At 39.2% G+C, this 70,356-nt stretch overlaps 8 protein-coding genes and 1 long non-coding RNA gene across 10 annotated transcripts in view; 3 read left to right on the forward strand and 6 right to left on the reverse strand.

Annotated features, from left to right (window-relative positions):
- ift57 (intraflagellar transport 57 homolog (Chlamydomonas)) overlaps window positions 1–9,516 on the forward strand; it is a 12,284-nt gene extending 2,768 nt beyond the window's left edge. The window contains exons 5-11 of one of the 2 annotated variants that reach the window (XM_053329513.1): window positions 410–481; window positions 1,216–1,338; window positions 2,822–2,893; window positions 3,071–3,202; window positions 4,415–4,477; window positions 5,582–5,648; window positions 9,317–9,516. In XM_053329513.1, coding sequence (XP_053185488.1) covers window positions 410–481; window positions 1,216–1,338; window positions 2,822–2,893; window positions 3,071–3,202; window positions 4,415–4,477; window positions 5,582–5,648; window positions 9,317–9,498 — 711 coding nt within the window. In that variant the 3' untranslated portion in view covers window positions 9,499–9,516. The remainder of the gene's footprint in view (window positions 1–409; window positions 482–1,215; window positions 1,339–2,821; window positions 2,894–3,070; window positions 3,203–4,414; window positions 4,478–5,581; window positions 5,649–9,316) is intronic. The other variant, XM_053329514.1, reaches the window with a different exon arrangement.
- A 12,152-nt stretch (window positions 9,517–21,668) lies between these two features.
- tmem71 (transmembrane protein 71) lies at window positions 21,669–32,192 on the forward strand. Its single transcript, XM_053329535.1, has 10 exons — window positions 21,669–21,763; window positions 23,528–23,590; window positions 26,194–26,239; window positions 26,973–27,182; window positions 29,532–29,842; window positions 30,565–30,759; window positions 31,086–31,152; window positions 31,334–31,395; window positions 31,740–31,789; window positions 31,879–32,192. Exons 2-10 carry the CDS (start codon window positions 23,560–23,562, stop codon window positions 31,900–31,902), a joined length of 996 nt encoding a protein of 331 aa, XP_053185510.1. The 5' UTR covers window positions 21,669–21,763; window positions 23,528–23,559; the 3' UTR covers window positions 31,903–32,192.
- A 7,966-nt stretch (window positions 32,193–40,158) lies between these two features.
- On the reverse strand, window positions 40,159–45,048 carry LOC128369777 (E3 ubiquitin/ISG15 ligase TRIM25-like). Its single transcript, XM_053330855.1, has 2 exons — window positions 43,373–45,048; window positions 40,159–42,022 (listed from the first exon to the last, which is right to left on the reverse strand). The coding sequence occupies exons 1-2, from the start codon at window positions 45,041–45,043 to the stop codon at window positions 40,316–40,318; spliced, it is 3,378 nt and encodes a 1,125-aa protein (XP_053186830.1). The 5' UTR covers window positions 45,044–45,048; the 3' UTR covers window positions 40,159–40,315.
- Window positions 45,049–46,228: 1,180 nt separating this feature from the next.
- On the reverse strand, window positions 46,229–48,148 carry LOC128368664 (tripartite motif-containing protein 16-like). The gene has a single exon (XM_053329522.1). The coding sequence runs from the start codon at window positions 48,083–48,085 to the stop codon at window positions 46,409–46,411; it is 1,677 nt and encodes a 558-aa protein (XP_053185497.1). The 5' UTR covers window positions 48,086–48,148; the 3' UTR covers window positions 46,229–46,408.
- A 2,512-nt stretch (window positions 48,149–50,660) lies between these two features.
- LOC128368670 (tripartite motif-containing protein 16-like) lies at window positions 50,661–52,358 on the reverse strand. Its single transcript, XM_053329529.1, has one exon. It carries the CDS (start codon window positions 52,335–52,337, stop codon window positions 50,661–50,663), a length of 1,677 nt encoding a protein of 558 aa, XP_053185504.1. The 5' UTR covers window positions 52,338–52,358.
- Window positions 52,359–54,768: 2,410 nt separating this feature from the next.
- On the forward strand, window positions 54,769–66,724 carry LOC128368708 (uncharacterized). The gene is made up of 3 exons (XR_008321983.1): window positions 54,769–54,922; window positions 59,081–59,237; window positions 66,556–66,724. It is a non-coding gene; the product is annotated as an uncharacterized LOC128368708 (long non-coding RNA).
- Window positions 56,308–58,083, reverse strand: LOC128368646 (tripartite motif-containing protein 16-like). Its single transcript, XM_053329502.1, has one exon. It carries the CDS (start codon window positions 58,081–58,083, stop codon window positions 56,410–56,412), a length of 1,674 nt encoding a protein of 557 aa, XP_053185477.1. The 3' UTR covers window positions 56,308–56,409.
- On the reverse strand, window positions 60,594–63,313 carry LOC128368651 (tripartite motif-containing protein 16-like). Its single transcript, XM_053329508.1, has 2 exons — window positions 61,816–63,313; window positions 60,594–60,866 (listed from the first exon to the last, which is right to left on the reverse strand). Exons 1-2 carry the CDS (start codon window positions 63,311–63,313, stop codon window positions 60,685–60,687), a joined length of 1,680 nt encoding a protein of 559 aa, XP_053185483.1. The 3' UTR covers window positions 60,594–60,684.
- A 314-nt stretch (window positions 66,725–67,038) lies between the features above and the next one.
- LOC128369778 (uncharacterized) overlaps window positions 67,039–70,356 on the reverse strand; it is a 7,913-nt gene continuing 4,595 nt past the window's right edge. The window contains exons 2-3 of the mRNA XM_053330856.1: window positions 69,020–70,356; window positions 67,039–67,291 (exon numbers count right to left, since the gene is read on the reverse strand). The exon at window positions 69,020–70,356 is cut by the window's right edge and continues 404 nt beyond it. Of these exons, the coding sequence (XP_053186831.1) occupies window positions 67,191–67,291; window positions 69,020–70,356 (1,438 nt within the window). The 3' untranslated portion in view covers window positions 67,039–67,190. The remainder of the gene's footprint in view (window positions 67,292–69,019) is intronic.

Below are 70,356 nucleotides of genomic sequence, written 5' to 3' on the forward strand. Positions count from 1 at the left end.
TTTAAACCTACGAGTATGAGTCATGACATCACCACCAGTTCGGAGCCAGTCGTGGATGTTTTGTTTAGTTTTGATTATTTATTTATTTAGTAGGAAGGTTTTTCTGCCTGTTAGCTGTTATTATAGATCAAATTAAAATGAGGGAGAGTCTGTAAGTCACCAAGAAACACATTTATATTTTACATCATTGTCAAAAATCATCTGTTTATGGATAAAAATTAAAAAACAAAGACTCTGAACTGAACTTATGTGGAAATGCACACATTTAATCGATGATAATCTTCAGCTTTTTGATTCTTCTTGACATAAAGAGAAACAGTTGAGTTCAGCCAATCACAGTGAGGTTTAGAGCTTCGTCTCATCTCTGTTTGGGTTCATGACTGTTTTGGGTGTTTGTGTTTAAACTCAGGAGGAACCAGATGACGATGAGGAGAACGTGATGGACCTCGAGGCCCTGAAGCTACGGACCTCTCAGTCTGTGGTTAGTTCTTTCACGCAGAAATCCTCGAGCTGCAACGAGTAAATGATTCATTGGCAACTTTTAACTATTTTGACAATCGATGAATCATTTTGAGTCTTTGTTAAAGAAACGAAAAGTCCAAATTCTCTGATTCCAGCTCCTCAGATGTGAATATTTTCTGCTTTTTTTTTGGGTTGTGGACAAAATGAGACATTTTACAAGATAATTTTTCTCCAATTTCTGACATTTTATGGAGCAAACAATTAATCGATCAGTCAACAGATTAATTAAGAATCAAAATAATCCTCGAAAAAATACCAAACAGCAGCTTGTTAAAGTTTCTTATTGTAAAGATTTGCTGATTTTCTTTGTCTTATGTGACAGAAAACTGATTTTTGGGTTATTGTTAATATAAATATGCCACATTGAGCTTTAGCAAATTGTAAAATAAATGTTTTTTACAGTTTTCTGACATTTTAAAGACCAAACGATTACTTTATTAATTGAGGAAATAATTAAAAAATCAGTCAAGCATGAAAATAATCTTTTTAGAAGCTTTTAAATTCTTTTAGTTTTAAGATATGTTGAATTTTGACGGACATCTTCATGTTTTGGGGCATTTTTGAGCAGCTTCTCTTTCACTCCAGTCAACTCTCTTTATTCAGAAAGTGTTTTTAGGTCAATTGCAAACCTGCCACAACTTGATGATGATGATGATGATGATGAAATGAATCACGTCGTTTGCTCTCTGACAGGAAATCGATCCGTCCACCAAACCGGACGAGATCATGGAGTCGACGGTTGACGCGGCGGAGTGGAACCTGGAGGTGGAGCGAGTCCTGCCGCAGCTCAAAGTCACCATCAGGACGGACAACAAGGTGAACGCTCCACTCAGCCAGGATCAGTCTCAGTTTTTAATTAAATAGTAAAAGCAGAGTCGAGGTTTCTGGCACAACTTCAGGTACCTCCAAGGTGCTCAGAGAAGAAAAAAAAGGCAAAAAAAAAAAGGCAAAGCTTGAGCAACACTTTATCGTTGTCATTATCACCCCTTTAGTTGCACTTTTCTGGTTTATGGACCAAATTTGACTCTCTTATTGGATACTCCTCTTGCCCTCCTACCTGTCTGGGATAATGTGATGCATGCCTGGATGCACATAATTGGTTATTTTTAATGTAATTTTTTTTTCTGCCTTATAATGACCCTATTTAAATGCTGTTTGTAATGTGTTTTATAGTGTGTGTATAGTGTGAGTTTTATTCAGTCATCACAACACAACAAACTACTTCCAGTATACAATAAGTATATAGATTCTAGATAACAGCATAAAGTAATTAATGCATGATGTTAATGACTGAAAAGGTACAGTATTGGCAGAAGCATAATGTTTATATATACCTATCCTACATAAGATCCCACATTAAATGAAGCTACCCACCAAAAAGATGATAAAGAAAAAGAAACAAAAAGATGATAACTGAATAATCGTTTTATAAAGCAAAAAATATGACGAATTAGCTTGTTTGAGCTTCTCAGAGTTAACACTCCTGTTGTCCTCGAGTCAAGGAAGGAAGGGAGGAAGGGAGGAAAGGAGGAAGGAAGGGAGGAAGGAAGGAAGAAAAGGGGATGGAGGAAGGAAAGAAGGAAGGGAGGAGAGAAAGAGAGAAGGAGGGAGGAAGGAAGGAAGGAAGGACAGAAGGAGGAAGGAAGGAAGGAAGAAAAGGGAATGGAGGAAGGAAAGAAGGAAGGGAGGAAAGCAAGAGAGAAGGAGGAAGGAAATAAGGAAGGAAGATAGGAAGAAGGGAGGGAGGAAAGAAGGAAGGGAGGAAGGAAAGAAGGAAGGGACGAAGGAAAGGAAGGAAGGAAGGAAGAAAGAAACAGATGGGGTCAATTTGACCCAAGAGGACGACACAAGGGTTAACATACAATTAGCAGTTATTAGTCCTCATCAGTCCCATTAAGAAGAACAGGTTTATAATTAATAACAGTTAATATAGAAATAAACAGATAAACAAGTTCCAGTGTCTGCTTAATACAGGGCTGTCAAGTTTCATGAAAAGTGTGGCGTGAGATTACCCACCCCCCACCCCACCCCGAACGGACCTTGCATCGGGGGGGGGGGGGGTTAGACTTGAGACCACTGTTATTATTTATTTACACCAAGGTGACGTTTTGAACACCGCTGTGCTTCATCAGACTCACTTAATACATCAGTTTCCACCACCGAACTTTTGACTGTTTGACGAATTCAGACACTTTTTGTGAGCCAACCGTCTAAAATCAGGTTGGCAGCAGGAGAGAAATCCAGATTTACCCACAAATTCCTTCTTGACTGAGATCTGGTGTCTCTGTTTGTTCTGCAGGACTGGAGAGTCCACGTGGATCAGATGCATCAACACAGAGACGGGATCAAGTCGTCACTTAAGGAGGCCAAGGTGCGTTCACTGACCTGGTTCACAGCATTGATGACTCCGTATTAGTCTGTCTGTGGCTCCACCTGCTGGACGCATTCAGTCATCAATGATCAACTTTAGTACTTTGAGACACTGAAATGTTGGAATGAGCCTTTAATGCATCCGTCTTTGGCTGTGATGTCACACGCGTCTCCGCAGGGCTACCTGGACAAGCTGCAGGAGGACATCGGAAAGACTCTGGAGAAGGTGAGCAGCAGAGAGAGATACATCAACAACCAGCTGGAGCTTCTGATCCAGGAGTACCGCGGCGCTCAGGCCAAACTCAGCGAGGTGAGACAATCAGGAGAGACAGGAAACACATTTTCAACATAAAAACACACACAGGAGAATTCATAATGAGCTTTTTCTTTGTGTCCATGTGGTTTAGTTTAAATTTAAAGGGTTAAAATGTGAAAATAAACATATGAATAACTTCACACATTCTTTTTTTGTGGACCCAGCATCAAATTTCTGCTTTTAATCCATTTAGAGAGAATATATTAGAGGATTATGGTAAAAATGTCTAAGTGGTGTAACCATAAAAACTTTGTACCAAATAATTGAACTTGCTTAAAAACAGTAAATAGTCAATAAAACACCTTCCTTCCTTCCTACCTTCCTACCTAGCACCATATCAACTAGTTTGGCATGATCTTACATCCTTCCTTCCTTGCTTCCTTCATTCCTTCTTTCCTTCCTACCTAACACCATATCAACTAGTTTGGCATGATCTTACATCCTTCCTTCCTTCCTTCCTTCCTACCTACCTAACACCATATCAACTAGTTTGGCATGATCTTACATCCTTCCTTCCTTCCTTCCTTCCTTCCTACCTACCTAACAACATATCAACTAGTTTGGCATGATCTTACATCCTTCCTTCCTTCCTTCCTTCCTTCCTTCCTACCTAACACCATATCAACTAGTTTGGCATGATCTTACATCCTTCCTTCCTTCCTTCCTTTCTTCCTTCCTACCTAACACCATATCAACTAGTTTGGCATGATCTTACATCCTTCCTTCCTTCCTTCCTTCCTTCCTTCCTTCCTTCCTACCTTCCTACCTAAGACCATATCAACTAGTTTGGCATGATCTTACATTATAACTTTTATATTAAATAAAGCTAATGGAATACTATTGTTCTACATATTACATTTACTCTGGAGAATCATGGAGATCAGGTCAGATTCATCATTCTTTTGTGGTTACACCATATGACATTTTCAGGGCCATTCAGACTTACTTTTGGTTAAAAAAAAAATACTAAATATACATTTTAACAAACCTGATGCTGCTTTTAAAACTATTTTTTAATATATTATTGTTCATCTTACCAACCCTTATTTGTCACTGACCTTTATACGAAAATAAAATAAACAATTTCAATAAAATACATATTTAAGCAATAACAATATTATCATGAATCTTAATAATTATAATAATAATACAGCATACCAAAACTATATGAGAGACTGATGATGACGTTGTGTTTTTCATCTTCAGGCTAAAGAGCGCTACCAGCAGGCCAGCGGAGGCGTGACTGAGAGGACCAGAGCCCTGGCAGAGGTCAGTGAACGCATCGTCCAGGACGCTGCTTTTATCACTGAATACATATATGTTACTGTTTTTAATCCCTTTGAAATCAATATTTGTTTTTATATTTAGTAAATAAATCATGATGTGGACTTAAATGGAGTCACAGTACCAATTAAACTCATTTTATTCATCAGATATCTTTATTTTATATTCCAAAATCTACATGAACTAATGAATACATTTTACAATGAGAGATAAATGTTGCTTTATAAGAAATGATCTCCTTTATAAATCATGTCAGTATCCATGACAACACAGCTGGACTTAGATCTTAGGAAGGAAGGAAGGACAGATGGAGGGAAGGGAGGAAGAAAGGAAGGTAAGAAGGACAAATGGAAGGAAGGACAAATGGAAGGAAGGAAGGGCAGAAGGAAGGAAGGTAAGAAGGACAAATGGAAGGAAGGACAAATGGAAGGAAGAAAGGGCAGAAGGAAGGAAGGTAAGAAGGACAAATGGAAGGAAGGTAAGAAGGACAAATGGAAGGAAGGACAGATGGAAAGAAGGAAGAGAAGAAGGAAGGAAGGACAAATGGAAGGACAGAAGGAAGGTAGGAAGGACAAATAGAAGGAAGGTAGGAAGGAAGAGAAGAAGGAAGGACGGAAGGAAGGACAGAAGGAAGGAAGGAATGACAGATGGAAGGAAGGAAGGAAGGAAGGAAGGAATGACAGATGGAAGGAAGGAAGGAAGGAAGGACAGAAGGAAGGAAGGACAAATGGAAGGAAGGAAGGGCAGAAGGAAGGAAGGTAAGAAGGACAAATGGAAGGAAGGAAGGACAAGTGGAAGGAAGGACGGATGGAAAGAAGGAAGAGAAGAAGGAAGGAAGGACAAATGGAAGGACAGAAGGAAGGTAGGAAGGACGGAAGGAAGGAAGGAAGGACAGATTGAAAAAAGGAAGGAAGGACAGAAGGAGGGAAAGACAGAAGGAAGGAAGGACAGATGGAGGGAACATTTACCCTAACAGATGAAAACATTGGTTAGAAAACTAGAAAAGTCATCAAATGTAATAAGTTACATTATTTATTACTTATTACATTTTAATTACGTTTCCATAGTAACCGTCCCAATGTGTTTCAGATCAGCGAGGATCTGGACAAAGTGAAGCAGGAGATGGAGGAGAAGGGCAGCAGCATGTCTGACGGAGGTGAGACGAGAGGAACGATCATTTTATTATTCTATCGTTTGTGTGAAACCTACGACGGCGTAAAAAAAACAAAACTGACCTTCTCCCCTACCTTCCTCCTTTCTTCTTTCTTTCTTTCCTTCCTCTCTCTTTCCTCCTTTCCTTCTTTCCTTCCTCCATCCCCCCTTTCTTCCTCCCTTCCATCCGTCCTTTCTTCCTTTCCTTCCTCCCTTCCTTCTTTCCTTTCCTTCCTCCATCCCCTCTTTCTTTCTTCCTTCTGTCCTTACTTCCTCCCTTCCTCTTTTCCTTCCTCCCTCCTTCCTTCTCTCTTTCTTTCCTTCCTCTCTCTTTCCTCCTTTCCTTCTTTCCTTCCTCCATCCCCAATTTCTTCCTCCCTTCCATCCTTCCTCCTTCCTTTCATTCCTTCTTCCTTCCTTTCCTTCCTCCCTTCCTTCTTTCCTTTCCTTCCTCCATCCCCCTTTCTTCCTTCCTTCTGTCCTTACTTCCTCCCTTCCTCTTTTCCTTCCTCCCTCCTTCCTTCCTCTCTCTTTCCTCCTTTCCTTCCTCCATCCCCCCTTTCTTCCTCCCTTCCATCCTTCCTCCCTCCATACATTCCTTCTTCCTCCCTTCCTTCCTTTCCTCCCTCCCTTCCTTCCTTCCTTTCCTTCCTCCATCCCCTCTTTCTTTCTTCCTTCTGTCCTTACTTCCTCCTTTCCTCTTTTCCTTCCTCCCTCCTTCCTTCTCTCTTTCTTTCCTTCCTCTCCCTTTCCTCCTTTCCTTCTTTCCTTCCTCCATCCCCCCTTTCTTCCTCCCTTCCATCCTTCCTCCCTCCTTTCATTCCTTCTTCCTCCCTTCCATCCTTCCTTCTTTCCTCCTTTCCTCTTTTCTCTCCTCCCTTCCATCATTCCTCCCTCCTTTCATTCCTTCTTCCTCCCTTCCATCCTTCCTTTCCTTCCTCCCGTCCTTCTTTCCTTTCCTTCCTCCATCCCCCCTTTCCTCCTTCCTTCTGTCCTTACTTCCTCCCTTCCTCTTTTCCTTTCCTTCCTCCATCCCCCCTTTCTTCCTCCCTTCCTCCCTCCTTTCATTTCTTCTTCCTCCCTTCCATCCTTCCTTCCTTCCTTTCCTTCCTCCCGTCCTTCTTTCCTTTCCTTCCTCCATCCCCCCTTTCTTCCTTCCTTCTGTCCTTACTTCCTCCCTTCCTCTTTTCCTTCCTCCCTCCTTCTTTCCTTCCTTTCCTTCCTCCCTTCCTTCCTTCTTTCCTTTCCTCCCTCCCCTCCCCTCCCTGAAAAAAGTCAGAAATTTGAAGGCAAAGAGTCACATGATGATGTCACTGTCGCAAAGGCACGTTCCGCAGCTCTAGAGAGGACGTTGAGAGGTGCAGAGCATCCAAGGCCCAGTTCCTTGCAGTGTCTTTTCAAAGTCCTGATGCTTCAGATGACATGCTGACTCTGGGCTAAGATAACAAGTATCTCCTTATTGCTAAACCCAATTGAAAAGTACAATTTAATAAGTTCTTCCAACGACGACAGGCATAATGAACGACGAGCGACCTCTCTCCAATGTTGCAACGTGAGGCTACGTGATTGCTCAGATCTCAATCTCTTATGGGTAAATATTCAAAAAGGCTTCCTCAAAATGCAAGAAAATCTTTATAAATTCACCACCGAGTAGTAGTAGTAATATTATAAAGCAGTATTAATACTATAAAAACAGCCAGGATTGTTTAATGTCTAATGAGTGGCATGATAAACACATTATGAGGCTCTATAATAGGATTAAATCTCTTTTTTTTAACAGTATAAATTCATGTTTGAGCAAAGTGAGGCTATGTGATTTACGACTTTAACCCTTTATTGGGCAAATAATTATATTTGGTAACTTCTGTAAATATCCCAAAATATCCTTCCTTCCTTCCTTCCTTCCTTCCTTCCTTCCTTCCTTTCCTTCTTCCCTTCCTCTTTTCCTTTCTCCCTCCCTCGTTCCTTATTTCCTTCTGTCCTTCCTTCCTTTCCTTCCTTCCATCTGTCCTTCCTCCCTCCCTCCCTCCCTCCTTCTCTCTGTCCTTCCTTCCTTCCTTTCCTTACTTCCATCTGTCCTTCCTCCCTCCCTCCTTCTCTCATCCCTTCCTGCTTTCCTTCCTCCATCCCCCTTTCTTCTTCCTTTCTTCCTTCTTTCTTCCCTTCCTCCCTCCCTCCTTCTCTCCTTCCTTCCTTCCTTCTTTCCTCCGTCCTTCCTTCCTTTCCTTCCTCCCTCCTTCCTTCCCTTCCTTCCTTCCTTCCTTCCATCCTTCCTTCCTTCCTCCCTTTCTTTCAATGAGTGTCCTATAAAGGGTTAATCTCAGATCTCAATCTCAATTCTGAGTTTTTTTTTTTCTCGGAATATTACCCCCTCTTCCTCCAGGGTTATTATAGTTAACGAAAACTAAGACTAAAACTAAAACTAGCAATGAAAAAATAATTTAGTTAACTGAAACTAGAATAAAAACTACAATTAAAACAAAAACGAAAACTAAATAAAAACTACAATGAACAATGTAACACTAACTACAACTAAACTGAATTGCAGATAAATTCAGCTTCGTTTTCGTTGTCGTTTCGTTTTCTCCTTCGGTTACTTCCTGTCCTGCAGCAGCCGTGATTAAAGAATGAAATTAAAAAGGACTTGACAAACCATATTTGGTGTCACTTATTCTTTCATCCTTTTCAGCTTCTACAAGTCAAGGCTTTCTCTTAACCCTCCTGTTATGCTCCCGGGTCAAATTGACCCATCTGTTTTGACTCTTCCTTCCTTCCTTCCTTCCCTTCTTCCTTCCTCTTTCCTTCCTTCCCCCCTTTCCTTCCTTTCTTCCTCCTTTCCTTCCTTCCTTCCTTCCCTCCCTCCCTTCTTTCCTTCCTCCCTCCTTTCCTTCCTTCCTTCCTCCTTCCTTCCTTCCTTTCCTTCCTTTCCTTCCTTCCTTCCTTCCTACCTTCCTTCCTTCCTTCCTACCTTCCTTCCTCCCTTCTTTCCTTCCTTCCTACTTCTCTCCCTCCTTTTTCTTCCTTCTTCCTTCCTACCTTCCTTCCTTCCTTCCTTCCCTCCTTTCCTTCCTTCCTTCCTCCCTCCTTTCTTTCCTTCCTTCCTTCCTTCCTACCTTCCTTCCTTCCTTCCTACCTTTCTTCCTTCCCTCCTTCCTTCCTCCCTTCTTTCCTTCCTTCCTGCTTCTCTCCCTCCTTTTTCTTCCTTCTTCCTTCCTACCTTTCCTTCCTTCCTTCCTTCCTTCCTACCTTCCTTCCTTCCTTCCTACCTTCCTTCCTCCCTCCTTCCTTCCTCCCTTCTTTCCTTCCTTCCTACTTCTCTCCCTCCTTTTTCTTCCTTCTTCCTTCCTACCTTCCTTCCTTCCTTCCTTCCTTCCTACTCAAGCACAACAGGAGGGTTAATACCTGAAAAACTAAAACTAAATAAAAACTAAACTGAAACTACTAAATCACTTGTTGAACCAACTAAAACTAAACTGAAATAAAAAAGCAAACAGAAAAACTAAATAAAAATTCAAAACTAAAGAAAATTTCAAAACTATAATAACCCTGCCCCCCTCCTCCTCCAGGTCAGTTTTTTTTTTTTTTTTTACTTATATGGCCCTAATACGCCGTCGTAGTAGAAACCTGATGGTCCGTGTGTCTCTTCGTGTCTCTTCGTGTCTCTTCGTTCAGCTCCGGTGGTGAAGATCAAGCAGAGTCTGACCAAACTGAAGCAGGAGATCGTTCAGATGGACGTGAGGATCGGCGTGGTGGAGCACACGCTGCTGCAGGCCAAGCTCAAGGAGAAGTCCAACATGACCCGGGACATGCACGCCACCAACATCCCCGAACCGGCCGCCGGATCCTTCTCATAGACTCGGCGGCAGCAGCAAACACACCGACACCGACATCGACCCAAACTGAGAGCTGATGACTCTGCATCCCTGAAATTTTGAGAAGTTCTGGAGATTTCTTTGTAATTTGTAAATTTAACTTCCGTCAAACTTCAGGAACATCGTCAGTAATAATTTATACATCACATTTTGCTCCTGGACCAAAATGAAGCTTATTTATTTTTTGCCATATATTTTTTATGTATATTATTTAGCATATTTTCTGTGTGTATGAATATATGAATATGAAATACATTTTTAATACTGTTAATAATTTCTGTTTAAATGTCGTTTTTTGTGTTCATCAAAGTGCTATTTTCCCTTTTTTACAGTGAAACTAAATATAATAATTATTAGAATATTAATATTATGTTATTGATATGATTATATATATATATGTACACACACATACATACATATAGAGCGATACATATAAATAACCACCAGATGGCAGCAGCGGACCAATTAGTTGTTTGTTTTTAAATTGTTAGGACTCATTTTAATATAAAAACGTCTGAAATGAAGAAATGGCTTTACATTTATAGTTTATATATTATACTGGATGTAACATAACATATTTCTATTATACACAAATTACTTATCTACAGGGATTTTCCACTACAGGGATGTTTCTGTGGGATTTTAGGGGAAGTTTGAATCCGTTTTTCTTAAGTTAATAAGGTTATACCGGAAGTTGAGGTACTTCGCCTTCAAAATAAAGGAAAAGGCGAGTTACAAACAAAACAAGAAAGAATATATTTAAATCTAAATGTTTTTTTTTTTTACTAATGAGAGATTGTCTGAAGGTGGATTTTATGTTGGATGTAAAAGGTAAGTTTCATTAAGTTTGTTTTAATTAGCCAAAATTAATAAACTAATGAATCACTTTTACCGTAATGAGGGTGATTAGTTTCATAGCAGAGAAAAACTAATTAAAAACACAAAGTAATAATAAGTCTGTTATACAAATACGACTAAATACAATAAAAATATGTCAGTCTACAGTATATAATTAAAATTCGTGTTCTTGCTTTACATAAATCACATCTGACATATTTCACTTTTGTTAAATTAATGTTTTTATAATGCAGATATTTAACATAATTAACACAAATGTCTACAGTAATACAGGTTAATCTTACATTTAATTATATGCTGGATAATATTTTTAATTGAATGTTGAACTACTCTGCTTTTACTTTGGAACCTGTGTTTTACTTTGACAGGACGGGAGAAGCTATTTCCTGTGTGGAGGCTCAGTGACAGCTGCGAGGCTCCGAGCGGCAGACTTTAATCAGCCCAATAAAATAATCACGGTTTTAAAAAAGGAAAGACTGAAGTTCAGAAGGAAGAAGAGGAGGAAGTAGAGAAGGAAGTTAAACTCTCTGCAGGAAAAACTCATTTCCTTCCTTTAACAGAGAAACCTGCAGGAACATAAAGCGGTGAGTTCAGCTCTTTGTCTGCATTTATTACATTTCTGCTGAGATAAACTTCAATATTTTAATCAAGTAGAAACAAACTGAGTCAAAGCTTTAAGACTTTTATTTTTTAAGTCACTGAAATTATTTATTAAAGACATTTTTAATTCATGCATTTCTTTCTATTTGATTAAAACTTGAACATAAATCATTTCATTCTCAAATTTAGATTGTGACAAATGCAACATGCTTTAAATAACTTCTGGTGCCATTCACGCATATTACAGGTTATTTTTAAATTTCCTCTTATAATGCAACACACACACACACACACACACACACACACACACACACACACACACACACATGCCAGACACACTTTATCATGGAAATATTACAGGAATGCAGATAAAAATAGCCACTGTAGTCACTCTCAGATAAACTGTATGGACATTATAGACATTATACAATGCCTATAGAGATACTTATCAGAGCTGCAGGGACAATAGAGGCACCAAGAGGCAATATAGAGCAATATCTTATAGGTAATATTCAAAAAGGCTTCCTCGAAATGCAAGAAAATCTTTATAAATTCACCACCGAGTAGTAGTAGTAATATTATAATGCAGTATTAATACTATAAAAACAGCTTAATTTAGTTTAATGTCTAATGAGTGGCATGATAAACACATTATGAGGCTCTATAATAGGAGTAAATCTCTTTTTTAAAACTGTATAAATTCATGTTTGAGCACCATTATCAATTATTATTATTCTAACACTGCTGTGGATATAAAGGAGATAATCACACATGCAATAAGAGGCACTGAAGCAATATTACAATGCTGTATAATCACTTTAAGATCTGACCCCTCAGCAGGGTTAACAGGTTTTATGCTCCTATTAAAAACATATTTTAATAAAGGATGATGGAGACTTGCTGTAAGTGAGGTTCAGTGTTGGTGTCTCAGTGATGTTGCAGCTGATGGTGAAATGGTTTAATCCATCATCCTGCTTCCTGTTACGCATTTTCCTCCAACATCAGCAGCTCCAACAAAGCAGAGCAGAGAGCAGGCTGCTGCTGCAAGGCATGCTGGGAGACACACAGGATGGGGAGAGTCCAATGCGAAACAAAAACAGGGGGGGATGAATAATAATTAAATAAATAAATAAATGACAGTAGCTCTATTATAAGGCATTGAAGGTGCAGAGTATCTATTCCAGATGATGGGATTTTAGTTTTGACTAATTATTAAAGAAGATTATAGAAATGTTTTAGTGATAAACTGTAAATAATGTGATGCAACCAAGTGTCCAAGTGGTGTAACCAGTGTTTATTTATTTTTCATAAAAATCAGATTATATAAAGGAAAATAAATGTGGGATAGATATAATCCACTTTTAGTTTTTTAACACATTTTACATAATTTGAGAAAATTGTTGTTTGTAGGATATACACTTTATTTTTTAATTTTATTTTTTATGTTCTTTACAAGCTATAAGTCATGCAGTCAGTCCATCACTCCTCCCACTGCAGACCAACAATAAACAACAAGAAAACAGCTGTTCAGTTACAGACAATGAGCCAAAATTATCTATTTATCAGCAATTCATCAAACAATATATGTACATTTTGCATTTTTTAAAACATGAGATGAACAATTAGTTATTTCAATGATAGCTAAGAGGAATAAAATACAATATTTGACCCAAACATACATTAAAAGTTGTAGCAGTCTTCTTTTTCTAACACAAGCTCCGATTTTGTGTTAAATTAACAAAAATATACAAGAATTAAATTGAATTTCAGTATCTAACATTGATCTTGGGACGTTATATATTGATCTCCAAAAGCTTCTAATATCTCACACGTCCAGGAAAGATGGACCAAAGTGCCGTCTTGACTGCTGTGAGATAATATTTATGAATGAATTTGAAATTAGCTTCTTAAATTGTATTCCTATTAAAATGGGAAATGAGCTCTGTGACAAATACTTGACAATATATCATTATTAAACTCCAGGCCAAGATCTTTTTTCCCCAAACTCTCAACAAAGGCTCACGAGACGAAATGAATCTTTTACTTAATATATTATAAAATCCCTTTTAATCTATATCACCTTTACTTCAGTTATATGCACATGCAGTTTATTGTCTTTAATTAATGAGTTTATCAGGCTCCTGATTTGAAGATACTTGAATAAAAATTGTTATACTCTGTACTTAGATCACAATAAAACGTATCTGCTTTTATTTTGACTTAAAAGATGTATTTGTGATGTATTCCTCCAGGGTTTTTTTTACTATTAATCCTATATTTTATGAGTACAAACACTTTGACAACGTAAACTGCTGACAAACTTCATTCAGGAGCTTTAACCTCCTCTACATCTGTGGTTAGCAGGATGAAGGCGCCCTCTTGTGTTGTGCATCAGTTTTCAGGTTTTAGTTGTTGAGCTGTTGTGATGTTCACTGCAGGAAGACATGTACAAACTTCACTGAGTCTTTGGCAACTTCAAACCATATCAGTGAAGAAATGTTTAAAGGTATGTAATATCACACTGTGTCAGTTTGTTTACATTAGTTACAACCTGTAATGCTGATGGTGCATTCACTGTGCAGCTCAGAAACATGGAGACAAAAACAGGAAGAATTACAACACAGAATCTGACACATGGAGTCTGAAATGATTTCTGTCTATTTGAGTTTACAGAACTCAGCTGTGGCTCCAACATAATTAAGCCCAAGTCCAGCATAGAGAGGCTGAGTGAATGTGGTCTGGACTCTGTGGAGGAGAGTCATGGTTTCAGAGACGCTGTAGAAGGACAGAATACCTGCTCTGTGATCCAGGTACACTCCGACTCTGGAGGAAACAGGACCTGAGACGGGACTTGAGATTTTGTGGAACCAATATTCAAATCTGTTATTGTCACATCTTAAAGCCCAAGATTTGTCATTGTGTCCAAATCCACATTTGTCTGAGCCTCCTCCTCTTCTGATATCCTTGTATGCGACTACTACACAACCTCCTTTGCTCCACTCCACCTCCCAGTAACAACATTCAGTCAGACTCTCTCTACTCAGGACCTGCCACCAACAATTGAATCTGTCGGGGTGATATGGATAACCCTGGTTTTTAGCCTTTTCTACTTTTCTGTTCCCCTCAGATAATAGCAGATGTACATTTGCAGTGTTTGGATCCAGTGTAATGTCAAGTGCATGTTTAAATAATCCAGCTCTGGTCTTTGGGTGTGGTTGTGACAGTAAACCGTCTACATCACTCACTGTCACAGAGATGTTCATCCATTTGTCCCTCAGCATTTCATGTAGTAGATCTCTGACCTCTGAGACAGCTGCTGTCACATCTTCAAAGTAGTTTAGAGGACGGATATTGATGCTGGATGAGTCTGTAGGTTCACTGAGTTGTGACACTGAGGGGTAATTGTCTCGAAACTGGTTGTGATCCTCTGTGTGTGAGAGCTTCTTCAGTTCAGCGTCTTTCCTCTTCAGCTCAGTGATCTCCTGCTGCAGCTTCTCCTGAAGCTCTTTGACTCCACTCACTTCAGTTTCCTGCTGGGATCTGATCTGCTGCTTCACATCAGACCTTCTTTTCTGGATGAGACGGATCAGCTGAGTGAAGATCTTCTCACTTTCGTCCACTGCTTTATCAGCAGAGCGACTGATGGCCTTCACCTCCTGTTGAAGCAGCTTCACATCTTTCTCTCTGTCCTGGATTCTCTGCTGGATGTTTAGTCGACTCACCTCAAGCTCTCTCTGCCTCTCAGTCCTTTCTGCTGCAGCTGAGACTGTCTCGTGGCCTTTATGTTCATCCACAGAGCAGAGATAACAGATAATCTGCTGATCAGTACGACAGAACATCTTCATCACTTCATCATGACGAGAGCAGATGTTCTCCTGGAGATTCTTGGAGGGGTCGACCAACTTGTGTTTCTTTAATGGAGCTACATCATAATGAGGCTGGAGGTGTTTCTCACAGGAAGATGCCAAACACTGCAGACAGGACTTGAAGGCTTTCAGCTTCCTCCCAGTGCAGAAATCACAGGCCACATCTTCAGGTCCAGCATAGCAGTGATCAGCAGGAGATGCTTGGAGTCCGGTCTTCTTCAGCTGCTCCACTAAATCTGCTAACATGGTGCTTTTTACCAGGACAGGCCTCGGTGTGAAGGTCTGTCTGCACTGAGGACAGCTATAGATCCTCCTCTGAATCTCTCCATCCCAGTGTGCATTAATACAGCTCATGCAGTAGCTGTGTCCACAGGGAATAGTCACCGGATCCTTCAGTAGATCCAAACATATCGAACAGCTGATTGATTCTCGGTCCAGCTGAGGTCCTTGCTGCGCCATTTCACCTTTCAGTAACAATGACTGTCTGAGTTTCACTTCCTAAGAAATTGAAGAAGTACCTGCAGTAATTATAAGCTGGCAGCTCTCCACATGTTGGTTACACCCATCTTCAAACTGTAGATCTGAAGGGGAGGGAACAAGGAAATATGTGGACAGATCGGAGCTTGTTGTGTTTGAAAGGAGGAAGAAGAGGGACGAGTTATAAAGTGTTGATTCATTCCAGCATGGGTTTCCTCATTTATTATGAAGTGTCTGTTAAAACCAGCTTCCCCATTTGTGTTTCTGAGTAAAATACTATTTGTTAGTATGGGGTAAGTTTAGTCATTGCTCTATATTACTCTAAATCTTCCTTAAGTTCATATTCAAACTTTATTTATTGGTTTAAAAAAACAGTTGACTTATGATAAGGAGTTATTAAACTACACTCAAGAGCTTTTCATTCTCATCATACCAGCAAAGTATTTAAGCTTCATTAAACCTTGTGTACACAATTTTACACACTAAAGTATCAATGTGAAATAAAACTTCAGTTCAGCGTCTTTCAACCTGAGCTTCAGTCCAGCATCAATGAGAATATTGTTAGAAACTGTGTATTGATTTCTAATTTAAGCTATAGGAGGGGAAATTATATTCAAACTTCCACTCAGTGATGATCATAAACAAAACTAGTACAAAGGAAAACATTGATTTCCATTTATTTATGACATGTACAAACTTCACTGAGTCTTTGGCAACTTCAAACCATATCAGTAAAGAGATATTTAAATGTGTTTAATATCCCACTGTGTCAGTTTGTTCACATTAGTCACAGCCTGTAATGCTGATGGTGCATTCAGGTCACATGGGAAAGATGGGAGAGAAGAGCTTCCTTTCTTCAAATGTTATTTACATCAGTTTACAGGTTGGAAACAGAACTTGTAAGTGTGTGATTTTCTTAACATTTACTAAAGATATTTCAGTAAAGGATAAAAACATTGTTGTGAGCAGTGATAGTCTCCATGGCTAAAAATACACAGGAAAAGGTGATATTTAAAGATACTAAATATATGAACAACAACAATAAATGATGTTTACAAAAAGAGAGAAACATTGATAATCCCAATTTGATTGGTAGCTGATCTCTGTGCAGTTCAGAAATATTGAGACAAAAACAGGAAGAATTACGACACAGAATCTGACACATGAAGTCTCAAATGATTTCTGTCTATTTGAGTTTACAGAACTCAGCTTGGTCTCCAACAAAATTAAGCTTAACTCCAGCATAGAGAGGCTGAGTGAATGTGGTCTGGACTCTGTGGAGGAGAGTCATGGTTTCAGAGACGCTGTAGAAGGACAGAATACCTGCTCTGTGATCCAGGTACACTCCAACTCTGGAGGAACGAGGACCTGAGACGGGAGTTGAGATTCTGTTGAACCAAAACTTATAACTGTTATTGTCACAATATAACATCCAAGATTTGTCATTAAGTCCAAATAGACATTCATGTGCGCTTCCTGCTCTGCTGATATTCTTGTATGCGACTGCTACATAACCACCTAACCCGCTCCACTCCACCTCCCAGTAACAACGTCCAGTCAGACTCTCTCTACTCAGGACCTGAGTAAAATCAATGAATCTGTCTGGGTGAGACTGTTGTTGTCTTGTTAGTTCTACTTTTCTGTTCTGCTCAGATAATAACAGCTTTGTGTATGCTGTGTTTGGATCCAGAGTGATTTCATGTGAATATCTTAAGTACTCAGCTCTGGTCTTGGGCTCTGATTTTGAATCTGACAGTAAAACGTCCACTTCAGTCACTGTAAGTGAGATGTTTGTCATTTCATTGTCACATTCCTCTCCCAGGATGTCCTGTAGTTTATCTCTGAGCTCTGACACAGCTGCTGTCACATCCTCAAAGTAGTTCAGAGGACGGATATTGATGCTGGATGAGTCTGTAGGTTCACTGAGTTGTGACACTGAGGGGTAGTTGTGTAGAAACTGGTTGTGATCCTCTGTGTGTGAGAGCTGTTTCAGTTCAGTGTCTTTCCTCTTCAGCTCAGTGATCTCCTGCTGCAGCTTCTCCTGAAGCTCTTTGACTCCACTCACTTCAGTTTCCTGCTGGGATCTGATCTGCTGCTTCACATCAGAGCTTCTTTTCTGGAGGAGACGGATCAGCTGAGTGAAGATCTTCTCACTTTCCTCCACTGCTTTATCAGCAGAGCGACTGACGGCCTCTACTTCCTGTTGAAGCAGCTTCACATCTTTCTCTCTGTCCTGGATTCTCTGCTGGATGTTTAGTCGACTCACCTCGAGCTCTCTCTGCCTCTCAGTCCTTTCTGCTGCAGCTGAGACTGTGTCGTGGCCTTTATGATCATCCACAGAGCAGAGATAACAGATACTCTGCTGATCAGTACGACAGAACATCTTCATCACCTCATCATGAAGAGAGCAGATGTTCTCCTGGAGCTTCTCTGAGGGGTCAACCAGCTTGTGTTTTTTGAATGCAGCAGATTCATAATGAGGATAGATGTGTTTCTCACAGAAAGAAGCCAGACACACCTAACCCAGACTAACCCAGCTGAGCTCTTTTCGGTGCCATTTCAGCTCTCAGTAACAATGACTGTCTGAGTTTCACTTCCTGAGAACTGAAACTAGTTTGAACTCTGATCTAATCAGCCTATGTTGCTTTAGTAAATGTCAGCTGACCGCTCACCACATGTTGTTTACACCCATCTTAAACTGTAGCTCTGAAGGGGAGGGAACAAGGAAATATGTGGACAGATCGGAGCTTACTGTGAAGTTAAACATTGTTTGCTCATTTATAATCAAGTCTCTGTTAAAACCCATTTGTGTTTTTCTGAGTAATATGTTATTTGTTGGAGTGGGATGAATTTAGTGATGCTCCACATTTTTCCAAATCTTCCTTAAATTCAAATTGTTATAATTTAAACAGTTGACTGATGAGGAATTATTAAACTACACTCTCTTCATTCTCATCATACCAGCATAGTACACTGCTCAAAAAAATTCAGAGAACACTTAAATCACACATCGGATCTTGATGAACGAATTATTCAAGTTTATTAATCTTTACTGATGCAGTAAAGCTTAAGGTCTGACAGTCACTGAGGATTTCATCCCGGTGCCTAACAGCAGTCAGGGTATCGTTGGCAAAGACATGGAGACCCAAGGATATGCCTCCCCATACCACCATTGATCCAACACCCAACCGGTCCTGCTGGATGATGTTGCAGGTTGTATAACAGTTACCACGGTGTCTCCAGACTCTTTCACGCCTGTCACATGTGCTCAGTGTGAACCTCCTCTCATCTATGAAGAGAACAGGGCGCCAATGGGGAACTTCCCAATATTGGTGTTCTGTGGAGAATCGAGCTGCATGGTGCTGGGCTGTGAGACCAGGTCCCACTAGAGGAAGTTGGGTCCTCATGCCATCCCCATGGAGTCTGTTTCTGACAGTTTGGCCAGAAACATGCCCTTTTTATACGGTTCAACAGTGCTCCTCCTGTTCCTCCTCACACAAAGGAGCAGATACCGGTCCTGCTGCTGGGTTGATGCCCTTCTACGGCCCTGTCTGGCTCTCCTGGTGTAACGGCTGGTCTCCTGGTATCTCCTCCATGCTCTGGAGACTGTGCTGAGAGACACAGCAAACCTTCTTGGGACCGCATGTATGGATGTGTCATCCTGGAGGAGCTGGACTACCAATGCAACCTGACTGGGCTGCAGGTAGCGCCTCATGCTAGCAGCAGAACACCAAACTAGAGAAGAATCAGTCAGGGAAGATAAAGAGAGAGCAACTGTCTTTCCCTTTTTGGGGGTTGTGTCACTTTTGCCTCTCCATTGCACCTGCTGTCACTTTCATTTGCACCAAAGTAGCTGAAACTGAATCACAATCACTTGTGCTTCTGAAATGAACAGATTGATCTCCCAGAAGTTTAACTGATCTGTTGTTATACTGTGATGATTTCAGTTCCCTTCACTTTATTAAAACTTTCATTTGAATTATAGGAGATGAAATTAAATGTAAACATCCAGTCAGTGGTGATCATAAACCAATCTACTACTACCATAAATAAAAGCCATGTCTTCTGTTTGTTTTTAATTAACACATATTTCTAATTAACAGTTTGACACAATGATGCATTCCTCCAGGCATTTCTATCATGAATCATATCTTTATGAGCTTTAACCTCCTCTACATCTGTGGTTAGCAGGACGAAGGCGCCCTCTTGTGTCGTTCAATGATTTCATGTTCAGATCACAATTATTTAGTTTAACACAGAAACCAGCGATGCACAATAACATAATAAATGATCTCCTTATTGATTATCATGGTTTGATTGTACATTGCTGAAATAGGAGGAGAAACAGCAGCACACAAATAGATCAAACATGAAACTGGTTCTGTTTCTTTTGTTTTAGTCTAGTCTCTTTTATTCAACTTTATCTCTTTTATTTCATTTTACTTTGTCTTTTTAAATACATTTAAACCCAGTTCTTTTGTTAACTTTTACTTAATTTCTCTTATTCTCTCATTTTTATATGATTTTATTTATTTATTTAAACTTTTACTTCATTGATTATGTTTCCCCCCCCCCCCCCCACATTTCTATCATTCTTATTTTCTCTCATGTGCATTTGTCTCAATTTCTTCCTTTTTCTTTTTCTTTGTCATTTTTTCTTTGTTTTTTTTCCTTTTCTGTATGTTATCACTTGTTCTGTCTTATCAATCAGTTTGTCAGTAAACTGTGAAGCACATTAAACCACATTAACCCGTATGAAAGCTGCTATATGACTGAAGAAACTAAACATTTGTAACGAAGAGAAGTTCATATTTGAAGGTTGAAAACATCATCGTAGCAGGAAAAAGTGAATTTTAAAGAAACTGAATACATCAACAGAGCAACACATTTAAAAAAAAAAGTGTTGATAATCTCAGTTTGATTGCCGGCTTCAAATCTTTAACTTCACTAAAAGCTAAATCATCCACAGCTCGTTTGTTCTGTCTGGCTCTTGGCTCTTCTGGAGCCTCAGGGTCCGCTGATGCTGCTGCTGTTGTTGTTGTTTAAAATAACAAGAGGCATTTTTCAGTTGGAACAGAGAAAGATGGGAAAGGAAACTCCCCCCCTCCTCCTCCTCTTCCTCCTCCTCTTTCTCCCTCCCTCATTCACTGTAACACAGAGACAGTCTCTGTGTGCGGCCTCGCTAACAGTCGCTGACCCAGTTCATCTGTTCACTGTGTCGCTTATATTTCATCCAACTCAACAGAACAAAAGGAAGAGAGAGAGAGAGAGAGAGAGACAAAAAGACAGAGAGAGAGAGAGACAGAGAGAAAGAGAGAGAGAGAGACACACAGAGAGAGAGAGAGTCACAGAAGCAGTCATAATAGTTTACACCAGTTCACTCACTGTTAAAACTATTAAACTAACATGACTTTTGTCACTGTGGGAGAGAGAGAGAGAGAGAGAGAGAGAGAGAGAGAGAGAGAGAGAGGTAGACAGAGAGAGACAGAGAGAGAGAGATGTTGAGATAGTAGATAATCATCATAAAGGGAATGTACAGTATGTGAATGTTGGATTCAAAGAAAACTAAACAAGTAAATTCAGATGCTTTTAAAAAATTACTGAAAGCTTCTCTTTCCTTTTTATTGATTGTGTGTGTGTGTGTGTGTGTGTGTGTGTGTGTGTGTGTGTCTGTGTGTGTGTGTGTGTGTGTGTGTGTGTGTGTGTGTGTGTGTGTGTGTGTGTGTGTGTGTGTGTTGGCTAGATGCTTACCTCAATTAATTTTGTATATTTGAAGCAGTAGTGTTTGGATCTAATGTTTTTATTTGATTATTTAAAGCTCACTAACATGCTTTGCTGAGGTTGGGCTGCAACTAAGACTTAATTTCATAACCTATTAATCTTCTTTTGATCTTTAAATCTCTAAAAAGCTGTAAAAAAGTTAAAATACATCAATTTACTGTCAGAAAAGTCAAAGATTTGCAGATTTAAGAACCAGAAACCATCACATATGTTCCATTTTAGTTTGAAAAGTGACACAAAAAGTTATGTATTAATCAGCTAATTGATGAATCGACTAATTGTTGCTGTAATTTTCATTCTCCTGGTTAATGTCTTTCTATTTGGCTTTGTTTTCTGTTTTTCTTTTACTCATTTAAAATCTCAAAAGTCTCACAGTCGTCCGGTTTATTTTCACACGAGAAGAAAAACGTGACTGAAAAGAAAAACGAGTCTTCACTGTGAGACTTTAAACTTTCCTCCAGCAGTGACGGAGTTAACAGGAAACATGAGCTCACAGTCACGGCCCATCTGTTTTTCTCTTCTTCTCAGTTATGCTTCTTTTTTCTTTTTTCTTCTTCTTCAGGCCGCCTCTGCAGGATGTGAGAAAGCCACAACACTAAACACTTCACCGACAACTGAAAACACGACGACGAGAAGTTGAACTTGAACAGGAGGAAAGTTTAAAGGTACGAGCTTTCTTCTTCTTCTTCTTTGTGTGTTTTTTATTTAGCAGTCTGGATTAGATCTTATATTAGTTTGTAGAGGGTTAGTTTAGTTAATTCCCCCCCCCCGACTCCAGAGCTGAGAGGGGCAACTCCTCTGATCAGCTCTGCAGGGATTAACTGAACCATAACAAGTTACTGAAGAGCAGAAGAAGAAGAAGAAGAAGAAGAAGTCATTAAGAACAGGTTTATTGGACATTTTGGTGCTTTTCGGTTGGTTTTATTATAATTTTCTACTAACAAGTATCCAAAGCCTGATGCATTTCTCTTTTTTAAATTGCTGTATTCTGTCTGGATCTTATCTATTTATTTGCTATCTCTTCGATTTGTATTCTTTTTTATATTTATTTCTCTCATTAGGGACTACGGATGCAAATTAGCGACTTGCTATAATCCGGCATATTTACAAAGATGTCTAACATTTATGTTCATTAATATGCACTGTCCCTATCCAAAAATAAACTATAACGAACTAAACTATAACTAGCATTGTACTCCTCTCTATTAAAACACATTTGAGTGACATGTGATGTGTTCTTTCATCATCTTCACCACAAAAAAACACACAAACACACACTGCGGTTTGTTTTGACTCAATCTCACATGAACAAGCTGAGGCAACGTTTTCAGCTCATGTTGGGGAAGTCACCAGTTACATAACCATGAAGGTACATTTGTGTCTTTATTATTCAATCTAAGAAAAAAAGTGTTTCAATGCAGAAAAACATATTTGAGACCCAAAAAAATGCATTTGAACACTTTTTTTTTTCTTTGATTGAAAAAGGTTTTTTTTGATTGAAGTGATCTTTTTTGTATTTGGGCCATAATATGGGTAGGACATTTGTATCTTTATTATTCAATCAAAAAAAAATGTGCTGAAATGCATTTTTTTTGGGTCTCAAATATTTTTTTGCATTCAAACACTTTTTTCTTTGATTGAAAAAGTTTTTTTAGGGCTGTCAATTCATTTGTTTAATCGAGATTAATCGCAGAATTTCCATAGTTAATCACGATTAATGGCGTTTTGAATTGCATGTTTAAAATCCTGTTATTTTCCATTTGAAGGCAGTTTTAAGCCCATAATGTAAAGCATTTCTTACCAGAGTGTCTTAACTGGGAATCAATCACGGCTCTGCTGCGACTCCCACACTCCAAAATGGTCCTTTGGTGGAGCTGAGGCTGGCTTGGCTGCACCTGGGTGTTTAGCATGGAGGTGCTAACTCAAACTCCACGTACTCCGGTGGTAGTTAAACTCCGTTTGACACAGGTTGCATTTTACTTTTGACTTGTCAACTGAAGCGTCTGGAAGTGTTTTAAAGTTAAACAAGCCGTTCAAAAGTCCAGTAGCTCTCTTACTTTCCATCAGCGCGGTAGGTTTACTGCAGGAGGCCACTTCAAAGCATAGCGCTACAGCTAGAGGAGCCGTCTACGGGGGAGTAGAAGGGACAAAAAGGCTTGCTACATTAAAATATGATAAAAAAAAAATTAAAAAACGCGTTATGGATTGCATTAATGTAATCACGATTAACGCGTTAATGCTGACAGGCTAGCCCTAATTTTTTTTTATTGAAGTGGAGGTTTTTTTTTTCATTGAAAAATAAAGACACAAATCTACCTTCATACATAACGGCGTTACATAATTTAATTAGAAAATGAATGTAACTGTAATCCTGATGAAAATGTTGATGATTACAAAGGAAGTCACACCTTCTCTCGTGTGTTTCACAGATCGACAGCTTGACGCTCGGCTGCAGACGATCATGGCTCTGTTCTTCTCCGGAGCCGTTACAAGTAAGTCTGACTCAACAACACAAACTTTAGCACAGAGCAGCCCCCCCCCCCCCCCCCCCCCCCCATCACAAGGCTGCTAGATTCACAAGATGATGTGAGAATCCATCCTGTCAGGCCTCAAGTCAGTGAGTTAATTAGTTGTATAGTCGTGGTGGAGCTGTATAGTCATATGAGGAGCTTCTAGCAGCTACAGGTTCAGTTTAGGTGGAACGAAAGCAAGAAGTTTGCCTGTGATAGACGATGATGGACAGACAGTTCGGCCAATCATCTGCCGATAATTATTTTTGAAAGTGCCTTTTTCCAAACAGTCTCCAAGGAGGACTACTGAGATGTTTCTGTGTAATAAACCGACTGGCTCAGGTTAGAGTTAGGCTCTGATGTTTATGTCTGTGATTGGCTAAAAACTAGTTATAAAAGCAGCATCAGGCTTGTTAAAATGTACATTTAGTATTTTTGTTGGTTTTATATCATTTAAATGACATTTGCACCATTTTTTACCAAAAGTAAGACGGAAAATGTCAAATGGTGTAACCACAAAAGAATGATAAATATTAAATATTTTATCACCTACAGTGGATTTAAGTGTATTTATACTAATGATGACTAAATTTAACACATGAAAATGAACGTTTTCTATTTCTACATTAAATTTTAAAGCATTTTGTCAATATAGAGCAGGACGTATCCTAAAAACAACCATTTTTTCTAAATTATTTGTTACAAACTATGTAAACTGTGTTAAAAGCCACAGTCTTGCATTGAAAAAGTGGATTATATTTATTCCAAGTCTTAGTTCACATTTATTTCCCTGTATATAATCAGATTTTTATGAAATAATACTGGTTACACCAATAGACACTGGGTTGTATCACGTCATTGACCCTTAAACTGAGTCTCAAACAAAGGCTGTAAGAGAGGATGTGGATTAATTATGCCTCCCATCCATGATTCTCCAGAGTAAATGTAATATTTAGAACAATAGTATTCCATTAGCTTTATTTAATATAAAAGTTATAATGTAAGATCATGCCAAACTAGTTGATATGGTGTTAGGTATGAAGGAAGGAAGGAAGGAAGGAAGGAAGGAAGGAAGGAAGGAAGGAAGGAAGGAAGGAAGGATGTAAGATCATGCCAAACTAGTTGATATGGTGTTAGGTAGGAAGGAAGGAAGGAAGGAAGGAAGGAAGGAAGGAAGGAAGGAAGGAAGGAAGGAAGAAAGGATGTAAGATCATGCCAAACTAGTTGATATGGTGTTTTATTGACTAGTTACTGTTTTTAAGCAAGTTGAATTATTTGGTACAAAGTTTTTACGGTTACACCACTTAGACATTTTTACCATAATCCTCTAATATATTCTCTCTAAATGGATTAAAAGTAGAAATTTGATGCTGGGTCCACAAAAAAAGAATGTGTGCAAGTTATTCATACGTTTATTTTCACATTTTAACTTTTAAATTTAAACTTAACCACATGGACACAGAAAAAAACCCATCATTAACCCTTTAAATAAAACTGCCTTGCCTTGCATTTTGTGAGCGGATATCTTCAAAGTGGGACTTTATGGTTATGACACGATAATTTTCCTAATTTTAAGTCTGTGGTAATACTTTAACATTTCCCATCAGAAGAAGAGCAACTGGTTTAAATGATCTTGAGAATAACGTTATCAATGAGTTTCCTGCTGAGTGTCGTCTGTCACCATGTAGTCGGTTGTTGGGGTCCTCAGGAATGCTCTGTGGCTCTTCACACTGATAAAGTTGTCTTTATTTAGAAAGCTCTCAGGGCAAAGTCGGCTTTACGTAACCACACAGGAAGCTCCAGAAACAGGCGTGAGCTCATACAGAGGAAGAAGAAGAAGAAGCAGCAGCACTGAGATATTTTACGGAAGTAGTTTTGAGTTAATATTGTAACATGCAGGAGGAACGGCTCATTTAATGGCAGTGAAACGCCTGACATGACGGAAAGGAATGTCCTGTGTTTGGTCAAAGTGTGTCTCTCCTGTTTTAAAGTCATGTTGACGTAACCCGTCGAACAAACAGTCAGGACCAACGACTGGCTCAGAATCCCGTTTTCCTCTCTGTGATCATTCCTCCTGTTCATACTGACTATTAAAACCTTTAAATGAGCTTTCAATGTAAAGTGATGGAGTCATTATAAAGTAGATGATCAGCTTCTATTGAGCTTCATCAGTCTGATTTTTCTATGTTTCAATGTTTTTTCACTGCTTTCTGGTTTCATCTTTAACAATGTGTTGTATTTTAAAAGCTTGTTTTATTATCCATTGTGTCAAATCTGCATCTGAAAAGTAACTAAAGCTGTTAAATAAATGTAGTGGAGTAGAAAGTACATCACATGGAAATACTACAGTAAAGTACAAGTACCTCAAACTGTACTGCAGTAAAGTACAAGTACCTCAAACTGTATGACAATAAAGTACAAGTACCTCAAACTGTACTACAGTAAAGTACAAGTACCTCAAACTGTACTACAGTAAAGTACAAGTACCTCAGACGTATATTTCAGTACATTATTTGAATAAATGTACTTCATTATTATTTTAACCTGTTTATTAATCAGTGTGGTTTCTGCTCTCTGTTGTTCAGGTTCACCTATAAAACGGCGGTTGCGAGGTCATCACTCCTGTCAGAGGTAAAAACTGCTTCTCTTACTCTTTGTGTCTGAATCTGCAGCTGTTTGGTTTTACACATATTGTTTTGGAAATTATGGTCAATAGATTAAATTTAGATCACAGTAGACCTCATTACTGAGTTAACGCCTGTTGTCCTCCCAGGTCAAAACTGACCGGAAGACAACAGAAGGGGTTTAGATGTTTTATTAGAAGCTTTTTAAGATGCTAATGTTGATATTTGAACATGCACACAGTCAATCAGGTCAAAGGAATTGGTTTAAAGTCTGTGTAAAGTAAGAATAAATATGTGTTCTGAGTTTGACATACCACAGAAAAGTGTGTTGTTAACCACCCTGCCAAATTTGAATGATTAAAAAAATCGCCAAATATATGAAATTAGGCTTCAAAGTTGTGTAAAAATCAGCCTCTTTCTCTGCTCCCAAATGCTGAAGCCCCGCCCCCTACCAAGTGTCATCTGTCAATCAAAGTCCCCACCTCTACCAGAAACATGGACGCTAGGTCTGAGAGCTTTCTGCTGCTAGCTCAGTGGCTAGCTCAGTTAACTGGCTAACTGTAGACTGTAGTAGTAGTAGTGTGCGCTGAATGTATTTATACCTCTACAGCCTCTTTACACCTTTTTTAGAAATACATTTATGACCTATGAAATGTTTGAATTCACTTTACACGGTCTTTAACACGTTCCTGACATGAAGTCTCTCTCAGATCGGTTTCTCCTCTCTGTGTCTCCTGCAGCCTCGATGTTTCTCTCCTCTCTCCCGACTCTTCGTACGTCTGCTACTCGGCTGCCGATGGAGCCGATCCCTGCAGCTGCCGCCGCTCGCCGCGCCTCCTCACCAACGGATACTACGACGTGACGGAGGACAGCTTCTCCTGGGACGACGATGGCAACGTGTCGCTGACGCCCTGCAAAACCAACGTGTCCTACAAGGAGAACCTGGTCAGGTGAGAAGGACACAGTGTTACTGCTATTAAACTTTATTTATGAAGAACAGTTCACACTAAAATATGCAGTCATATGCATCACAAAGTATGGTAGAAACATAAACGACAGATGCAAGAATTGGGAAAAAATAGACAAGTCAAAAGTAAGAAATTCTCATAGAGGATAAAGATACCAGGATCTTTCATTGGAGGAACATTTAACAACATTGGCGAAAACCAGGCTCACTATTTAAAGGTTTCACAGTCCACTTCTACTTCATGCTAACTTGACTGGAACGGCCCTTAATACAGTGAACCCCCACATGAACATACAATCGAAGGGGAAATGGATAAGACTGGTTTGGGAATTGCGTCAGAGAGGGCCGATAAAAAGTGATGTGTTTTGACGCTCAGCCAGGTTTTCCCACAGTGTGCTGAACGGCTGTAATCTACTGCTGCTGTAAAATGTTGGATAAATTGTTTTGAACGTCACACAATGAGAGTTGAATCCATTTGGTCGGATAATGTTTAGAAAGTTGAGAAGAGCTTCATTATTTTATTTTTTTTAAGTATATTTTTTGGGGCTTTTTGCCTTTAATGGACAGACAAGTAGAGAGAGACAGGAAACTGGAGGCAGAGAGGGGGGAATGACATGCAGGATAGGACCGCTTGGTGCGGGATTCCAACCAGGGTCACCTGCAGTAAGGACTGGAGCTTCAACACATTGGGTGGGTGCTCTACCAACTGAGCTAAACACCGCCACAAGAGCTTCATTATTAATCGACCAGCGTTGGAATATCAAACCTGATATAAGACTTAAAAACTGTGTTATAATGTGAAATACAGAGTTATATCTAGCACTGACTGGCTTCATCAGCGTTGTGTGAACTCGTTTGGTAAAGAATTGAATGTAAAGGACGATTATTTATTAATTTATGTGTAAAAGTTCAGCACTGCAATGTTTAAGAGAGATGTTGCATCATTCAGTTTGTAAATTAAATGTAAAACAGAAGAGTTGTTCTCCAAACTGTATTTTTATAAGAGTTTTCCACTAAAAGAACATTTTTATCAGCATGGAGCATGAAGTCACATCAGCTACAGGCAGCAAACACACATGTTGTCATGGCTACTACAGCACACACACATGCATGCACAAACACACACACACACACATGCACAAACACACACACACATGCACAAACACACACACACACACGCTCTAATGCAATCGCCGCTCTTTAAAGCGATGAGGTCATGCTCTGCGGCCAATCAGAGCGAGCGGTGCGGCACTTTTTACAGGCTGTAAATTCCTCACGAGTGACATTTGCTGCCCTCAGGAGCCAGAGTGTGATGTCACCTGTCGCGGTTGCTAGGCGACCCGCGTGTTATTGAGACGCTCATCATCATCGTCATGAAGAGTTTCTTTGTTCTCTTACGTAACCGATGAACCCTCAGACCTTTTTTATTAAAACAAAAACATTTATAGATGTTCTACTTCATAAATCAACTTTTAAATGACGGACTGTTAATAAAAAAATAAAAAAACATCTGTCGTACTATTTCAATATCACTGGATTACATAAATGCTAATTGTCCGATCAGAAACAAAGATCGTCCTCCTCGCCTTTGCTGTTTTTTTTGTATTTTCCACTTTCTTATTATCAGCAAATCTCATGTTTGAATCCAAACCAACAACATGACCAGACTCCTAATTCATTCCCCTCTGTGGGACTAATAAGTTACCGCTGCTGGGAAGTAGAAGAGTGGGTGTGATCCAGGTTCCTCCCCCTATAAACAGTCACTTCATTCACTTCATTATCTTGAAAAATGTTCCTAATATTTTGCCCCCTTCAAGTAATAGAGATTTGCATTTACTTGCTGATTCAGTCTTTACCCAGAAACAAAATTTAAATAAAAAAAAATGCTCAAACTTTCTTCTTTTATTTTGTATTTAACCTATAATTATTTGCTATTTCCCTTTATTTTATTTTGCATAGTTTGTACGTAATATTATTATTTAGGTAAATCATATTTATGTCATTTTTTTGTTCTTTCACTTTGCGTTGTTGTGTTTTATCTCTTACACCACGATTAATTGACATAAGCAAGATTAAGTCGATTAGAGTTTCTAAATGTTGGTTTTTGATTATTTTTTGATTAATTGCCCAGCCCCAAGTGTTCCTAATAAAGTCTCTGGTAAGTATATAGATCCTGTGACAATCATGTTGAATCAAAGCACCAGGGGAAAAACACTCTATAAAATCACCATATATATCCTTTAAAGTTCAAAGTGGAGAGAAAACAGAGAAGAATGTGAACATTAATAATAAAACCGTAGCAGCAGTTAAACCTCGTCATCGTCTCTTTCAGGGTGTTTCGCCGCAGACGGAGACCTCGCAGCTCTCTGGCTCGACTGCTCAGCGACGTGACGGAGACCTGCCAGTCGTGGCTGGACGAGAACGTGTTCAGAGGCGTCTTCAGGATGGAGCAGAACCAGAACCAGAACCAGAACAAGGAGTGGAACCAGAACCAGGAGTGGGACCAGAACCAGGAGCAGGAACAGGATCGAGACTGTGATTGGACCAGAACCTGCCAGGAAGACTGCTCCTCCCTTCTAGACGAGTCCACCTGGTCCAGATTCAACAGCACCGAGCTGGACGAAGGCCGCAGCTTCCTGTACGGTGAGTAACAGCGTCGGTCTGGTTAAAGGTGGAGTTCACCCAAAAACATGTTGTCTCACCTCCTGATACAGACTGACTGTAGCCCACATATACAGTTTAAGGCACTAAAAGTAGAGCGAGGATGCTTCAAAGGTAATACCATGAATAGTTTTTAAAGTTGAGTAAACAGAATAAACCTAAATAAAAGCATTAGTGATGTTGGGTGCATGATGGGTGCAGCTCTCCTCATTTCTGGGTGCTCTTCATGAAAATGAAACATGAAGAGCAGCTTTAAGTCCTTTAATGTGTTTCAGCGAGTGAGTTCAGAAGGTTTTTAGTGTTTCATATGTCAAATTAAATGTCAAATTTGGTCTGTTAACAGCCACTATAAAAACTAAAGGATAATAATTACACCAATAACTAATAATGGTTTGTCAATAACCTGCAAGTTCTTACCTACAATCATTATTATAGTGATAGTTTATTATTCATTATAACAGAAATACATTGCATTCACCATTGAAAAACATCTAAGGCCTTTTCTCATCATTAAAATCTTTAAAAGCTTGATGTACCTGTTGCTATGACAACAGATAGGCTTGTCTCATAATCATCAATAACCTGCAGGTGCATCATTGACTCCCAACAAAATTACTAATTCAAATTAAATTAAATAAATAAAGAGAAACTATAATATGGTTATATAAACCATAGATATATATATTGATGTTTTTCTCTTTCAGATCACACTGAGGTCGCGCTGCCTCCTGACAAAGTAGCCCCACCCCCGAAGATTCTCATCCAGGAAGAGATTTGCTCTGAGATCTGTCAATCAAAGGAGACGTTCACACAGACACTGGCCGGCCTGGCAGAAGTCCCGCCTCCCTCGCTCTTCTACACCAACACCTGCTGCTGCCAGACCTCACCTGAACCCACAGGTAGCTGTGTTCTGCCGCCTAATGTTAGCTTACAACAAAGGCTAACGTTAGCTTACAACAAAGGTTAACGTTAGCTAACAACAAAGGCTAACGTAATCATCTCAATCCTGTCAAGCAGCACAAACCCGTTGTATATATATTGGTTGTTGATTGAATTGTGTAATGGCTTCTTTTTCTTTTTTTTTATGGAAGAATTTGAACATTTTGAGATTTTTCTATATTTTTTATTTCAAGTCAAATTAAAATTCTGGTTCAGACGCAGAAATCATGTTTGTTTGTGTCACAAAAATTAATACAGTTATTATTTTCCTCTGTTTGTGTTTCAGGATTAACCATGAAGACAATTCTGCTTTTCATCTTCGCCATCTTCATCTTCACGGCTCTTTACTCGGGGTAAAACAGCCGCTTTTCATTAAACTAATATAATAAAAACAGAGAATGATCAGGAACAAAGTCAGATTAACACTGAGAAGATACAGACTCAATTATTTAAATCTGATTTGAGTCATTATTGGATCTTCAGTCGTTTTTCTTCGTCACAGATTAATCAGTAAAACTTGTTTCCTCTCTGCAGATGTCTGATGTGGAGCGCAACTGTTGCAGCGACTGTGTTCATGATGATCACAACGTTTATGTGTAAGTATGATGCAGAATTACACAAAGTTAATATTAAAGGATGTGATGATGAAATATTCTCTGATATGATGAAGGGTTTCTGGGTCAGAGACTAATAAGGGTAGGTAAGAGGAGCAATTCAAAAATATATTTAAAACTAGTTTTAAAAGCAGCATCAGGTTTGTTAAAATGTACATTTATTATTTTTGTTGGTTTTATATCATTTAAATGACATTTGCACAATTTTTTACGAAAAGTCAGACTGAATGCTCCTGAAAATGTCAAATGGTGTAACCACAAAAGCTTTTTTTAAAAACCCACATTAGTCGAACCTCATTTTTAAGAGCTGATCTCTTCTCTTTCAGTCGTGACGAGGTCGGGTCCGATGGGCGAGTGGAGGAAGGCGAAGACAGAGGTGAGTCTGAAATCAAACTGTCTCACTTCAGCTTATCAGCCTGCAGTCGAAACACAACAAAACTAATAATGAATCATTCTGCTTTTCAGGACATTACATCAAGAAACGAGTAAAAAGAGAAGAGACTGACCGAAGAGGACTGATGGGGAACTCAGTAGAAATATTTTACATTTCACCAACTGTCTGCATGTAAGTTGCACTTAAAGGACTTAAAGAGTTAAACTGAGCTCTGGAGAACATTTTACAGCAGCGCCCGACACTTTGACAAACTTAAAATTACTACTTTTTGAATGTAATCTTGATTTAAATATCATGTTTGAGCTGGGAAGTGTTAACCAGATGGACTGCAGCTCTTAAACTGATTAAAAATTAGTCAAAAGTGATAAAAGTTTCATATTTAGCCTTTTAAAATCCAAAGCAAAATAGCTGGGAAAACTAACATCACGTCGCATCATTAAGAAGCCGTTGCTTAGTTTCCATGGCAACAAATCCTCAGTCAGTTTGCTCACGATGCCGGAGGACAATAATGGAAATATTTGAGTCAGACGGAGAACGAAACTGTGAATAAATAAACTTTTCTGACTCGTGTTTCCATTAAAAAAAAAAAAAAAAACCTCCGTGATGATGAAACGTCGTGATGTTTGGATTTTTCCTAGCCAATGAGATGGCGCCGTGTTGTCTGTTAAAATGCCGAAGGAGCTCATTACCGTGGTGACTGTAGTTAGTTTAGCAGCTTTTAAAAAAAGATCAGTAATAATCATATCAAAATATCTATAACGTCCAAAATATAGCTGATGTATTTTTGAAAATGCTGTTTGTGTATCTTCTATTGTTACGTGTTGAACTTGGCTTTTTTTGAGCTGTCCAAAGTGACCGAACCAGTTTCAGACTTCCAGTGTCTGAAGAATAAATTCAGGTTTGAAAAGCAGCAAAAAAAAAAAAAAAAAACAAGTAAAAATGTTTAAAATAAGAGCTAGAATAAGAGTTACGTTCTCTGAAAACCAAATGCACAAAAAAGCTTCTTGTTGAACTACCTGAAATTTGTTACTGTACGAGATAAAAGTGCCAGGCTTTTTTTTCCTGAGTAAAACTGAATGAAGAGTTTTATTAAATTAAGATGCAAAAGCCAGAATTAAAAAAAACAACATAAAAAAGTGTCTGATATCAGAACAGGAACCTTAAAAAGCTGCAGCAGCTCTCGTGGCTTCCTGGACGTTTTTCCATTTCTCTGTTATAAAAATATAATTTGTAATTTTTTTTAAATGACACAACAATCAACCATCTTCATCATTACAATTTAATATATTAAAAAATGTACAATTAATTAATTAAAACATGGATGTCAATGAGGAAAACCAGGGTAAAATGTTTAAAAAAACATACAAAATGACAAATAAGTATAATGAATGCAGAGATAGCAGTAATAATAAAAACATAAATATGCAATTATAAATGAATAAAAGTAGAAAATGTGGTTTAAATAAGGTGCATTTCTTGTTACTAAGCTCTAATTGATCTAATTCTGATGTATTCACACTTCTAATTAGTACTAATGACTTAATTTTTAGCTCCATTAATTTTAGTTTTAACACCCATTGTCTCTTTATTCAAAGCCTATTTCTTTAAACTCTCCATTGGACTCTATGAGAGCTGTAGAGACTCTATAGAGACCATTCATCTTAATGTTCACTGGTGCAGCTTTAATATTATCACATCATTTTTTTTTTGTTGGATATTAAATGATCTTTTGTAATAAAACTCTTCAGCTGTAAAAGTGCCTTCACGTTCCTACCAGCAGCTTAGAAATACAGACAAGAAACAATACAGGGAAGTGTTCGATTTATCCTTAAAATGCTGCTGAAACATTAAACAGACCTGCTCCACATTTACAAGGAGATAATTTAATAGACAGAGCTGCAACTAGTGATTATTATCATTATCGATTAATCAATTAATTGTGAAAAAACAGTCAAAAATGTCCTTCAATGCAGCCCAAGGTGACGTTGAATGTCTTATTTTGACCAAAGAGAATATGTTTGCTTTAATTTAAGAGAAAGAAAAGCAGCAAAATCTCACATTTAGGAACCTGGACCAATCGAATATGTGGCATTTTTTTTGGCATTTAGCATCAAATAATTGATTAATCGCTGCAGCTCTGGGTTTAACCTGTATAGTCCAGCAGCTGATAATCAACCAGCAGCAGGAGATGCAGAAGAGACGCTGCAATAAACTTAAATCCTGCTTTCAGGTGGCGGTTGCAGCAATTCTGGTTCTGTTCAGCCATGAAAAACCATATTTATAGGTTCAAGTAATGTTAAAGCAGCTACAGTCGATGTTTTTTATTATAATATATGATCTGTTAGTGATATAATCAGTGACTCTGCAGCTCCTCCTCGGCTTTAAGGAGCTTTATAGTTGAGTTTCAGCTCATTGTTTAGTTGTTTGGCTGCAGCTTTTACTGTTCTTGTTCACTCTCAGTGCTCTCACCTGCTCAGCACCAAACAGCTAACACAGCTAAGTTATATCTGTAGACTAGCTGCTGAACATAGTGGAGCATTTAGATCAGGGGTGTCAAACATGCGGCCCGTGGGCCAGAACCGGCCCGCCAAAGGGTGCAATCCGGCCCACTTTCCTTCCTGTGTTCTTTTCCTTCCTTCCATCTGTCCTTCCTCCCTTCCTTCCTTCTGTCCTTCCTACCTTTCTTCCCTCCTTCCTTTTGCCTCTCTTTCCTTCCTTCCCTTCTTATTTCCTTCCTTTCTTCCTTCTTTCCCTTCATTTTTTTAATGATCTGGCCCACATTAGATCAAATTGGTCCGTATGTGGCCCTTGAATGAAAATGAGTTTGACACCCCTGATTTAGATATTTCCCTCAGGAGTTGGTGGAGAACAAAAACAGAGCTAAAAGAGAGAGAATAGTGGACTTCACATTCAGCAGGTGGACAGAAACACGACTCCTAATGAATGATAATGTTGATCAGTAACTGCTGGATGTGGAAATAACCTCAACATATCAGCTTAAAACATGATTATAAGTCATATAAAAAAGAGCACAAAGCATCACTTTAGAGAGCTGTGTTGTTTAAAGCGGTAAAATGATGCATCTGATATTTTCCTAGAAAGCTGAACCTCTCTGAGCTTCAGAAAGCCTTTTATTGTCCGTCCTGCAAACTTCCCCCAGCTGGCACCGTAAGCAGGGAAAAACTGAAACTATTACAACTCCTGTGTGAGTCAGGTCTGATAAATACATATATATATATTTAAACAGGGATCATACTTTTTTTAGGGAGCAATTATTCCAGTTAAAAGAGGAAACTCAACTGTGAAACTTTAAGCATTGAGTTTAGAAGCAGGGAAGGAACATTTTGAGATTTGAGGCTGTAATGAAATCGAGGAGCTTATCTTTAAAGTCACAATAAAAGAGGGAAAAAATCATCTTTAAAATGCCAAGGTGTTAAAAAGTTGCCTCCCCTCAGGTTCATGTAAAAGGAGCAAGAAGCTGGAACTAACAAACAAAAGTAAAGAAAAGAAAAGCATGTACTGTACACTTTATAAGGTTTCTACTTTATAAAGCTATTAATCATATTTGGGCCTCAAACTACGCCAAGCCTTTTTGACGAAGGGAGAGATGAGCTGTGAGAGCACGAATCACCTCTTCCTCTGTGAACTCTCCATGTTTTAATATGTGTAACAAACTTTTAATCAGAGCAGCAGAGAAATCTGATGTTTACTTCTTCACGAGAGAATGGATTGTGGATTTTCTGTGGTTATAACGCAGCGTTCGTGTCACGTGGGAGAAAATGAATGAACGGGTTTCTGACTTTTAAGTAGCGTAAAGACTTGAGATTTTATTCTGAAAGGTTTGATATGTCCAACAACAAGCACTGACGCCTCACATCAGCCAAACTCTGATGTGCAAGGTTGTTAAATTTAAGCTGAGTAGTTTAATTAAAACGCGATCAACTCTGCAGTTATTAAAATCTGCATTTTCTGCAAACTTACAAGTCAGAAACATCGTAACCTTCACCTGATGTGAACATGGCATCAGATCTATACTGCAGATTTGTTTAGCCTGATATTAATAATAGTGATATTTGAGAGTTTAAAGCATCTAATAATATCTTAGTCATTAGTCTTTGTTTTAATATAAGCAAATAAAAATGCAAAATTATTGATAAGGATCTTCTAAAGTTGGTTTTATTAGAAGTCTTACCATGAAATGAGCAGATTGGGATGTTTTACAGTGTGAAATTAAACATATCTGTACTCTCTGGTTGATATATATAAATAATATATATACTGATGTATCTGTAGTAAGTTGCTCTGATGTTTAATACGAAGGGTTGGAGGTTAAATTTCTCTGTTTCTGTGTCGCCTGATGTGTGTTTTTATTCACTCAAAGTGCCAAATTTGTAGAAATGTGACGATTCAGGAAATGTTACATGATCAACGAGCAGAAATTAATCTATATTACTAATAATTTTAATACTGCTTTGCATGATTCTGTAGTAGATCTCATTTAAAGCTGCAATAGTCAATATTTTTAATATTAGCGAATGGATCAAATGACTCAGTGTATAATGGGAAAACAACTTTTAGCCTCTTTTAGCTCCTAGTTTTGGTTTTGTGAGCTAGATGTTTTTATTCAAATCAGAGCTGAAAGGTGAAAAATCCTCTAAGCTGTGAATCTGCAGCTATCTGCTGCCCCCTAGTGTCCAAATGATCCATTAATGCAACTTTTAAATGAAGTGGATCAAGTTTATCATGTTTTGTTGTAAGAAAAAAAAAAGACTTTAATGCAATAGACAAATAAAAAGAGGAATCCTGCCTTTAGATAAGCTCTGGATCTGTTTGTGATGCAGCTACTGTACATTGTGTTTATCATGTTGTACATAGTTTATTATGTTCAATGACTGCACTTGTTCCCAAAAGGTGGAAATGTGATACTCTGCTTGTATCGACACTTATATCCGTCCTTTTTTGTTTTTTAAAGATTTTTTTATTCCACCGTACTGTATTCATGTTATTAATCAGCTGTAAAAATTAAACCTTAAACGAGATGCAAAGTAGATTTGAATTTGAAAAGGAGACATGAAGATTGTGAGCATTTGCCTCTAAAATGACACTTTAATAAGAAGAAGTTGACCTTTTTTGTTTTTTGGACAGTGTTGATCGCTGTGTTACGATCGGTAAAATTGACTGAATGATTAAACAGGAGTTGAATTGATGGTGCTGTGTTTTAAGATTCAATTTTTACAGTGTTTTGTATATCGTCAAATATTTTTTTCTATTTCAGTGAAAGTGTTTGTTTGATGTATTAATAATAATAAAAAAGTGAATGTTTAATCATCCATTAAACTTTGCTGTAAAGACAAACTCTGGACTTCTGTTTCGTCACTGAAAGCAATCTCAGATTAAACTGACTGAAGCCTGAAGATGATAATAAAAAATTAAGTTGATGACAAACAAGTAAATACTCTGAATATTTGCAGAAACTAACAAGATTCATATATTTTACTGCTTCTAATAAATTAATACTGAAGCTCAGATGTCAAAACATTCAGTTCATCTAAATCCCTTTACACTAGGGTTATTATACCGGTAGCTTGAGTTTGTTTCTTCTGTTAGATAGATAAAATACTGTAGATGCCTTCGACCTGTCCAAGACATCAACATACACAAGACATACAACAGAAAAGAGGGGGGAAGGTGTGCAAACAGTTATTAGTTTAGCTTTGTAACAGGTGGAGGTGGCATGGGACCCAGTTGCAGCACAAACACACCACAGTTATAGGTGATAATGAGCTTTATTGTAGATCAGTAGCAGGTATTGATGTGTGTGTGTGTGTGTGGGGGGGTGGGGGGGGGGGCAGAATAAAGCATTAAAGTACAGTTCATAAAAGGCAGAAGATTCAGAACCAGATGCAATCACCAAGACAGCAGTGATGACAAAGCAGGACTCTGATGAGAATTCACACTGCAAAAAAAAAAAGAAAAATCAATGCACAGGAAGGCCAGACAGACAGAAATCAGGTACAGAGGCTGAACTCGTAGTTGGGGACAGAAGACTGAGGCGTTTACCAGGGCAACCGGGAAGTCAAACCAATGCTGTGTGTTGGAAAGTCTTGCATTGAAGCAAAGAACAATCTGGCAATGAGTGAGTGTAGCTGGTCTGGTCTAACACCTCGGTCTTCTACAATCTCTGCGTTGTGTTCGTGTATGATGAAGAATGAGATGCTGACAACTGCTGGTGTGCTTGGCTGGGTCTCTATGTAAAACACATAAAAGTCATTTCAGCAACGTCTCATGACCAAATGCACACCTTTTAAAAGAAAGGTAATATAACAACAAACTGCATCAGAAACGGCAAAAAAAATAAATAAACAAACAAAAAATAAACATACAAACTAGAGCAAACATTATGCTAATAAATAAATAAATAAATAAATAAATAAATAAAATACAACATAGGTGACCCATTCAAAGCACACACTATTAACAAGAATACTCGCATAGTCCTACCTCTTCTCTCCAGGGCTAGTAGTCGAGTGACGAAAAGTACCGCGAAACAACAGGAAGTGACGTCAACGGTCAAAAATACAGAAACGGGATTTTTTACATGAAAACTAACCGCGAAACGTGAACAGAAATAAAGAATGGATTCTAGGTGAAATATAAACCATCTTATTTATACTTCGGTTGTAGCAGGAGGATGTATAGTGGCTTGATTAGTGATGAGGTGCAGCTGAGAGTCCAGGTGAACGGGGTAAACTGGTGAGGTGGGGGCGGCTGACTGGCAGGACTGGAGCAGAGGAGGGGTGAATGGAGATTTACCAGACAGGCAGGTAAATAAGAGGTGTAGTCATTTTCAGGTATTAAGAGGAAAGATTTGATTAGAAGAAGCTGAAAAGGATGAAATAATGCCGAAACTGAGGTAAGGTTTGCTTGTGTTTGTGGCGGTCTTGATGTGGTAGTTTTTATTTTCATTTAGTTTTTTAGGTAGTTTTGGTTAGTTTAACAAATGCTTTTAGAATTACACAGGTGTTACAGAACAGTGTTTCAGCTCCTGGTCTTAAACTACTGTGGACAAATCTTGCCTGGTATGTGTGGTAGTTTATTCCATGCATGGCTCTGAAAGATAAAGACAAAAGTAGTGGGTCTTTGTTTCTGTTGTTAGTTGACTGTACTGTAACTCTGGTACGCGACACTTGTGTGCAGCACATCTGGATAATAGACTGAAAAGAATTTGCATTGATGTTGAACTAATCAGTCTGATAATGCAAGTTTTTCTATCAATTAACCAATCAATCTTTTTTTATATAGTGCCAAATCATAACAAAAAACATCTCTTGGCACTTTTCACATAAAGCAGGATTAGACTGTACCATTTAAACACCATTTAACCACATCACTAAACTTTTCTGGTCTGGAAGCAGATTTCACATCCTGACACCCGACTACTACAGAAAATGATGAATAAAACATTATTTGTGTGGCACTTTCCTTAGTGAGAAAAATAATTATCAAGTGTTAAAATAGGGGAGAATGTTATAATAATTTCATGGATGAAAATATAAAAAAGGCTTTACTATAAACAATCTTTTTAAGAGCTGATACTGATGTAAATGGGCAGTCTTCCAAAGTATGTGGACTCTGACTGCAAAGGCTTGTTCACCTTTTTGATAACCATATTATCAACCATTTTATTACCTTTTATGAGTAAGAGTCAGAGCCACACCCAATATCACACAATGATGATCTAAAATGAATAAAATAATGTTGAAATATACAATAAATTAAAATATATTGAATCAGGCCTGAGTACAAACGTGATAGAAAACTAATTTCTCTGTGACAAAGCTGTTTTTAATGAAAGTTCAGAGACAAGCAAACTCTGTACTTTGTGGTTTTTCAAAACTGCCTCAAATGAACTCTACATACTAGTTTCATATGTTTTCCACAAGCTTTGAATGAAGACAGAAGAGAATAATTTGTTCATTCTTGAGATAAACTGCTTTATTTCAACCTTCAGTCAACACATCCAATCAGTAAAGTCTGTTAAATAATTCTAGTTCAATAATTTCATGTTCAGATTCATTTAAAAAATCAATCAATTAGAATTTTAACTATGTAGAACAACATAATAAATGATCTTCTTGTTGATTATCAGGATAATTACAGTTGTATAACTCTACAAATGTATAAAGTGATGAGAGTAAACATCTATGATGAAGGAAGTTCTGCTAATGTCTTTGTTTTTAAGAAATACCACACAAATACATTATTACAAATATGAAACGTGAAGATTAAAAACATCATGAGGAGTAATAACCTGCATGGATAAAAACACACAGGAAAAAGTGACTTTAAAAGAAAATGTAAACATTAACAGAACAAATTAAAAGAAAAGAAGTGACAACAGTTTGATTGACGGCTGATCTCTGTGCAGTTCAGAAACATGGAGACAAAAAGAAACCCTGAAGAATTTCAACACAGTATCTGACACATGGAGTCTGAAATGACTTCTGTCTATTTCAGTTTACAGAACTCAGCTGTGGCTCCATCAGGAAGAAAAACTCCAGCATAGAGAGGCTGAGTGAATGTGGTCTGGACTCTGTGGAGGAGAGTCATGGTTTCAGAGACGCTGTAGAAGGACAGAATACCTGCTCTGTGATCCAGGTATACACCTAGTCTAGAGGAATAAGGACCTGAGACGGGAGATTTAACACTATTAAACCAGAATCCATAACTGTTAGTGTCACATCTTAAAGCCCAAGATTTGTCATTGCGCCCAAATCCACAATCATCCCACCCTCCTGCTCTGCTGATATTCTTGTATGCGACTGCTACACGAACTTTCCCTCTCCACTCCACCTCCCAGTAACAACGTCCAGTCAGACTCTCCCTACTCAGGACCTGATACCATCTAATGAATCTGTCTGGGTGACTAGAATAAGACTGTTTTTGTCTCATCCGTTCTACTTTTCTGTTCCCCTCAGATAATAACAGCTCTGTGTTTGCTGTGTTTGGATCCAGTGTGATTTCACATGAATATTTAAAGAACTCAGCTCTGGTCTCGGGCTCTGTTTTTAAATCGGACAGTAAAATGTCGACTTCAGTCTCTGTCAGTGAGATGTTTGTCATTTCATTGTCACATTTCTCCTTCAGGATGTCCTGTAGTAGATCTCTGAGCTCTGACACAGCTGCTGTCACATCCTCAAAGTATCCGAGAGGACGGATATTGATGCTGGATGAGTCTGTAGGTTCACTGAGTTGTGACACTGAGGGGTAGTTGTGTAGAAACTGGTTGTGATCCTCTGTCTCTAAGACCTTCTTCAGTTCAGCGTCTTTCATCTTCAGCTCAGTGATCTCCTGCTGCAGCTTCTCCTGAAGCTCTTTGACTCGACTCATTTCAGTTTCCTGCTGGGATCTGATCTGCTGCTTCACATCAGAGCTTCTTTTCTGGAGGAGATGGATCAGCTCAGTGAAGATCTTCTCACTGTCCTCCACTGCTTTATCAGCAGAGTGACTGACAGCCTCCACCTCCTGTTGAAGCAGCTTCACATCTTTCTCTCTGTCCTGGATTCTCTGCTGGATGTTTAGTCGACTCACTTCAAGCTCTCTCTGCCTCTCAGTCCTTTCTGCTGCAGCTGAGACTGTGTCATGGCCTTCATGTTCATCCACAGAGCAGAGACAACAGATACTCTGCTGATCAGTACGACAGAACATCTTCATCACCTCATCATGATGAGAGCAGATGTTCTCCTGGAGTTTCTCGGAGGGGTCGACCAGCTTGTGTTTCTTTAATGGAGCTACATCATGGTGTGGCTGGAGGTGATTCTCACAGTATGAGACGAGACACACCAGACAGGACTTGAAGGCTTTCAGCTTCCTCCCAGTGCAGACATCACAGGCCACATCTTCAGGTCCAGCATAGCAGTGATCAGCAGGAGCAGCTTGGAGTCCAGTCTTCTTCAGCTGCTCCACTACAGCTGCAAACATGGTGTTTTTCATCAGGACAGGCCTCGGTGTGAAGGTCTGTCTGCACTGAGGGCAGCTGTAGATGTTCTTGTCATCCTCTCCATCCCAAAAAGTATTAATACAGCTCATGCAGTAGCTGTGTCCACAGGGAATAGTTACTGGATCCTTCAGTAGATCCAGACAGATTGAACAAGAAAAGTTTTCTCTGTTCAGCTGAACTCCGTGCTGCGCCATTTCAGCTCTCAATAACAATGACTGTGAGTTTCACTTTCTGAGAAATGAAACAAGGTTGAGCTCTTATCTAAGGGGAGGGAACAAGCAGTGCAGCTGGAGTTGTGCTTGAGAGCAGGTAGAAAAGGGAGGAGTTATTACACTCTGTTAGTTTAACCCTTTGTAAGTAATTAGGCTCATGTCTCATTTGAAAACACTACTCACCTACTTTCTGGTGTCAAAGTAATCTTGAGAATTTGGGAGCGATCTACAGATGACTCCCTATTTCTTTGAATTACTGTATTCTGGTAAAATAAACCAATCACATCTAATCATGACATTTTTAGATGTATTTCTTTGTGCTCATTTAAGCATAAATGACAGGAACTCTTCAGCACATCAGACTATTTGTGGACTGAGAGATTAAACCCAGAACAAAATGAGTCACAAGAGGTTTTAATTAAATCTGGTTTAAAACTTTACAACCAAGAACTGTCTGACTGTGAGGTGACAGAGCTAGGCCTTAATAAACATCTTCACATCCAAATTTAATCAAATGTATTATTATTTATAAATTTTTCAGGCCTGGGTAAAAAAAAATCCTCTTTATTGACTGAATGTACAACTAAAATCTTGTTTTTTAAAAGCAACAAATGATAGAAAACTCTGCTAACTTCTTCATGACAAAGCTGTTTTAATGATTAACCTGAAAGTTCAGAGACGGAACAAGATAAACTCTGTACTTTATGGTTTGTCAGGAGGAAAACTGCCTCATATAAACTCTCATATTAGTTTCATATTTTCTCCACAAGCTTGGAATGAGATCCTGAAATTTAATTAAGAAGAGAATAATTTTGTCTTTCTTGAGATAAACTGTTTTATTCATAAGGTAAGGCTTCAGTTTGTTCACACATTCAATCAGTAAAGTCTGTTAAATGACTCTTGTTAAATAATTTCATGTTCAAATTCATTTCAACCAAACTATCAATTAGTTTAACCGAGAATGTCAGCTATGTACAACAACATAATAAAATATGACCTCCTTGTTAATTATTATCAAGATGATTATAGCTATATAACACATTTCTTTATATATTCAAAAAGAAAGAAGAACATCACACAAATACATCAATAAAAAACATGAAACTCACATTTGAAAACAAAGAAGTTTAATTTTCCATCTGAAGAAATGTCAGTGAGGGTTAAAAACATCATCATGAGCAGTGATAGCCTCCATGGACAAAAACACACAGGACAAAGTGAATTGAACAAAAACGTTAACATAGCACATAAAAAATAAATTGTTGATAATCTAAGTTTGATTGACAGCTGATCTATGTGCAGTTCAGAAACATGGAGACAAAAAAGTCTGTCCGAAGTCTGAAATGACTTCTATTTGAGTTTACAGAACTCAACTGTGGCTCCATCATTTATAAGCCAGAGTCCAGCATAGAGAGGCTGAGTGAATGTGGTCTGGACTCTGTGGAGGAGACTCATGGTTTCAGAGACGCTGTAGAAGGACAGAATACCTGCTCTGTGATCCAGGTACACTCCGACTCTGGAGGAACTTGGACCTGAGACGGGAGATTTAACACTATTGAAACAGAATTCATAACTGTTAGTGTCACATCTTAAAGCCCAAGATTTGTCATTGTATCCAAATAGACATTCATTTGAGATTCCTTCTCTCTTGATGTTCTTGTATGCGACTGCTACACGAATTTTCCTGCTCCACTCCACCTCCCAGTAACAACGTCCAGTTAGACTCTCTCTACTCAGGACCTGACGCTGAACAGTGAATCTATCTGGGTGATGAGAATAAGACTGTTCTTGTGTAATTCGTTTTACTTTTCTGTTCCCCTCAGATAGTATCAGCCAGGAGTTTGCTGTGTTTGGATCCAGAGTGATTTCATGTGAATATCTCAAGAATCCAGCTCTGGTCTTGGGCTCTGTTTTTGAATCTGACAGTAAAACGTCAACTTCAGTCACTGTCAGTGAGATGTCTGTCCATTTGTCCCTCAGGATGTCCTGTAGTTTATCTCTGAGCTCTGACACAGCTGCTGTCACATCCTCAAAGTATCTCAGAGGACGGATATTGATGCTGGATGAGTCTGTAGGTTCACTGAGTTGTGACACTGAGGGGTAGTTGTGTAGAAACTGGTTGTGATCCTCTGTGTGTGAGAGCTGCTTCAGTTCAGCGTCTTTCCTCTTCAGCTCAGTGATCTCCTGCTGCAGCTTCTCCTGAAGCTCTTTGACTCGACTCATTTCAGTTTCCTGCTGGGATCTGATCTGCTGCTTCACATCAGAGCTTCTTTTCTGGAGGAGACAGCTCAGCTGAGTGAAGATCTTCTCACTGTCCTCCACTGCTTTATCACCAGAGCGACTGATAGTCTCCACCTCCTGTTGAAGCAGCTTCACATCTTTCTCTCTGTCCTGGATTCTCTGCTGGATGTTTAGTCGACTCACCTCAAGCTCTCTCTGCCTCTCAGTCCTTTCTACGGCAGCTGAGACTGTGTCGTGGCCTTTATGTTCATCAACAGGGCAGAGATAACAGATACTCTGCTGATCAGTACGACAGAACATCTTCATCACCTCATCATGACGAGAGCAGATGTTCTCCTGGAGCTTCTCTGAGGGGTCAACCAGCTTGTGTTTTTTGAATGTAGGTGATTCATAATGAGGCTGGATGTGTTTCTCACAATAAGAAGCCAGACACACCAGACAGGACTTGAGAGCTTTCCTCTTCCTCCTAGTGCAGACATCACAGGCCACATCTTCAGGTCCAGCATAGCAGAGATCAGCAGGAGCAGCTTGGAGTCCAGTCTTCTTCAGCTCCTCCACTAAAGCTGCAAACATGGTGTTTTTCATCAGGACAGGCCTCGGTGTGAAGGTCTGTCTGCACTGAGGGCAGCTATAGACTACCTTTTCTTTTTCATCCCAGAAATTATTAATACAGCTCATACAGTAGCTGTGTCCACATGGAATAGTTACTGGATCCTTCAGTAGATCCAAACAGATTGAACAAGAAAAGTGTTCTCTGTTCAGCTGAACTCCGTGCTGCGCCATTTCAGCTCTCATTCACAATGACTGTGGGTTTCACTTTCTGAGAAATGAAACAAGGTTGAGCTCTTATCTAAGGGGAGGGAACAAGCAGTGCAGCTGGAGTTGTGTTTGAGAGCAGGTAGAAAAGGGAGGAGTTATTACACTCTGTGAGTTTAACCCTTTGTACGTAATTAGGCTCATGTCTCATTTGAAAACACTACTCACCTACTTTCTGGTGTCAAAGTAATCTTGAGAATTTGGGAGCGATCTCCAGATGACTCCCTATTTCTTTGAACTGTATTACTGTATTCTCGTAAAATAAACCAATCACATCTAATCATGACAGTTTTTAGATGCATTTCTTTGTGCTCATTTAAGCATAAATGACAGGAACTCTTCAGCACATCAGACAATTTGTGGACTGAGAAAACCCAGAACAAAATGAGTCACAAGAGGTTTTAATTAAATCTGGTTTAAAACTTTACAACCAAGAACCGTCTGACTGTGAGGTGACAGAGCTAGGCCTTAATAAACATCTTCACATCCAAATTTAATCAAATGTATTATTATTTTTAAATTTTTCAGGCCTGGGTAAAAAAAAATCCTCGTTATTGACTGAATGTACAACTAAAATCTTGTTTTTTAAAAGCAACAAATGATAGAAAACTCTGCTAACTTCTTCATGACAAAGCTGTTTTAATGATTAACCTGAAAGTTCAGAGACGGAACAAGATAAACTCTGTGCTTTATGGTTTGTCAGGAGGAAAAATGCCTCAAATAAACTCTCATATTAGTTTCATATTTTCTCCACAAGCTTTGAATGAGATCCTGAAATTAATTAAGAAAAGAATAATTTCGTCTTTCTTGAGAAACTGTTTTATTCATAATGTAAGACTTCAGTTTGTTCACACATCCAATCAGTAAAGTCTGTTAAATGACTCTTTGTTAAATCATTTCATGTTCAAATTCATTTCAACCAAACTATCAATTAGTTTAACCCAGAATGTCAGCTATGGACAACAACATAATAAAAAATGACCTCCTTGTTAATTATTATTATCAAGATGATTATAGTTATATAAAACATTTCTTTATATATTCACAAAGAAAGAAGAACATCACACAAATACATCAATAAAAAAACAAACTCACATTTAAAACCAAGACATTAAAATGTTCATCTGAAGAAATGTCAGTGAGGGTTAAAAACATCATCATGAGCAGAGATACCCTCCATGGTCAAAAACACACAGGACAAAGTGAATTGAACAAAAACATTAACATAGCAAATAAAGAAATGGTTGATAATCTAAGTTTGATTGACAGCTGATCTCTGTGCAGTTCAGAAACATGGAGACAAAAAAGTCTGTCTTGAGTCTGAAATGACTTCTATTTGAGTTTACACAACTCGGCTGTGGCTCCATAATCTATAAGCTTAAATCCAGCATAGAGAGGCTGAGTGAATGTGGTCTGGACTCTGTGGAGGAGATTCATGGTTTCAGAGACGCTGTAGAAGGACAGAATACCTGCTCTGTGATCCAGGTACACTCCTAGTCTGGAGGAATGAGGACCTGAGACAGGAGTTGAGATGTTGTTGAACCAAAATGTATAACAGTTATTGTAAAATTTTAAAGCCCAAGATTTGTCATTGAGTCCAAATCCACATTGATTTGAGTTTCCTGCTCTGCTGATATTCTTGTATGCAACTGCTACACGAACTCCTCCTCCACTCCACTCCACCTCCCAGTAACAACGTCCAGTCAGACTCTCTCTACTCAGGACCTGTTCATATACAGTGAATCTGTCTGGGTGAGCAGAATAAGACTGTTGTTGACTCATTAGTTTTGCTTTTCTGTTCCCCTCAGATAACAGCTTCATGTATGCAGTGTTTGGATCCAGAGTGATTTCACATGAATATCTCAAGAATCCAGCTCTGGTCTTGGGCTCTGCTTTTGAATCTGACAGTAAAACGTCCACTTCAGTCACTGTCAGTGAGATGTTTGTCCATTCCTCTTTCAGGATGTCCTGTAGTTTATCTCTGAGCTCTGACACAGCTGCTGTCACATCCTCAAAGTATCCCAGAGGACGGATATTGATGCTGGATGAGTCTGTAGGTTCACTGAGTTGTGACACTGAGGGGTAGTTGTGTAGAAACTGGTTGTGATCCTCTGTGTGTGAGAGCTGCTTCAGTTCAGCGTCTTTCCTCTTCAGCTCAGTGATCTCCTGCTGCAGCTTCTCCTGAAGCTCTTTGACTCGACTCACTTCAGTTTCCTGCTGGGATCTGATCTGCTGCTTCACATCAGAGCTTCTTTTCTGGAGGAGATGGATCAGCTCAGTGAAGATCTTCTCACTGTCCTCCACTGCTTTATCAGCAGAGAGACTGACGGCCTCCACCTCCTGTTGAAGCAGCTTCACATCTTTCTCTCTGTCCTGGATTCTCTGCTGGATGTTTTCTCGATTAATCTCGAGCTCTCTCTGCCTCTCAGTCCTTTCTACTGCAGCTGAGACTGTGTCGTGGCCTTTATGTTCATCCACAGGGCAGAGATAACAGATAATCTGCTGATCAGTACGACAGAACATCTTCATCACTTCATCATGACGAGAGCAGATGTTCTCCTGAAGTTTCTCAGAGGGGTTGACCAGCTTGTGTTTCTTTAGTGGAGCTACATCATAATGAGGCTGGAGGTGTTTCTCACAGTAAGAGGCCAGACACTGCAGACAGGACTTGATGGCTTTCAGCTTCCTTCCAGTGCAGAAATCACAGGCTACATCTTCAGGTCCAGCATAGCAGTGATCAGCAGGAGCAGCTTGGAGTCCAGTCTTCTTCAGCTGCTCCACCAAAAATGCTAACATGGTGTTTTTCATCAGGACAGGCCTCGGTGTGAAGGTCTGTCTGCACTGAGGGCAGCAGTAGATTTCCTTCTTATCCTCTCCATCCCAGAAGTTGTTAATACAGCTCATGCAGTAGCTGTGTCCACAGGGAATAGCCACTGGATCTTTCAATAGATCCAAACAGATCGAACAAGAAAAGTTTTCTCGGTCCAGCTGAGCTCCTTGTTGTGCCATTTCAGCTCTCAGTAACAATGACTGTCTGAGTTTCACTTTCTGAGAAGTGAAACTAGTTTGAGCTCTGATCTAAACAGCATGTGTTGCTTCGCTAGATGTCAGCTGGCAGCTCACCACATGTTGGTTACACCCATCTTCAAACTGTAGATCTGAAGGGGAGGGAACAAGGAAATATGTGGACCAATCAGAGCTTTTTGTGTTTGGGAGCAGGAAGAAGAGGGAGGAGTTATCAGGCTCTGTGTGTTTAACCCTTTCTACACAATGAGTCTCATTTGAAAACACAACTCACCTGCTTTCTCGTGTCAAAGTAGTAGAGATACTGTACAGTATCTCCTAAAATCCTACTTACTTCAACTTTTTCTTAAATACACCATTTCAAACACAATAGGTAAAGAATGAAGACATGTTTGGGAAGTCTTCACATTTATTACAAATGAAACTCTGCTTTGTTTAAAGTTAAACATCTTTTAATTTTCATGCTGGGTTGATGATGAAAAACATCAACATGTATGGACTGCACACCAGTCTCCCTCAGAGTCAACCAATCACAAACTGTCATATCAATCTGTTTTCATGACTATCCCACTACTGTTATGATGATGTGCTGCCACCTGCTGGCTGATTCCTGTGACTGCTCACACCTGTTGACAGGTAACAGATCTGTTTATCGCTTCACCTCACAACGTGATGACAGATAAGACAGAACAGATAATACTGAGGTACAGCAGCAGTAGTTTTGTGACTTTTCACAGTCTGAAAACTAACAGTGATTTTAGTTTTTAAAAACAACTGAATATTTACTGGTTGTAACTATTAACTGATGTGTGTTGGTCTTCATGAATCAAATCTAAATCTTTAGTCAAGTCAAGTCAAGTCAAGTTTATTTATAAAGCACATTTAAAAACAACCTCAGTTGAACCAAAGTGCTGTACAGATATTAAAATACAATATAATCACACACAATATAATAATAAAACAATAAATGAATAGTAAGAGCTCAGTTTAAAAAACTAAAATTAGAATCAGAATTAGAATTAGAATTTAGTGAGATCCTATTTCTGCTTCAACTGTGCAGGTAAGAAGCTGATATTTGACCTGTTTGGACTCTTGTTGTGTTGACTTGATTTGTGTTTCAGTCCAGCTGTTAACATCTGTGTGTCTTTATGTTCACAGGAGCTGCTTTCTGTCAGTTCTGGTGAAACATTAGGAAGTGGACCAATGTGAGGATACTGAACATCACAATTTCTCCTGTTTCCTGTTAGCACAAACACCTCTGTGTCTCTGAGCCACAAACTGGCTGAAAGTTGGGAGCTGATGGAGCCAAACTCAGGTTTGTCTTTTACCAACATCCCTTTTCTTTACTTTGTTTATGATGTGGATGCTTAACAAACAGTGACATGATAAAAGAGATTCGCAGAAAAACAGCAGGTGTCAACACAAATCTTAATGTCTTAAAACTAGAATGAAAATGTCAAGTTCTCCTGATGATGATTCTGATTAGACTGAATGCAGCTTTTTCACTTTTGTTATGATAACATGATTATGAATTATTCTTGTACTAGAAAAGGTGGAGTAACTTTACTTGTGATGTTGCAACAAATCAATCACATCTGTTGAGGTTGAATCAGGACAGTTTTAGATGCATTTCTTTGTTCTCAAATAAGCATAAATAATAGAAACTCTTCAGCACCGCATATAGTTTGTGGATTGAGAGATTAAACTCACAACAAAATTACTCATAAGAGGTTTTAATGAAGTTGGGATTAAAACTTTTCAAGCCAGAACTGTCTGACTGTGAGGCGATGGAGCCAAACACTGAACCAACATGACAGCCTCATTCACTCATCACGACACAATATATGTTCTGTAAATAAAGTGTATTATGTGTGTCAGGAGAACTCAACAAAATGTCAAATTAATGAAATCAGTTCTTATTTTTTTAGGCCTGAGTAAAAAAATCCTCTTCATTGACGGAGCATACAAATAAAATCTTGTTCATTAACTGCATCATTTGATAGAAGACTCTGCTCATTTCTCTGTGACGAAGCTGTTTTAATAATTAACCTGAAAGTTCAGAGACTGACTGACAAACATGACCTATGTACATTGTGGTGTGTCAGGAGGAAGACTGGATCAAACAAATTCTCATGTACAAATAAATGATTAATGATCTCCACATTGATTGTTATCTCAATACTTAGTTTTATGACACATTTCTTTACAAATTCACCAATTGATAAGAACTGAAATTCATTGGTGAAGGAAGAAACAACAACAAACAAGTATATCTGTACAAACATGAAACTAACAATTAGAAAAAAGAGAAGTTCACATTTTCATTTGAAGAAATGTCAATGAAAGGTAAAACCACCATCATGAGCAGTGAGAGCCTCCATGGATAAGAACACACAGGAAAAAGTGACATTTAAAGAAACTCAAAACCTCAGAACAAATGAAAAGAGGCGTTGACAACAGTTTGATTGACAGCTGATCTCTGTGCAGTTTGGAAACATTGAGACCAAAAAAAAAAGAATTACAACACAGAATCTGACACATGAAGTATGGAATGATTTGTCTATTTGAGTTTACAGAACTCTATTGTGGCTCCATCATTTATAAGCCTAAGTCCAGCATAGAGAGGCTGAGTGAATGTGGTCTGGACTCTGTGGAGGAGAGTCATGGTTTCAGAGACGCTGTAGAAGGACAGAATACCTGCTCTGTGATCCAGGTACACTCCTAGTCTGGAGGAAACAGGACCTGAGACAGGAGTTTTAATATTGTTGAACCAAAATTCATAACTGTTATCATCACACCTTAAAGCCCAAGATTTGTCATTAAATCCAAATAGACATTCATTTGACCATCCTTCTCTGCTGATATTCTTGTATGCAACTGCTACACGAACTTTCCCTCTCCACTCCACCTCCCAGTAACAACGTCCAGTCAGACTATCTCTACTCAGGACCTGACCACATCCAGTGAATCTATCTGGATGACTAGAATAAGACTGTTTTTGTCTCATTCGTTCTACTTTTCTGTTCCCCTCAGATAATAACAGCTGTGTGTTTGCTGTGTTTGGATCCTGAGTGATTTCATGTGAATATTGTAAGAATCCAGCTCTAGTCTTGGGCTCTGTCTTTGAATTGGACAGTAAAGCGTCCACTTCAGTCACTGTCAGTGAGATGTTTGTCCATTCCTCCTTCAGGATGTCCTGTAGTTTATCTCTGAGCTCTGACACAGCTGCTGTCACATCCTCAAAGTATCTGAGAGGACGGATATTGATGCTGGATGAGTCTGTAGGTTCACTGAGTTGTGACACTGAGGGGTAGTTGTGTAGAAACTGGTTGTGATCCTCTGTGTGTGAGAGCTGCTTCAGTTCAGCGTCTTTCCTCTTCAGCTCAGTGATCTCCTGCTGCAGCTTCTCCTGAAGCTCTTTGACTCCACTCACTTCAGTTTCCTGCTGGGATCTGATCTGCTGCTTCACATCAGAGCTTCTTTTCTGGAGGAGACGGATCAGCTCAGTGAAGATCTTCTCACTTTCGTCCACTGCTTTATCAGCAGAGCGACTGACGGCCTTCACCTCCTGTTGAAGCAGCTTCACATCTTTCTCTCTGTCCTGGATTCTCTGCTGGATGTTTAGTCGACTCACCTCGAGCTCTCTCTGCCTCTCAGTCCTTTCTACTGCAGCTGAGACTGTGTCGTGGCCTTTATGTTCATCAACAGGGCAGAGATAACAGATACTCTTCTGATCAGTACGACAGAACATCTTCATCACCTCATCATGACGAGAGCAGATGTTCTCCTGGAGCTTTTCTGAGGGGTCAACCAGCTTGTGTTTCTTCAATGGAGCTACATCATAATGAGGCTGGAGGTGTTTCTCACAGTAAGAGGCCAGACACTGGAGACAGGACTTGAAGGCTTTCCTCTTCCTTCCAGTGCAGAAATCACAGGCCACATCTTCAGGTCCAGCATAGCAGAGATCAGCAGCAGCAGCCTGGAGTCCAGTCTTCTTCAACTGCTCCACTAAAGCTGCTAAAATTGTGTTTTTACCCAGGGCAGGCCTCGGTGTGAAGGTCTGTCTGCACTGAGGACAGCAATAGATTTCCTTATTATCCTCTCCATCCCAGAAGTTGTTAATACAGCTCATGCAGTAGCTGTGTCCACAGGAAATAGTTACTGGATCCTTCAATAGATCCAAACAGATCGAACAAGAAAAGTTTTCTCGGTCCAGCTGAGCTCCTTGCTGCGCCATTTCACCTCTCTGTAACAATGACTGTCTGAGTTTCACTTTCTGAGAAGTGAAACTATTTTAAGCTCTGATCTAAACAGCATGTGTTGCTTCAGTAAATGTAGGCTGACAGCTCACCACATGTTGGTTACACCCATCTTCAAACTGTAGATCTGAAGGGGAGGGAACAATAAAACATGTGGTCTGAGTGGAGCTTGTTGTGTTTTGAGAGCAGGAAGAAGAGGGAGGAGTTATCAAGCTCTGTGTGTTTTAACCCTTTTTATACAATGAGTCTCATTTGAAAACACAACTCACCTGCTTTCTGGTGTCAAAGTAGTATAGATACTGTACAGTATCTCCTAAAATCCAGAGGGGTATTGCACAAAAGTAGAATAAAGAATTCCAGGATAACTGAGCAAGCGCAGCTTGATCTAGTCTGACCGGCGCATCTTGGCTTATTCGGTTGCACGTTTGCTGAGCCAGGATGAAAAGGCGCAGCTATGTCAAGCCAGGTGTAGATAGTTGGGATAAGTGCGTGTTCACGGCATTCTCAAATAGACCCATGGCATCGATCACAGAATCACAGATTGGAAAATGGAAAGGTGTTGCGCGTCATTCTTCACGGCCGCTTAACAACAGCTCCTGATGGAGTTTCATGATGAGGTTAAAGAAATTATAAGAAAAAAAGGCAACACAAGCACAAAGCACTGTAATCAAGGAAAGGGAGAGAGCTTGGCAGACAATCGCGGACCGGCTCAATGCATAAGTAGTGCAATTAATATCCAAGTAATGGGTTAAGCATAGCTCGGTGGGTAGCGCACTCGCCCCATGTGTTGAGGCTACAGTCCTCGCTGCAGACGACCCTGGTTCAAATCCCGCACAAGCATTCCTATCCTGCATGTCAGTCCCCCCTCTCTGTCACCAGTTTTCCTGTCTCTCTCTACTAACCTGTACATCAAAGGCAAAAAGCCCCAAAAATATACTTTTTAAAAAAAGTACAATTAATACAACAGTGCTCCACTAGAACTGTCAAAATTACAATTAAAGGACTAAAGAAGTTACTGTCCAAGCCCACTAATCAACAGTTTTGATTTAAATTAAATTAAACACTTTGATTTAAATGTGGCAAGTAAAAGTGTATGCTACTCAGGAAATATTAAGTGCAAACAATTATTATAATTAGGGGGAAGGCACATCTGCAGCTGCAGGATGCACTTCTGCAGATGAGGAGACAGTGTTGCTGGACTCCAGGCTTGAGGTATCATGTCAATTTTATGGAAATGTCTTGCTCATTTAGCCCATAATGGATATGAAGTCAGTGATTTGGTGCTAATAGAATATAAGGTGTAACAGGACCCAGATGCTGCTCAGCCTCAGAAGCAGCCAAGTAACATTGTGAGTATCGGCTAGTAAATAGTACAAAGTAAATCTACTGTACATTATACACAATAATGATACCACATGAATGACTATAAAATGACTGTTGCAATTAAACAGTCAACAGACTTTAATGAAACGACAATATAGTCTATTATATCAACATATTTAGAAAGACCATGGAAATGCTGTAAAACCCATTAATTTGTCACACGATTGACAGTAGAACTGCCAGATAAATCCCTGAGAATAATCTTAGCCTGGTTGTTAGCCTGGTTTGGAGCAGGCTAGCTGCAGAGAATAAATCACCATAGTAACTGGGCCGGGTTAAATTTAACCTGCTTTCATGCAACCGACTTGAGGCTAAATTCAGCCAGGATAACTAACATATCCCGGGTTAATCCCTTATCCTGGTTTCGTGCAATACCCCTCAGCTCACTTCAACGATTTACATATCAAACACAATAGTTAAAGAATGAAGACATGTTTGGAAAGTCCTCACATTTATTACACAGGAAACTCTGCTTTGTTAAAGTTATAAATCTTTTAATTTTCATGCTGGGTTGATGATGAAAAACATATCGACACGTATGGACTACACACTAGTCTCCCTCAGGGTCAACCAATCACACACTGTCATATCAATCTGTTTTCATGACTATCCCACTATTGTTATCATGATGTGCTGCCACCTGCTGGCTGTTTCCTGTGATTGCTCACACCTGTTGACAGGTAACACAGCTGATCTGTTTATAGCTTCATTTTACAACCTGATGACAGATGAAACAGAACAGATGATACTGAGGTACAGCAGCAGTAGTATTGTGACTTCTCACAGTCTGAAAAATAACAATGATTTTAGTTTTTAAAGAGAGCTGGATATTTACTGGTTGTAACTATTAACTGATGTGTGTGTTGGCCTTCATGAATTTAATGTAAATCTTTAGTGAGATCCTATTTCTGCTTCACCTGTGCAGGTAAGAAGCTGATATTTGACTTGTTTGGACTCTTGTTGTGTTGACTTGATTTGTGTTTCAGTGCAGCTGTTAACATCTGTGTGTCTTTCTGTTCACAGGAGCTGATTTCTGTCAGTTCTGGTGAAACATCAGGAATTAGACCAATGTGAGGATACTGAACATCACAACGTCTCCTGTTTCCTGTTAGCACAAACACCTCTGTGTCTCTGAGCCACAAACTGGCTGAAAGTCGGGAACTGATGAAGCCAAACTCAGGTTTGTCTTTTACCCACATCCCTTTTCTTTACTTTGTTTATGATGTGGATGCTTAACAAACAGTGACATGGTAAAAGACATTGGCAGAAAAACAGCAGGTATCAACACAAATATAAATGTCTTTAAACTAGAATGAAAATGTCAAGTTCTCCTGATGATGATTCTGATTAGACTGAATGCAGCTTTTCCCTTTTTGTTTTGATAACATGATCATGAATTACTCTTGTACTAGAAAAGGTGGAGTAACTTTACTTGTGATGTTGCAACAAATCAATCACATCTGTTGAGGTTGAATCATGACAGTTTTAGATGCATTTCTTTGTCCTCAATTAAGCATAAATAACAGAAACTCTTCAGCACAGCAGACAGTTTGTGGATTGAGAGATTAAACTCACAACAAAATTAGTCACAAGAGGTTTTAATGAAGTTGGGATTAAAACTTTTCAAGCCAGAACTGTCTGACTGTGAAGTGATGGAGCCAAACACTGAACCAGCATGACAGCCTCATTCACTCATCATGACACAATATATGTTCTATAAATAAAGTGTATTATGTGTGTCAGGAGAACTCAACAAAATGTCAAATTGATCTAATCTAATCAAATTAGTTCTTATTATTTCTTCAATTTTTTTTAGGCCTGAGTAAAAAAAAATCCTCTTCATTGACGGAGCATACAAATAAAATCTTGCTCATTAAGTACATCATTTGATAGAAAACTCTGCTCATTCCTCTGTGACCACGCTGTTTTAATGATTAACCTGAACGTTCAGAGACAGACTGACAAATATGACCTAAGTACATTGTGGTGTGTCAGGAGGAAGACTGGATCAAATAAATTCTCATGAGTTTCATATTTTCTCCACAAACTTTGAATGAGATCTTGAAATGAATACAGAGGAAAATACTTTGTTCATTCTTGAGATTAACTGCTTTATTCATGATGTAAACATTCACTTTGTTCACACATCCAAACCATAAAGTCTGTTAAATGACTCTAGTTTAATGATTTCATGTTCAGATTCACTTCAACCATACGACTGATTATTTTAACACAGAATGCCAGCTATGTACAAGTAAATGATTAATGATCTCCACATTGATTGTTATCTGAATACTTAGTTTTATAACACATTTCTTCACAAATTGATAAAAACTCAAATTCAATGGTGAAGGAAGAAACAACAACAGACAAGTATATCAGTACAAACATGAAACTAACAATTAGACAAAAGAGAAGTTCACATTTTCATTTGAAGAAATGTCAATGAAGGTTAAAAGCATCACTATGAGCAGTGAGAGCCTCCATAGATAAGGACACACAGGAAACAGTGACATTTAAAGAAACTCAAAACCTCAGTAGAACAAATGAAAAGAGGCTTTGGCAACAGTTTGATTAACAGCTGATCTCTGTGCAGTTTAGAAACATTGAGACAAACAAAATTAATTACAACACAGAATCTGACACATGAAGTATGAAATGATGTGTCTATTTGAGTTTACAGAACTCGGCTGTGACCCCAGAATCTAATAGCCAAAGTCCAGCATAGAGAGGCTGAGTGAATGTGGTCTGGACTCTGTGGAGGAGAGTCATGGTTTCAGAGACGCTGTAGAAGGACAGAATACCTGCTCTGTGATCCAGGTACACTCCGACTCTGGAGGACTGAGCACCTGAGACGGGAGTTGAGATGTTGTTGAACCAGAATACATAACTGTTATTGGCACATCTTAAAGCCCAAGATTTGTCATTACGCCCAAATCCACATTCATTTGAGCGTCCTGCTCTGTTGATGTTCTTGTATGCGACTGCTACACGAACTCCTCCTCCTCTCCACTCCACCTCCCAGTAACAACGTCTAGTCAGACTATCTCTACTCAGGACCTGTTCACATACAGTGAATCTGTCTGGGTGACTAGAATAAGACTGTTGAGTTGTTAGTTCTGCTTTTCTGTTCTCCTCAGATAATAGCAGCTTCATGTATGCAGTGTTTGGATCCAGAGTGATTTCACGTGAATATTTTAAGAATCCAGCTCTGGTCTTGGGCTCTGATTTTGAATCTGACAGTAAAACGTCCACTTCAGTCACTGTCAGTGAGATGTTTGTCCATTCCTCCTTCAGGATGTCCTGTAGTTTATCTCTGAGCTCTGACACAGCTGCTGTCACATCCTCAAAGTATCTCAGAGGACGGATATCGATGCTGGATGAGTCTGTAGGTTCACTGAGTTGTGACACTGAGGGGTAGTTGTGTAGAAACTGGTTGTGATCCTCTGTGTGTGAGAGCTTCTTCAGTTCAGCGTCTTTCCTCTTCAGCTCAGTGATCTCCTGCTGCAGCTTCTCCTGAAGCTCTTTGACTCGACTCACTTCAGTTTCCTGCTGGGATCTGATCTGCTGCCTCACATCAGAGCTTCTTTTCTGGATGAGACGGATCAGCTCAGTGAAGATCTTCTCACTGGCCTCCACGGCTTCATCAGCAGAATGACTGACGGCATCCACCTCCTGTTGAAGCAGCTTCACATCTTTCTCTCTGTCCTGGATTCTCTGCTGGATGTTTAGTCGACTCACCTCGAGCTCTCTCTGCCTCTCAGTCCTTTCTACGGCAGCTGAGACTGTGTCGTGGCCTTTATGTTCATCAACAGGGCAGAGATAACAGATACTCTTCTGATCAGTACGACAGAACATCTTCATCACCTCATCATGACGAGAGCAGATGTTCTCCTGGAGCTTCTTGGAGGGCTCGACCAGCTTGTGTTTCTTTAATGGAGCTGCATCATAATGAGGCTGGAGGTGTTTATTACAATAAGAAGCCAGACACTGCATACAGGACTTGTGGGCTTTCAGCTTCCTCCCAGTGCAGACATCACAAGCCACATCTTCAGGTCCAGTATAGCAGAGATCAGCAGGAGCAGCTTTGAGTCCAGTCTTCTTCAGCTGCTCCACTAAAACTGCTAACATGGTGCTTTTCATCAGGACAGGCCTCGGTGTGACTGTCTGTCTGCACTGAGGACAGCTGTAGACTGCCTTTTCTTCTTCATCCCAGAAGTTGTTAATACAGCTCATGCAGTAGCTGTGTCCACAGGGAATAGTCACTGGATCCTTCAGTAGATCCAAACAGATCGAACAGCAGAATTTAGCTCCGTCCAGCTGAGCTCCTTGTTGTGCCATTTCACCTCTCAGTAACAATGACTGTCTGAGTTTCACTTTCTGAGAAATGAAACTAGTTTGAGCTCTGATCTAAACAGCATGTGCTGCTTCAGTAAATGTAGGCTGGCAGCTCACCACATGTTGGTTACACCCATCTTCAAACTGTAGATCTGAAGGGGAGGGAACAAGGAAATACGTGGACAGAGTGGGACTTGTTGTGTTTTTTAGAGCAGGAAGCAGAGGGAGGAGTTATCAAGCTCTGTGTGTTTAACCCTTTCTACACAATGAGTCTCATTTGAAAACACAACTCAACTGCATTCTGGTGTCAAAGTAGTAGAGATACTGTACAGTATTCTCCTAAAATCCAGCTCACTTCAACTTTTTCTTAAATACAACATTTCAAACACAATAGAGAAAAATGAAGACATGTTTGGGAAGTCTTCACATTTATTACAAATGACACTCTGCTTTGTTTAAAGTTAAACATCTTTTAATTTCAATGCTGGGTTGATGATGAAAAACAGATCAACATGGATGGACTGCACACCAGTCTCCCTCAGAGTCAACCAGGCACACACTGTCATATCAATCTGTTTTCATGACTATCCCACTACTGTTATGATGATGTGCTGCCACCTGCTGGCTGCTTCCTGTGATTGCTCACACCTGTTGACAGTTAACACAGATGATCTGTCTATAGCTTCATTTTACAACCTGATGACAGATGAAACAGAACAGATGATACTGAGGTACAGCAGCAGTAGTATTGTTCTCACAGTCTGAAAAATAACAGAAAAATAACTGATTTTAGTTTTTAAAGAGAGCTGAATATTTACTGGTTGTATTAACCGGTGTGTGTTGGCCTTCATGAATTGAATCTAAATCTTTAGTGAGATCCTCTTTCTGCTTCAACTGTGCAGGTAAGAAGCTGATATTTGACCTGTTTGGACTCATGTTGTGTTGACTTGATTTGTGTTTCAGTGCAGCTGTTAACATCTGTGTGTCTTTCTGTTCACAGGAGCTGATTTCTGTCAGTCCTGGTGAAACATCAGGAATTAGACCAATGTGAGGATACTGAACATCACAACGTCTCCTGTTTCCTGTTAGCACAAACACCTCTGTGTCTCTGAGCCACAAACTGGCTGAAAGTCGGGAACTGATGAAGCCAATCTCAGGTGTGTCTTTTACCCACATCCCTTTTCTTTACTTTGTTTATGATGTGGATGCTTAACAAACAGTAACATAATAAAGAGATTGGCAGAAAAACAGCAGGTGTCAACACCAATCTTAATGTCTCAAAACTAGAATGAAAATGTCAAGTTCTCCTGATGATGATTCTGATTAGACTGGATTAAGCTTTTTCACTTTTGTAATGATAACATGATCATGAATTACTCTTGTACTAGAAAAGGTGGAGTAACTTTACTTGTGATGTTGCAACAAATCAATCACATCTGTTGAGGTTGAATCATGACAGTTTTAGATGCATTTCTTTGCTCTCAATTAAGCATAAATAATAGAAACTCTTCAGCACAGCAGATAGTTTGTGGATTGAGAGATTAAACTCACAACAAAATTACTCACAAGAGGTTTTAATGAAGTTGGGATTCAAACTTTTCAAGCCAGAACTGTCTGACTGTGAGGCGATGGAGCCAAACACTGAACCAACATGACAGCCTCATTCACTCATCACAACACAATATATATTCTGTAAATAAAGTGTATTATGTGTGTCAGGAGAACTCAACAAAATGTCAAATTAATGAAATCAGTTCTTATTTTTTTAGGCCTGCGTAAAAAATCCTCTTCATTGACTGAGCATACAAATAAAATCTTGTTCATTAACTGCATCATTTGATAGAAAACTCTGCTCATTCCTCTGTGACCAAGCTGTTTTAATAATTAACCTGAAAGTTCAGAGACAGACTGACAAATATGACCTATGTACATTGTGGTGTGTCAGGAGGAGGACTGGATCAAATAGATTCTCATGAGTTTCATATTTTCTCCACAAACTTTTAATGAGATCTTGAAATGAATACAGAGGAAAATAAGTTGTTCATTCTTGAGATTAACTGCTTTATTCATGATGTAAGGCTTCAGTTTGTTCACACATTCAATCATTAAAGTCTAGTTTAATGATTTCATGTTCAGATTCACTTCAACCATACGACTGATTAGTTTAACACAGAATGTCAGCTATGTACAAGTAAATGATTAATGATCTCCATATTGATTGTTATCTGAATACTTAGTTTTATAAGACATTTCTTCACAAATTGATAAGAACTCAAATTCAATGGTGAAGGAAGAAACAACAACAAACAAGTATATCAGTACAAACATGAAACTAACAATTAGACAAAAGAGAAGTTCACATTTTCATTTGAAGAAATGTCAATGAAGGTTAAAAGCATCACTATGAGCAGTGAGAGCCTCCATGGATAAGAACACACAGGAAAAAGTGGCATTTAAAGAAACTCAAAACCTCAGTAGAACAAATGAAAAGAGGCGTTGACAACAGTTTGATTGACAGCTGATCTCTGTGCAGTTTAGAAACATTGAGACAAACAAAATTAATTACAACACAGAATCTGACACATGAAGTATAAAATGATGTGTCTATTTGAGTTTACAGAACTCGGCTGTGACCCCAGAATCTAATAGCCAAAGTCCAGCATAGAGAGGCTGAATGAATGTGGTCTGGACTCTGTGGAGGAGAGTCATGGTTTCAGAGACGCTGTAGAAGGACAGAATACCTGCTCTGTGATCCAGGTACACTCCGACTCTGGAGGAAACAGGACCTGAGACGGGAGTTGAGATGTTGTTGAACCAAAATGTATAACAATTATTGTAAAATCTTAAAGCCCAAGATTGGTCATTGAGCGCAAATCCAGATTCATTTGAGTTTCCTGCTCTGTTGATATTCTTGTATGCAACTGCTACACGAACTCCTAACCCACTCCACCTCCCAGTAACAACGTCCAGTCAGACTCTCTACTCAGGACCTGTTCATATACAGTGAATCTGTCTGGGTGAGCAGAATAAGACTGTTGTTGACTCATTAGTTTTGCTTTTCTGTTCCCCTCAGACAATAACAGCTTCATGTATGCAGTGTTTGGATCCAGAGTGATTTCACATGAATATTTTAAGAATCCAGCTCTGGTCTTGGGCTGTGACTATTATCAGGATAATTAGTTGTTGTTTTTTTGTTTTGTTTTTACAATTCTTTATAAATTTACTAAATGATGAGAGCAAAATATTAATGAAGAAAGTTCAGTCATTTCTTCTGTTTAAGAAACAACACAAAACAAATACATCAATACAAAAATGAAACTTTAAATTTAGCGCAAAGACAACGTCATAATGATCAGTGATAGCCTCCATTGGTAAAAATTGAAAAAGTGAATTTTAAAGAAACGCAAAACATTAACAGAACAAAACAAATTAAAAGGAAAGCAGTATTGACAACCATTTGACAGCTGGCCTTTGTGCAGTTCAGAAACATGGAGACAAAAAATGAAGAATTACGACACAGAATCTGACACATGATGTCTGTAATGATTTCTGTCTATTTGAGATCACAAAACTCAGCTGTGTCTCCAACAGAATTAAGACAAAGTCCAGCATAGAGAGGCTGAGTGAATGTGGTCTGGACTCTGTGGAGGAGAGTCATGGTTTCAGAGACGCTGTAGAAGGACAGAATACCTGCTCTGTGATCCAGGTACACTCCGAATCTTTTGGAACGAGGACCTGAGACGGTAGTTTTAATGTTGTTGAAACAGAATTCATAACTGTTATTGTCACATCTTAGAGCCCAAGATTTGTCATTGTTTCCAAATAGACATTCATTTGACCATCCTGTTCTGCTGATATTCTTGTATGCAACTGCTACACGAATTATACTTCCTCTCCACTCCACCTCCCAGTAATAACGTCCAGTCAGACTCTCTCTACTCAGGACCTGATACCATCCAGTGAATCTATCCAGGTGATGAGAATAAGATTGTTGTTGTGCCATTACTTCTGCTTTTCTATTCCCCTCATGTAATAACACGCCTTTGTGTGCAGTATTTGTATCCAGTGTGATTTCACATGAATATCTTAAGAACTCAGCTCTGGTCTTGGGTTCTGTTTTTGAATCTGACAGTAAAACATCCACTTCAGTCACTGTCAGTGAGATGTTTGTCCATTCCTCCTTCAGGATGTCCTGTAGTTTATCTCTGAGCTCTGACACAGCTGCTGTCACATCCTCAAAGTATCTCAGAGGACGGATATTGATGCTGGATGAGTCTGTAGGTTCACTGAGTTGTGACACTGAGGGGTAGTTGTGTAGAAACTGGGTGTGATCCTCGGTGTGTGAGAGCTGCTTCAGTTCAGCGTCTTTCCTCTTCAGCTCAGTGATCTCCTGCTGCAGCTTCTCCTGAAGCTCTTTGACTCCACTCACTTCAGTTTCCTGCTGGGATCTGATCTGCTGCTTCACATCAGAGCTTCTTTTCTGGAGGAGACGGATCAGCTCAGTGAAGATCTTCTCACTGTCCTCCACTGCTTTATCAGCAGAGAGACTGACGGCCTCCACCTCCTGTTGAAGCAGCTTCACATCTTTCTCTCTGTCCTGGATTCTCTGCTGGATGTTTAGTCGACTCACCTCGAGCTCCCTCTGCCTCTCAGTCCTTTCTACTGCAGCTGAGACTGTGTCGTGGCCTTTATGTTCATCAACAGGGCAGAGATAACAGATAATCTGCTCATCAGTCCGACAGAACATCTTCATCACTTCATCATGACGAGAGCAGATGTTCTCCTGGAGCTTCTCTGAGGGGTCAACCAGCTTGTGTTTTTTAAATTTTGTTGATTCATAATGAGGCTGAAGATGATTCTCACAATATGAGACGAGACACACCAGACAGGACTTGTGAGCTTTCAGTTTCCTCCCAGTGCAGAAATCACAGGCCACATCTTCAGGTCCAGCATAGCAGAGATCAGCAGCAGCAGCTTGGAGTCCAGTCTTCTTCAGCTGCTCCACTACAACTGCTAACATGGTGTTTTTCATCAGGACAGGCCTCGGTGTGCACGTAATCCTGCACTGAGGACAGCTGTAGAGTTCCTTCTTATCCTCTTCATCCCAGAAGTTGTTAATACAGCTCATGCAGTAGCTGTGTCCACAGGGAATAGTCACTGGATCCTTCAGTAGATCCAAACAGATCGAACAAGAAAAGTTTTCTCGGGCCAGTTGAACTCCTTGCTGCGCCATTTCAGCTCTCAGTAACAATGACTGTGTGTTCCACTTTCTGAGAAATGAAACAAGCTTGAGCTCTGATCGAAAGAGCCTGTGTTGCTTTAGTAAATGTCAGCTGACAGAGTTATCTGTGAAAAGATGAAGTGTCCTGTTTTATAGAGGAAAAGCAGAGACAGGAGAGGTTAGTTGTGTTCATTCAGGCTGTTTTCTGTCTTTATTAAAACAGACTTCATCTTTCTTCTCTTTAAAGTTTCTTTTCACAATAATCTTCAATTAAACTCCACAATTCATCCATTCTCAATACTACATCGATGAACTGGCACAGGTTACTACTTCTACACACCAGTCAGCTCTTACATCTACCAGTAATAGTTAAGTTACCAAATATAGCTGTAAAATCTCTGTGAACTTAAACACACAATATTTTACTGCTGTTGTTGTAAACAGCTTCCTAAATATACTTCCTGCCAATAACTAACACTATTTCAAGCTTATTTTGTACAGCCTTTTCTGTCTTACTGCTTACATAAACACTTTTACAAAATACATTATAAACACATTTGGTCATTTGCATTACAACAAATATTGAATGTTTTACCACATGAACATATTGCATTGACTTGAATGAGTGGCTAATTAGCATCCCGACTCACTCGCTAATAACCTAAAGTAAAGATTTCATTAAATGTGCACCCAACAGCTAAGCAGTTAAGGCAGATATCCAGCAGATACAATACTAAACATTTAAAACACCGGTAGTTTTAATCATGGGGAACTAGCAAAACTCTCGTTACTCCGTCTGAATTCAAAATGTTTGTAACACAGTTTTCTACTTTAAACTCGATCTGAACCACACTAGAAAGGCTTGAAGTCTTCTAAGTGATAAGTTGTGACAAGGTTACACACATTACTAACCTGTTTTATACATGAAAATCAGAGACACGAGACATCAGTGGAGTTCATTCAAAAGGCCGTTCTCTGTTAAATGAATGGGGAAATCATTACACACAAACTAATGGTCATTTTGGTGGATGCTCCATCTAGTGGCAGAAAAAAGAAGTACACCCTATATAATAAACACGTGCAAATTTGGCCTTTTACACATAAAATAGCAATTCCAAACTAATAATTATGACCATACTTTTGTAGGTGTCACAAAAACTCTGATGTCACATTACTCATTCATCATAGAGACCCATGTGTAGTGGCCTAAGCTGCTAGTCAAATTGCACATTTACTAAGCTTGCTGCCCTTTAAGACCTCAACTTGAATATGTATTATTATTATTAATATTAATAATAATAATAATAATAATAATAAATACATAAATAAAATAACAAAATAAAATAATAATAATAAAAATACTTTTCAAAGTCCTTTTCAAAAAAACAAGTTACAAAGTGCCTGACAATGTAATGTTCTACTGCACAATTTTCTGTAATATTAATTATTGAATTGGATTGAGTTGTAGTCAGCGTCCACTTTGTGTACCCCTTGTGTGTCATTTGGTTCGGCCAAGCCAGTATATACGTGTTCCCTCATGTCATTAAGTAAGGTCAGTTCTTTTAACGTCTCAGTTTCATTGTGTTAGATGGAGTATAGTTATCTTTTGACCTCTCTTTATAGGCCTAGTTAAGTTCTTGGTTTTATAAAAGTTTTTGCTTTCTTTTGGGTAAATAAGACCCTATTTCTGTCTCCTCATTACCACACTGATTGATCCCAAACAGTGACACAATTATCAGATGTCATTGTTTCATTTTAAAAGTCCTCTGAAGATGTTTACATCCTCTCTAAGTTTCTGTCAAGACACAAGAAGAAACAGCTGGACCTTACTGAGTCGAGTGAATCTTGCGAATCTGCATCGATTCAAAAGTTAAGAACAACCACCGTTTTTAAAACTGAGGTTCGTCGCTCCTTGTGGGTGATGCTGTATGAGCTCCAGTTAGGTGTCTGGCATGACATCTTGACATAAATAGCTTATTGTCCGGCTCATCACCTGGGACCAGTTTACAGTGTGAGACCTCAACATGAGCTTTGCTCCAAGACAACAGCTGCCAGGAAGCTCTGAGCACACAAACCCCTTCACCACATTAACGAGGCAATTCACAAAGGTGTCAAATGGTCGGTGAACTGAACTGAACATTAAAATAAAGCTTTTAGTCAATTATCTTAAAACAGTTCTGGGATTAAATGCTAAAAAGGATATTTTGGGAAATTCAATATTTTACAAGAGTCTGTCTGCACTGAGGGCAGCTGTAGATTTCCTTCTTATCCTCTTCATCCCAAAAGTTGTTAATACAGCTCACACAGCAGCTTTGTCCACAGGGAATAGCCACTGGATCCTTCAGTAGATCCAGACAGATCGAACAAGAAAAGTTTTCTCGGTCCAGCTGAGCTCCTTGCTGCGCCATTTCAGCTCTCAGTAACAATGACCGTCTGAGTTTCACTTCCTGAGAAGTGAAACCAGTTTGAACTCTAATCTAAACAGCCTGTGTTGCTTTAGTAAATGTCAGCTGGCAGCTCACCACATGTTGATTACATGCATCTTCAAACTGTAGCTCTGAAGGGGAGGAGAAAAGGAAATACGTGGAACAGAGTGCAAGAGGAAGGGAGAGGAGTTATATACTGCTGTACCTGCTTTCTGGTGTCAAAGTAGTACAGATGACTTCCAATTTCTTTAATGTACTGGAATGTCCTCACATTTATTACACAGGAAGCTCTGCTGTGTTCAAAGTTAAAAATCTGGGTTGAAGATGAAAAACAGATCAACATGTATGGACTGCACACCAGTCTCCCTCAGGGTCAACCAGTCACACACTGCCATAGCAATCTGTTCATGACGATCCCACTACTGTTATGATGATGTGCTGCCACCTGCTGGCTGCTTCCTGTCACTGCTCACACCTGTTGACAGGTAATACAGCTAATCTGTCTATAGCTTCACCTCACAACCTGGTGACAGATTAAACAGAACAGATGATACTGAGGTACAGCAGCAGTAGTATTGTGACTTCTCACAGTCTGAAAAATAACAGGGATTTTAGTTTTTAAAGAGAGCTGAATATTTACTGGTTGTAACTATTAACTGATGTGTGTGTTGGCCTTCATGAATTTAATGTAAATCTTTAGTGGGATCCTATTTCTGCTTCACCTGTGCAGGTAAGAAGCTGATATTTGACCTGTTTGGACTCTTGTTGTGTTGACTTGTTTTGTGTTACAGTGCAGCTCTTAACATCTGTGTTTCTTTCTGTTCACAGGAGCTGATTTCTGTCAGTCCTGGTGAAACATTAAGAAGTGGACCAATGTGAGGATACTGAACATCACAACGTCTCCTGTTTCCTGTTAGCACAAACACCTCTGTGTCGCTGAGCCACAAACTGGCTGAAAGTTGGGAACTGATGAAGCCAAACTCAGGTTTGTGTTTTACCCACATCTCTTTTCTTTACTTTGTTTATGATGTGGATGCAGAAAAACAGCAGAGGCCTGTACTACGAAGCTGGATTTTCTCTTATCGAGGTAACTTCAGGGTTAACCCTGGGTTTTCCGTACTACGAAGCTGGTTCACTTCTTACCGGGGTAAATCACCATGGTAACTTATGCTGAACGGCTAACCTGCTCCGGAGCAGGTTATGTTCTGGATAAGAGATCAATGAGTATAAAAGCACCACCTCCTGACCAATCAGCTCTCTTAGAAAATGACCTGCCCATTCTTAAAAGATCCTGTCAACATTGGTGAGAGGAGCGCTTAGGAGAGAATGAGTTTTTAGTGATAGATGCAATTTTTTAATTGACCAAAATATATTTAAAAAATAATCATTGAGGCACGTGGGGGATATTATTCTGTAGGTTTGACATCCTGAGATCAAAGTGTCAGGGAGCATAATAACTGTATTTATTTATTGTAATTGTAAAAAATTGACGAAAATATATATTTGTAAAATAAGCCTTGAGGCACATGAGGGATATTAGTCTGTATGTTATACAGTTGGTTTGACATCATTCACTCAAATGGTTGAAGCGCATGATAGGTTTGTATTTTGAATGTTGAATATTAAACTAACTTAATGTCTCTTATGAAAGGAAGGGCACTGAGGAAGCGCTCTGCCCCAAATGTCTGTACCGTAATAAAGTGACATTGTGTGATCAGAGTGCTGTCCGTTTATATTGTCTGATAAATTAATATTGTATGATCTCATGAATTTAAACATTAACAGAGTCAGCAATTTTCTGCCAGCATTCCTTCCTGGCTTTTGCTGCTGCATCATCAGTGTTGCTTTTGGCCTGGATGATGTTTGAATTCTTCATATTGATGAATAATAATTGTCTGCTCCTCCATGGTAAAGTAGGCTGCTCTGCAGAGTTTCTCCATGTTTGTGATTGGTCAGACGCTGCAAACACCTCCCCTTTATGTGAACGCGCAGAGATCCAGATTGGAAAACCCTGGGTTGATTTACCGAGTTGATAACCAGTTTCGTAGTACCGTTTATCCTGGACTGCGAATATCTGGTTAAGTCAACCCAGGTAACGGAGAGAGATCCTGGATAGGTTAATATCCAGCTTCGTAGTACAGGCCTCTGGTGTCAGCACAAATCTTAATGTCTTAAAACTAGAATGAAAATCTCAAGTTCTCCTGATGATGATTCTGATTAGACTGAATGCAGCTTTTTCACTTTTATTATGATAACATGATCATGAATTACTCTTGTACTAGAAAAGCTGGAGTAACTTTACTTGTGATGTTGCAACAAATCAATCACATCTGTTGAGGTTGAATCATGACAGTTTTAGATGCATTTCCTTGTTCTCAATTAAGCATAAATAACAGAAACTCTTCAGCACAGCAGATAGTTTGTGGATTGAGAGATTAAACTCACAACAAAATTACTCACAAGAGGTTTTAATGAAGTTGGGATTAAAACTTTTCAAACCAGAACTGTCTGACTGTGAGTTGATGGAGCCAAACAGTGAACCAACGTGACAGCCTCATTCACTCATCACAACACAATATATGTTCTGTAAATAAAGTGTATTATGTGTGTCAGGACAACTCAACAATATGTCAAATTTAGTTCTTATTATTTCTTAAAGTTTTTAGGCATACGTAAAAAATCCTATTCATTGACTGAGCATACAAATAAAATCTTGTTCATTAAGTGCATCATTTGATAGAAAACTCTGCTCATTCCTCTGTGACGAAGCTGTTTTAATGATTAACCTGAAAGTTCAGAGACAGACTGACAAACATGACCTATGTACATTGTGGTGTGTCAAGAGGAAGACTGGATCAAACAAATTCTCATGTACAAATAAATGATTAATGATCTCCACATTGATTGTTATCTCAATACTTAGTTTTATGACACATTTCTTTACAAATTCACAAATTGATAAGAACTGAAATTCAATGGTGAAGGAAGAAACAACAACAAACAAGTATATCTGTACAAACATGAAACTAACAATTAGAAAAAAGAGAAGTTCACATTTTCATTTGAAGAAATGTCAATGAAAGGTAAAACCATCATCATGAGCAGTGAGAGCCTCCATGGATACACAGGAAAAAGTGACATTTAAAGAAACTCAAAACCTCAGAACAAATGAAAAGAGGCGTTGACAACAGTTTGATTGACAGCTGATCTCTGTGCAGAAACACTGAGAAAAAAATGAAGAATTACAACACAGAATCTGACACATGAAGTATGAAATGATGTGTCTATTTGAGTTTACAGAACTCGGCTGTGACCCCATCATCTAAAAGCCAAACTCCAGCATAGAGAGGCTGAGTGAATGTGGTCTGGACTCTGTGGAGGAGAGTCATGGTTTCAGAGACGCTGTAGAAGGACAGAATACCTGCTCTGTGATCCAGGTACACTCCGACTCTGGAGGAAACAGGACCTGAGACGGGAGTTGAGATGTTGTTGAACCAGAATTCATAACCGTTAGTGTAACATCTTAAAGCCCAAGATTTGTCATTATATCCAAGTAGACATTCATTTGAGCTTCCTTCTCTGCTGATATTCTTGTATGCGACTGCTACACGAACTCTGCCTCCTCTCCACTCCACCTCCCAATAACAACGTCCAGTCAGACTATCTCTACTCAGGACCTGACGCTGAACAGTGAATCTATCTGAGTGATGAGAATAAGACTGTTTTTGTCTCATCCGTTCTACTTTTCTGTTCCCCTCAGATAGTACCAGCCAGGAGTTTGCTGTGTTTGGATCCAGAGTGATCTCATGTGAACATTGTAAGAATCCAGCTCTGGTTTTGGGCTCTGTTTTTGAATCTGACAGTAAAACGTCCACTTCAGTCACTGTCAGTGAGATGTTTGTCCATTCCTCCCTCAGGATGTCCTGTAGTTTATCTCTGAGCTCTGACACAGCTGCTGTCACATCCTCAAAGTATCTCAGAGGACGGATATTGATGCTGGATGAGTCTGTAGGTTCACTGAGTTGTGACACTGAGGGGTAGTTGTGTAGAAACTGGTTGTGATCCTCTGTGTGTGAGAGCTGCTTCAGTTCAGCGTCTTTCCTCTTCAGCTCAGTGATCTCCTGCTGCAGCTTCTCCTGAAGCTCTTTGACTCCACTCACTTCAGTCTCCTGCTGGGATCTGATCTGCTGCTTCACATCAGAGCTTCTTTTCTGGAGGAGATGGATCAGCTCAGTGAAGATCTTCTCACTGTCCTCCACTGCTTCATCAGCAGAGCGACTGACGGCCTCCACCTCCTGTTGAAGCAGCTTCACATCTTTCTCTCTGTCCTGGATTCTCTGCTGGATGTTTAGTCGACTCACCTCGAGCTCTCTCTGCCTCTCAGTCCTTTCTACTGCAGCTGAGACTGTGTCGTGGCCTTTATGTTCATCAACAGGGCAGAGATAACAGATAATCTGCTGATCAGTACGACAGAACATCTTCATCACTTCATCATGACGAGAGCAGATGTTCTCCTGAAGCTTCTCTGAGGGGTCAACCAGCTTGTGTTTCTTTAGTGGAGCTACATCATAATGAGGCTGGAGGTGTTTCTCACAGTAAGAGGCCAGACACTGGAGACAGGACTTGTGG

This window comes from Scomber japonicus, chromosome 12 (assembly GCF_027409825.1).
Source record: "Scomber japonicus isolate fScoJap1 chromosome 12, fScoJap1.pri, whole genome shotgun sequence".
Taxonomy (NCBI): Eukaryota; Metazoa; Chordata; class Actinopteri; order Scombriformes; family Scombridae; genus Scomber; species Scomber japonicus.

Coding starts and splice junctions, on each gene's coding strand:
- LOC128368664 (XM_053329522.1), bottom strand. CDS start 48,085: ATGGCACAACAAGGAGCTCAGCTGGACCGAGAAAACTTTTCTTGTTCG.
- LOC128368670 (XM_053329529.1), bottom strand. CDS start 52,337: ATGGCGCAGCAAGGAGCTCAGCTGGACCGAGAAAACTTTTCTTGTTCG.
- LOC128368651 (XM_053329508.1), bottom strand. CDS start 63,313: ATGGCGCAGCAAGGAGTTCAACTGGCCCGAGAAAACTTTTCTTGTTCG. Junction 60,867..61,815: donor CATTAAAACTACCGTCTCAG/GTCCTCGTTCCA, acceptor CTCCCGTCTCAG/GTCCTGTTTCCTCCAGAGTC.
- LOC128369777 (XM_053330855.1), bottom strand. CDS start 45,043: ATGGCGCAGCACGGAGTTCAGCTGAACAGAGAACACTTTTCTTGTTCA. Junction 42,023..43,372: donor TTGAGTTCTGTAAACTCAAA/TAGAAGTCATTT, acceptor TGAAACTCACAG/TCATTGTTATTGAGAGCTGA.
- tmem71 (XM_053329535.1), top strand. CDS start 23,560: ATGGCTCTGTTCTTCTCCGGAGCCGTTACAA. Junction 27,183..29,531: donor TACAAGGAGAACCTGGTCAG/GTGAGAAGGACA, acceptor CGTCTCTTTCAG/GGTGTTTCGCCGCAGACGGA. Junction 31,153..31,333: donor TTCACGGCTCTTTACTCGGG/GTAAAACAGCCG, acceptor TCCTCTCTGCAG/ATGTCTGATGTGGAGCGCAA.
- LOC128368646 (XM_053329502.1), bottom strand. CDS start 58,083: ATGGCACAACAAGGAGCTCAGCTGGACGGAGCTAAATTCTGCTGTTCG.